We start from the raw sequence: 62166 nt of genomic DNA, 5'->3' as shown, positions 1-62166 counted from the left end.
GGGGCCCACTTCTCCATTAGGTACAGTGCCTCGGGCCTGTGATATTTTTACAGCCCCATGAGGATGTTTTAATTTCTTTTAAAATCAGAAGGAAAAAAAAGGAACTTCAAGGTCAATGAAAATGTTTTTTTTAATATATTTTTAAAAAGATTTTATTTATTCATGAGAGACATAGAGAGAGAGAGAGAGAGAGGCAGAGACACAGGCACAGGGAGAAGCAGGCTCCATTCAGGGAGCCGGACGTGGGACTCGATCCCTGGTCTCCAGGATCATGCCCTGGGCCGAAGGTGGCGCTAAACCACTCGCTGAGCCACCCAGGTGTCCCAAGAAAATGTTTTAGTATGCAATATCTATATATTCATCTTTATAGCATTACAGTTGTAAAATGTAATTCGTATAATAACAATTATTATTATTAATAGGGGAATGGACCTACCAAGGCAAAAGTGCATGGGTGAGAAACTAATCAAGCAGCACCTTTGCATTCCTTCTTTACTGTGATATCCCACCACAGAATTTAGGTGTTGACGATAAGAACCTGCAGTCTGAGGCAAGGAGATCACCCCTTTGAAATCAGAGGTTACTGCCCACCTGCTCAAAGAACAGATGTGGGTTCTATCAATGTTGTATAGAGATACTCTTGTGCTTGAGAACAGCAGTCCAGGGAGGTCAGGCTTCCTTGAACACCAAAAAAAGTAGGAGGGAAGGCAATTCTCCTCGGATTGGAGGCTAATTAACACGGACACGGCACACTACAGTTAAACTATTTTCAAGCACATCCTATCCACTTGGTTCTCCTGACAACCCGGGCGCAGTACTGACCCATTTAACTCAGGGAAGGCAAATAGCCTTTCCAGTTTGCTTCACGGTTACCGCTTCGTAGCCCACCCGACCCACTGAACTAGATCTGTGAAGACAGGGCCTAGAAACCTGTTTCACCCAGCTTGCAGGTGACTCTCAGGCACGCTCACAATTGAGGAGCTGTTGCCCGGAGGCTGGGGGAACCAGGCTGTAGAGAGCAGTTGTGTTCCTAAATCCTCTTCTCCGGGTGGTGCGTGGGGCAGCCTATTCATTTTTTATTTTATTTTATTTTATTTATTTATTTATTTTTAAGATTTTATTTATTTATTAGAGACAGAGAGAGAGAGAGAGGCAGAGACACAGGCAGAGGGAGAAGCAGGCTCCATGCAGGGACCCCGATGTGGGACTCGATCCCGGGTCTTCAGGATTCTGCCCTGGGCCAAAGGCAGTGCTAAACCGCTGAGCCACACCGGGCTGCCCCCCTATTCATTTAAAAAAAAAAAAAATTTTATTTATTTAATCATGAGAGACACACACAGAGAGAGAGGCAGAGACACAGGCAGAGACAGAAGCAGGCTCCATGCAGGGAGCCCGATGTGGGACTCCATCCCAGGTCTCTAGGGTCATGACCTGGGCCAAAGGCAGATGCTCAACCACTGAGCCATCCGGGCTGCCCGGCCTATTCATTTTAATAACTAGTAAAGGGGCTCAACACGGCCCCCCAAGCCTACTGGCCGCCAGATCTGCAGCAGCTCCAACCTCCTAATGATGGAAAATCTGACTCAGCCCCAGAGATCACCCGGTTGGGCTCAGCCCGACAAGGAGCATGCGCACTAGCGGGCTGTCCGCCGTTTCATCTCCCTCAGGCTCCGCCCCCTCAGGCCACGCCCCTTTCCGACCTCCGCCTCCTTGCCCCGCCCCGCGCATGCGCAGAGGCGCATTTCCCGTGACGCTCCGCGGCGCGGGCGTTTTGGAAGAATGGCGGGCGTCGGGTCGTCCGGTTGTCTGGAAGGATGCTCTTCTACGAGCTGTGCGTGTGGCGGCGACAAGGACAAGTGGGGCAGGCGGCTCTCGGAAGACTCGAGCCGTCACCAGCTGCTGCAGAAGTGGACAAGCATGTGGAACTCCGTGAGCGGGGACGCGTCGGTGGCCTGTGCAAAGGGGACGCGGCGCGAGGAGACTGCGGAGCCGGCCGAGGAGGAGGAGGAGGAGGAGGAGGAGGAGGACAGGCCACTGGTGTTTCTGTGCTCCGGCTGCAGGCGGCCGCTGGGCGACTCGCTGAGCTGGGTGGCGGGCCAGGAGGACGCCAACTGCATCTTGCTGCGCTGTCAGTTGCCGCGCGGAGGGTGGAAGAGGGGGGTGGGGAGGAACCTGGGGCCGCCTTCTTTCCCGGGGTGCAGCAACCCTACGACCGGGGAGGAGAAGGGGTGGGGTTATTTCGAGTATGCCCGGGGTTTTTACAAGCAGAAAAATCTGGGAGGTGAGCTGTCCCGGGAAAAGGGGAGGAGGATGGTCACCCTGGCACCTTGGGATCGCGAGTGATGAGCCCCTTTTCTGGGGTTCCCCCCCGCCCGCCACCCCCCCAGCCCAGAAGAGCAGCGATTCAATCAGCATCTTTGTGAGCATTGCTCAGTAAAAAATGACCAACTAAACCGTAAGCATTTGGGGTATTAGCTAGCTGTTAATTGGTAATTAGCTAGCTGCCAGTTGGTAAGTAATATTATTATTGGTTTAATTTGGAAATTAAGCTTGTCAGCTACCTGATTCCTGCAGGGGGATGTCAGGTTTGATTTTTTCTTCTCTTATTAGTTGTGTTAGCGGATGCCTTTCCTCTCGGAAGTGTTAACAACCATAGAGTTGCCAGAACACGTAACTATCAGAAAAAAAAAAAAATTCAAAAAGGAAACTTGTAATAAAAGCACCAATAATCCCTTCAGAATTGGGGAGGAAGGAGTTAGTAGTAAAAAAAGTCAAGAAGGTAGCTTGAGTTCTAGCTTCTAACACTAGCTCTGCCAGTTACCTGTATGTTTTCCCACTACTGTCTCATATTGTTGATTGCGTAGTATTTCTTTAGGGGAGCAGTTCACGTGTTTTTCTGAATGGGCGTAAAAATGGCTATTCCTCTTGGACTTGTGGTTATCAAGATCAAGTTTACGCTCTGAATTCTAGAAATATTTTAGTGGCAGAAATTCACCAGGGATTTATTGACCTATGTGGAATGTTTTCCCTTTTGGGATAGAACATTGAGAAGACAGAAGAACAGCGTGTCCACCAGTTACCTGGAACTTTTTGGGACCTGCTGTTTTCCAAAAAATGCATTGGCTCATTGACATTAACTGCTGGGTCCCTTCCGATTGTTAAACATAAGCCTAAGAACATCGATTTCCTGTGGTAATTCATTGGGATTTCTTTGCACCTATTAAAGGATATTGGAGGAGATTACAGCTGCTGGAGATCTGGCGGCCAGTAGGCTTGGGGAGCCCCTTTACTAGTTATTAAAATGAATACACCGCCACACGCATCACCCACCCTCGTTCCCCCACCCTCCGGGCGACAGCCCCTCAAATGTTAGCGTGCCTAAAAGTCACCTGCAAGCTGGTTGAAACAGATTTCTGGGCCCTGTCTTCACAGATCTAGTTCAGTGGGTTGGGTGGGCTACAAAGTGGTAACCATGAAGATTCTTTGCACTTTAATAGGTGCAGAAGGGTATACAAGTAAAAAAGACTTCTCCCCCAACACTGACACTCATATGCCTTAGTTTCATTTATCCTTCCAGATACCCTTCATGCATGTATGAACAAATTTAAATTAAAAAAAAAACACACTTGAGATACTATTTATGCATTCTTATTTTTAAAAATTGCATATATATTGAGTGTTTCCACATGACATTTCTTACATTTTTAGGAACTTCTGGTGTCCTCTTGTTGAGAGGCAATATTGCATGGTAATAGAGGTTCTGGACTTGCTTATATTTGAATCCTGACCTGCCACTTAATAGCTGTGTATCCTTGGGCAGATTAGTTAACCTGTCTGTGCTTTAGTTTTGTGCTCTGTAAAAGGAGGATAGTACATACATGGGGTAGTTAGGATTAAGTGAGTTACTGTGTATCATGAGCTCAGAATGTCTACGAAGGGCCACTTAAGTGATTTTTCTAACGGAAGTACTGTTAATCCTCTTGATCTGTATCTGTTGATAGAAGTCTAGATTGTTTTCGGACTTGCTGCCATTAGAACAGCATGCACTTGGGTTGAGATTTTTGATACAGTAGGAGCATCTTTTTTTTAGTAGGCAAGAAATAGTATGTTTGGTGTTAAATCTTTCATTTTGCTTGTACTTTCTATCTTGCCTCTTTTCTATCTTGTCACATGCTTTTTTTTCTTTTTTTGCCTGTTTTCTTTTTTGTTTTATATATAAAAACACTTATGTTATTTACTTTTTCTTTTTTTTATTTACTTTTTCTATATCAGTTTTTAAATTTTAAAAACTGTCCACTTTAGACCATTCGATTTACTCCTCCCATTCACCACTACAGCCATGAAAGATAAAGAAATGAACTCTTGGGTTAACTTCCATTCCTTCCACCTCAGTTTGAGTTAGTTTGATTACTTTTACTTCGTCAAGGTTTGTAACATTTAAGATCAGTTCTCTAGCCATAGCAGGTCATTGAGCCTTAATGTAACATGTGCATGAATTTATTTTTCAACTCCAGGACTCTTAATAATACAAGAAAGCTTATTAATTGCTTTCTCATTCCTGAGTTTATTTCTTTAATCGTCATCAGTAGACCCTCCCAACCTCTGCCCTAATCCCCAAGAAAACTTCAAGTTTGAGTGGTTGAAAATGTCTTTCTGTTCTCTTTTACATGAATGACAACTTGACAACATGTACAATTCTGGGATCATGCTCTTTGCTTTTTCCAGGTACTGAGCAGCTAGTTCAAAGGCCCCGAGGCTTGTGTGACTGAAGAGCAGAATGAAGAGGAAGGAGGCAATAAAAGAGAGGAAGGAGGGGGCCAGCAAATTCAGGGCCTTGGAAGCCATTCTTCAGAACTGGAATCTATTCTATTGAGTGAGGTGTTTAAGCAAGGGGGTGATAGGACCCAGATGTTTCTTTGGAGGAAGGACTGAAGGAAAAATAAGCATGGATGTGGAAGGTCAGTAGGAGCTAGTGCAATAGTCTGGGCAAGAGGAGGTAGTGATGGCTTGGGAACAGAAGTGTAATGTGTGAAGTGGAATTGACAGGACTTATCAGTGGAGTGGAATATGGGGGATCAGGATGGAGGGGATGAAGAATAAAGGATGATGCCCTGCTTTCTGATTTGGGCAGCTGGGTTGATGAAGGTGGAATTCACCCAGTTCAGGGGGACTGTAGGAGGTGAAATCAATCGCTTTGGACATTTTTAGGAGTGATGTCCCTTCTTCATTTCCTTCCATTCCATGTCCCTTCCTTTATTGTATCTTGGACCTGGACCCTCTGGAAATGTTTCCTGTTCTCAAGTCATGGTCTAAAGGAGAGATTTCTGTACAGGTCCCAGAGATCTCCGCACTTACCATCTAGGGATGTATATATTGGCTTTTAGCATCTTTCTTGGTTTTATCCCAATTTTATTATACCTTATAGGTATTCTTTGTAGTCTGTGATTGAGGTTCCAATTGTTCCAAGCTTTACTGGCAGTGGAATTTTCCCCTTAATTTTACTCATTTTATTAATGTCAGTGGTTTTCAAGGAAGAGAAGGAAATAACTTTCATTCTGCCATCTTTTTTCCAGAAGACCTCCGTACATTTGATTTCGAACCACCCTTGTGTATGTGTGACTTTGGGCTGTTATTTTCTCTGGTTCTTTGAGTTCTTTTTTTTTAATTTTATTTATTTATTCATGAGAGACAGAGAGAGAGAGAGAGAGAGAGAGAGAGAGGAGACAGAGACACAGGCAGAGGGAGAAGCAGGCTCCATGCAGGGAGCCCGACGTGGGACTCGATCCTGGGACTCCCAGATCATGCGCTGGGCTGAAGGCAGGCGCTAAACCGCGGAGCCACCCAGGGACCCCCTGGTTCTCTGAGTTCTAAAGTAAAAATTAAATTAGAGGTTCTCTAAGTATCTGCACGTATATTATAGCAAACCACATTAATGAATTATTGTTACTTTGCTCCAGGTGTTTCCTCTAATGTTTCTGTGGATAAAGAACAGATACTATCCAAACGTAAAAACGAAAATGGTTGGTGAGTAAGGCTTTTATCTGTGTGAATATGTGTATTAGAGAAAATGTTTACTTTTCAACTAAAAATCTTTAATAAAATCATTACCGGTAAGATTAATTGGGATAAGACTTTATTCATGGTGATCAGTATAGAATCAGTCATTTTAATGTATCAATTCTTGAGTGATGGCCATCTTTTTTAGATATTGTGTTGGAAGAATTTCTAAATATATTAAGTTACATACTGCACTCTTTTTGGTCTTTGGGCTTAGTGCTAAAGCAAACTGAAAATAAAAGTAGAAAAAGAAAATGTATCATAAAAATCTCAAAGTTGCCTTAGATCAATAGTATTTTTTTAATGTCATGTAACCCATAGAAAATGCTAGTGTCACACTTATACACATGTACATGCCTCTCTGCATGAGGCCAGAAGCAACCAGCACAGGGGCTCAGTGATCCCAAGCCCGGTGCTGCCATTCCAAGGGTCGAAGGGATCACGCTCTTGGCATTATCTGCCACCCACTGCTACAAGTAGCATCCTCAATAAACTGAATGGGAGGCTCTCCCTTATCTGATTGTTGCCCAAAGCGGGTCTTAACCAATATATATGAAGTAACTTTAGGTGATATACAAACAACCAAACAAATTAATAATCATGTATGTTTTTCTAGTGTGTATTTAAAAATACTGGTTTTTCATTTCATTTTATTTTGTTTATTTATTTTTAAAGATTTTATTTATTTATTCATGAGAGACACACACACACACACACACACACACACACACACACACAGATACAGACAGGCAGAGGGAGAAGCAGGCTCCATGCAGGGAGCCCGACATGAGACTCCACCTCAGGTTTCCAAGATCACACCATGGGCTGAAGGCGGCGCTAAACCGCTGAGCCACCGGGCTTCCCCTGGTTTTTCATTTTAAAGTAATACTGGAGTATCCATCCAAATAAAGTATTTCTTTCTTTTTCTTTTCTTTTTTTTTTTTTTAAATATTTTATTTATTTATTCATGAGAAACACACAGAGAGGCAGAGACATAGGCAGAGGGAGAAGCAGGCTCCATGCAGGGAGCCTGATGTGGCATTTGATCCTGGGACTCCAGGATCGTGCCCTGAGCTGAAAGGAGGCACTAAACCGCTGAGCCACCCAGGGATCCCCCTAAAGTATTATTTCAATGAAAAAATTACTCTGGGATCTCTAGGTGACTCAGTGGTTTGGTGCCTGCCTTCGGCCCAGGGCGTGATCCGGGAGTCCCGGGATCGAGTCCCGCATCGGGCTCCCTGCATGGAGCCTGTTTCTCCCTCTGCCTATGTCTCTGCCTCTTTCTGTGTCTCATGAATAAATAAATAAAAAATCTTAAAAAAAAAAAAACTCTGTTTAAGGAGAATTAAATTAATAGTAGTACACGTAGTATGTGGATGTGACAGATGTGCTGCAGGTGACCTCAGTTTGGAAAACCAGCCTTAGATATTCCTCATTTGAAGAAAGTAAGGCCTTAGGGAGATTAGAAGTTTGCTAAAGCCACAGGACTTTTTAGTAGTTAGAGCTAGGATGATGCCTGTATCTCTCCTTCCTTCTTGCAAACTGTTTTTTCTTCTTTCCTTCCCAATTTTAGCCATTTTGAGGCCAATTTCACCATTTTTGCCATATCCATCTACTACCTTTGCTATCTTGTACTTCATAGCTTTTATTACATTGACTCAGGATTTTTTTTTTTTTTTTTTTTTTTTTTTAAATTATTTGGATACTAAGGTTTTTATTTTTATTTATTTATTTTATTTATTTATTTATTTATTTTTTATAGTCACAGAGAGAGAGAGAGAGAGAGGTAGAGACACAGGCAGAGGGAGAAGCAGGCTCCATGCACCAGGAGCCCGATGTGGGATTCGATCCCGGGTCTCCTGGGCCAAAGGCAGGCACCAAACCGCTGCGCCACCCAGGGATCCCCGACTCAGGATTTTTATTTAATAAATTTAAAAAGGAATCTAATATTACTGCCATATCATTTGCTGTTAACTAGAAGTGAACCACAATGAAAACAGATGTTATTAAACTCTAGCAGAGATGCTATTGCCTGGCTGATCTGAGCCTAAGGTCTGTTTTCTCACTGTTAAAAGATTTGCAACTGTGAGGTTTGTGTTAAAGACTTCCTAGCACTTCTTAGGATTGATAAGAACTGTAAGGGGGCACTGACTCTTACTCTGTGAGCCAGTGTTATTTAGTCCTGTTTATGTGTGTCTCTTGAACCCATCATTTATGCCACACAAATTCAAATTCAAGACATTGACTAAGGTCCCATATTCTACACTTGAGGAGATAACCATATTGCCTTAGGATGCCTGTCCTATGGAATAGTTGCCTGAGCTGCCTGTAGCTGGTTAGCAAGAGCCCTCTGGGGCTCAGAAATGTGTTGTAAAGGTAGCCGTGCTGTTTCCTGGGTTCATTCTGTCATTTGTTAAGGTTCTCACATGCTTACTCATTTCTGTCGGAAAATCACTCCATGATTTCTGGCACTGCTTTCTCAGTATTGTTGTTCAGCGTTAATGGTGAGTTCTGGCCAAACCCTTGCCAGTGGTGAAAGCAGAAAGACACTGCAATAATTGTAACTACACTCTCGTCATCATTCCTTAGATCACTCTGGAAGTATGAATGGGTTTGTGTGTATTCTTCACTGGTGTTTACTTTGATTTTGGTAATTTGGGATAAAACAATGCTATCCGTTGATCAGTGTGTTTTGTATTTTGGGTTTATTTAAGTAGCTTTTCTTGGCTGATTACACCTACCTTATACGTTAGTTCACAATCTTGGTAATTGTGTATGGCAGCCTCAAGATTATGAGGTTTGAGATGTAGTATGAACATTTTCCTGTACACTGTTGGTAGTATAGATAGGGTTGCCTCCCGGGCTTTATTTACTAAGAAATATAAAATATAAAAAACATATATAAAATATTAAAATATATAAAATATACAGAAAAATATAAAATATAAAAGCATGTGGAAACTTAATAATATGATCAGTGTCATACTATCTAGCTAATTTTATCACTAGTAAGAACTTAAAATTTATTGGGCATTTTGTTCTTTGTTCCATACGTAGCTGCAGTAGTTAAATCTCTTGGTATATTTAAGTAAACAATAATGCAGTCTATAATATGTTGTTTGAGTCTTGGTTGGCTCCATTTTTTCGGTAACAGGAATAGCTATTTAGTTATTACAGGTGGCTCAATATCAATAGGAATTATATAATTCTTTTGAAATAATAACTATCTTTCGGGTTGTATATTATATTATGATCACTAGATTTATGTATTTATGTATTTATTTTTAAAAGATATTATTTATTTATTCATGAGAGACATAGGCAGAGACATAGGCAGAGGGAGAAGCAGGCTCCATGCAGGGAGCCCGATGCAGGACTCGATCCTGGATCTCGAGAATCATGCCCTGAGCTGAAGGCAGGCGTCAAACCGCTGAGCCACCCAGGTGTCCCTGATCACTAGATTTCAATCTTCAGTTATCATCAATTTGCTATATGTTTTGATTGTGGTTTATTATAGATATTTATAGAATGGCAAATTTGGATAGATCAGCTTGGCAAGGCATTTGGGTGACTGGATTCTAAGATTTTTTTTTTTTTTTTAAGTTTTTTTTTAAATTTATTTATGATAGGCACACAGTGAGAGAGAGAGAGAGGCAGAGACACAGGCAGAGGGAGAAGCAGGCTCCATGCACCGGGAGCCTGACGTGGGATTCGATCCCGGGTCTCCAGGATCGCGCCCTGGGCCAAAGGCAGGCGCCAAACCGCTGCGCCACCCAGGGATCCCTGGATTCTAAGATTTAAAGAAGACATGAGTCAACATTGGTAGGGGAGATTATATTCAAATATGCAGAGCCTGAGCTGAGAAATAACTAGAATGAAGGAATAATTATGTAGAGAACGTGAATCATTAAGTAAAATATTTGTGAGTTGCCTATGTGGAACATATCCATAGTGGAAGAAAAGTGTTAGGTCAAAGAATAATTAAAAAGAGAAAGGCAACCCTAACAGATGAACGTGTTAGAGATTTATTTAACTCATTACTGAGGCAGTCAGAACATGGCAAAGCTGGTTTAGAGGAGGATACTCTCTGTAGAACAAATTTAGTTAATGTCCCACAGGACAATAGAGCCTCAGCCTTTAAAGTTACCTTTTCTACTAGCAGAGAACATTTGTGTCTTTACTAGACTAAAATTATCTGTAATTTTACAAATTATTAATTTTACTAATCTTTCTGTAAGTTATCATCTAACTTCAGAGAGTCTGGGCCCTAATCAATAGTAACTAGTGAACAACCAGTGTTACCTTCCAGGAGAGCAAAGTATGGCCCATGGGCCAGGCACTTATTTTTTGTAAATATACTTTTATTGGAACATGGACAGTGCCTATTCAGTTATGTATTGTCTGTGGCTGCTTCTGTGCTAAAATAGTAGAGGCGAATCATTGCAACAGATACCACATGGCCTACAAACCTGAAATGTTTGTTCCTTGGATCATTATAGAACAAATCTATCTATGGTCATATTGGACAATATGACATTGAAAGGACATGTGGAATCCTTATCTTATTTTCAAATTTTAGATAGTTTTTCTTAATACCAGATTGAGGCATTTACATCCTAGAAAAACACCACATCAGTATTCTTTCTTGTCACTTTTCTGTATGTCACTAAGTGCTTAAGGCACTGTAGCCTCGAGGTGACTATCTACATTTCATTTTTTCTTTTCTTTTTTTTTTTAAGATTTATTCACGAGAGACACAGAGAATGAGAGAGAGAGAGAGGCAGAGAGACACAGGCTGAGGGAGAAGCAGGCTCCATGCAGGGAGTCTGACATGGGACTTGATCCCGGGTCTCCAGGATCACACCCTGGGCTGAAGGCAGTGCTAAACTGCTGAGCCACCCGGGCTGCCCTTAACTGTCTACATTTCTAATATAAACATTTTACTATCATTTACCCCCCTTCTTTATACACATGACTTAGTAAGGTTGGACTGACATATTTTAGCAACTTAAATGTTAAATGTTTATGGATTTTTAACAATGGGATTTTTGTTATAACGAGTTGCTACTTTGCTAAAACAATGGCACTTCTTCATTGCAGCATTCTGGAGACTTTGTACTGCACAGGGTGCTCACTCAATCTTGGCTACGTATATAGATGCACACCCAAGAATCTAGATTACAAGAGAGACTTGTTTTGCCTCAGTGTTGAAGCCATTGAAAGGTAAGCTTGAGGGCAGCCCCGGTGGCACAGCGGTTTAGTGCTGCCTGCAGCCCAGGGCGTGATCCTGGAGACCTGGGATCGAGTCCCACGTCAGGCTCCCTGCATGGAGCCTGCTTCTCCCTCTGCCTGTGTCTCTGCCTCTCTCTCTCTCTCTGTGTCTCTATGAATAAATAAATAAAAATCTTAAAAAAAAAAAGAAAGGTAAGCTTGATAAACAAATGGATACCTCATAACTGATTTCTCAGATAGTTTTTTGCAGAAAAATTAATATGAAAACATCCAAACTAAATCAACACTATTTGGTTAAAATATATTTTCAAGTAATAATTTCTGACAATAAAGCCAGTGATTTTTTGTTGTTGTTTTGTTTTGACCTGATGTATTTGGTATTTGAAAATCATACATTCTAAATGATAAAGAGCAAGCACGGTGAGAACATTTTTCCAGAGTAAAAAATATGTTCAATTTTTCCTAAAAATTGAATTAATTCAATAGGACTTTTTTTTAAGCAGTTGTGTGGATTGAAACGTGTCGTTCATTTTATTTTCTCCCCCAGTTTTTAGCTGCCTAAAATATCATCAAATATTAGGAATTTAAAAACTGATTAGGAGAGAAGTCCCTTTGGTATTCTGGAAAAAGTAGAAATACAAAGTCCAGCTATTTTCATGGGTCTAGTAAAAGGAATCGCCTATTTTTTCTGAGGTATGCAAGGAAGTGCCTTCATTCTCCAAGATTTCTATACAAGTACATATTCGGAAACAAGGTAAATAGGAGGCTGATGACAGATGTCAGTTAAAGAGTTTCAGATAGCTTAAAGGCCTTCTAAATTCATTAGCCTTTTTCAGTTAGAAACACAAAATTGAATAACTCGTTTGACCCCAATGTATTTTCACTTATCCTACAAAAGATGTGACCTTCAAGACTTTAAAGACGCTTAAAAACCTCCTATATCAGGAAAGAACAATTTAAGAAGAAAAGAATGCCTATATTTTTCATTACTTGAGGTATTTTGTCACTCCCATTGAATTCCTTAGATTTTCTCCTGAAAAGATATGACTGTGGTTTTTTTCCTAATTATGATTTCTCAGCTACTTATTCTTTGATAACTGTAATATGCCACCATGTTTGAAAGTAGACAGGTGTAGATCAAAATTTTAAACTCGTAAGCCTCTTACAGTCCTTACACAAAAGGATGATAGAACAGGTATTGCTCATTGTTGTAAGCATGTATGTCTATCTGGAGAGAGATCTATTTTGGCTTAAATATATAAATAGAAGACCCAGGCCTAAACAGAAGCTCCCTTAATCTCCATGGGAATTTTACTAAGATGTGTGAAAATTAAGTGAGGGAAAATATTTCATGAAAGGCATGAAATTCAGTTGGGTTAGTACAAAACTTTCAAAAGTGGTGCGTTTCTGTATAAAAGAAAACATTAGAAGACTTTGTTTGCCACAGGAGATTATAGTATTGAAGTTGTTTTTTCCTGAACAGCTGAAGTTTAGGGTAAAAGTTATCTCTTAGGGCAGAGTTTTAATGCCAAGGAACCTGGCTGGTTTTAGAAGTGTTTATTTACTTTTTTGTTTAAGACTTTTAAGTAGTCTCTGTACCCATTGTCGGCTCAAACTCATGACCCCAAGACCAAGAGTCACATGCTCTATGGACTGAGCCAGCCAGGCACCCCAATTTACAGTTTTGTAAATGATTCACTGCCCCTTCATTTCCTTCTTCATCTCATTCTTCCTTCCTAAACTGGATGTTAATTGGCTTCTGCAATTTCACCTCCCATGCAATTTTTCAGAAATATAATCACTGAGGTGTCCAAAGCAAGCTTGTTCTTATTTGACAAAAGAAGTGACATTGAAGTTGCTACAAGTGATGAAAGACTTAGAAAGAAATGCAAGTTAATCAAGTTTTCTTCGGTGAAATCTAGCACCTTCTTATTTGCCGTTTAGATTTATTGGGTTAGCAACAGTGGGCCTGTTTTCCTCATTTGCAGGCCATATTTCTCTTATCCCGTATTTTCTACAGCAGAGTGTCTCCTAACCCAGGGACCCGAGCAGAATATAAGTTTGAAGATAACTGTTGAAGTTGCCAGATCAAAGTAACGAAGAGTTGATTCCATACGTTATTTACTAAAAGTCAAATTTGAAAGTACACATGTTCCCAAAAAGTTATAGAAAGTAAAAATGCAGTGGCTTCTTCTGGATCTTTTTAAACTTTTTAATCATAGAATTTTGAACTATGAGTGTTAATCTTTTGCCACTCAGTTAACAAAAGAGCAAACTTGTTCCAGTAATGAAATGTTCAGAATATTGGAAAATATGTAGGAATACCTGGACAAATCTGTTATGGAGAAAAACATGATTTTATGTGGCACAACTTCCTATGTAGGTTGCTATTAACAAAAATAGTTATTTTGTGTTTACTCAGTACAAATATGTAGTGTAACATACTTAAAAGAGTTTTAATATTATTTAATTAACATGAATTTAATATTTGCCTCATTTTCATATTTTAACTTTGTACTGTACTATACTTCAGTTATATCTTAGGATCCTCGGAAAAGCAAATTGTGTCAGAAGATAAAGAACTTTTTAATCTTGAAAGCAGAGTTGAAATAGAAAAGTCTCTGAAGCAGGTAATTCCGTTCTGTACTTTTTATATCTTTGTGTGAACAACTTCTTTTAGTGAGCTCCTCCACAAATAATCCTCAGAATGGCATCTGTTTTGATCTTAGTGCTTTCATGGTAAGAGAGTGCTTATTTTATTTCAGTTGTTAGGAAAGTTGATTTTGGGGGTTAGCCAAACTATAAACTAAGCTAAAGCTTAATCAAAAAAATTATAAGACATTTCATGCCTCAATCAAGGCAGTATATATTCTAAAACTAGTGAACTATATTTCATTTGATTCAATTCTCATGGTATAAACAACCTTAGTTTTGAATGTTAATATCTTCTCACAGCCAGATAGGCAGGATACCCATGAGTGTATAAAAGAGCTCTAGGTTAGAGGTTGAGAACTACTGATAATAGAATTATGCCTTATTTACATAAAATTTAGTTTATGCCTCTAAATAATTTCATGTGTAATGCATAACATATTCATAAATTTCATTAGCAATACATATGTTAATAATTTAATCATATGTGATTTTAATCATAATCATGTGTATCTGAAAATTTTTTTTTCAATTCAATAGATGGAAGATGTTTTGAAAGCATTACAAATGAAGCTGTGGGAGGTTGAATCAAAATTGTCCTTTACCAGTTGCAAAAACTGAAATCTCTTCCAAGCCCCCCACTCTGGACTCCCTGCTGATGGACACTTCTTTCATATGCAGCAATTCTGGTTCTCATTTGATTTCACTTAGAATGGAAGGAATTCTAAGTGGCCGTATGTATATGTGGTGTTCTCTTGTGTTGACTAAGTGAGAAGGATTTCAGAATTACTTTTATGGATATAGTAAATGGTTAAAAGGATGGCTGTTTCCCAAAGCTGAATTTTAAAGTCATTTTATGATACTTGCTGAAACTGGAATTTAGTAGTTTTTGCTTTGATAAGAAACTGCCCTGATTTTCTGAAGTGTTTATTTCTCTTTATTGAATTCATTTCCTTTTAAAAAAAATTTTCAGGGCAGCCCGGGTGGCTCAGTGGTTTAGCGCCGCCTTCAGCCAAGGGCCTGATCCTGGAGACCTAGGATCAAGTCCCACGTTGGGCTCCCTGTAAGGAGCCTGCTTCTCCTTCTGCCTGTATCTCTGCCTCTCTCTGTGTGTCTCTCATGAATAAATAAATATTTTTAAAAAGTTTTTAAAATTTTTTTTAAATTTTTAATTTTTAAAAAAATTTTATTCACCTCTAATACCTTGGGAAGTATTTAATATTGAATGGCAAGAAAATCTTAGAGGTTTTTCCATCCACTGTGTGATTGACTCTCTGAAAACAGATCCATAAAGCTCTCTGAAGAAACTGGTCAGTTGAATTATTTGTCAGAACTGTTTGAAAACTTGCACAAGAGGAGAATAGAATATATTCTAATGGTAGTAGAATTCCACTTGGTCTGTTTGTTTACTACTATATGGCCCCCAAAACCTGGAATAATACATCTCTGAGGGTGGGATTCTGTGAAATTTTCAGTCTTTGATAATGTGAGACTTATGCAACATGTGCTATTTTTAAAAGTGGGAGAATAAAGATTAAAACCAAGTATTAAAAAAAAAAAACAAGTATTTTAAGATTGATTTTTACAAAACTGAGTTGTGGTATTTAACTGAAGTCAGAAATCCTGATGCCATGACTTCAACACATTTACTGGTTGTGGTGATGTGGGAGGCCTGCTCAGGAGTGTAAAGGTAACCCCAGATTTCTCCAGGCCCCTTTCTGTTTTTGTGGTACAGATGAGGCCACTAATCTGAGTACCAGATTAGTACTCAGTATGTGTGAGTGACAACTCAGTTTCTGCTCAGAAGCTCCCTATTTATTTCTGATAATTCTTAAAGGTATCCTAATAAAAGGTCTTAAGTCAAATCAAAGTCAAATCAGCTGACTCATTTACAGTTATTGAATTATTTTTGATAGATTAGCTGAGTGAGCCCTCTAGGTCTCCTCTCACAGACATGCGACCAGGTAGGAAACGGTGGAGAGAACACACATACTTGTACCTACCAGGAACAAGACAGTCCTCTTACCTCAGTAAGCTTGATGCAGTCCCAAGTGTCTGTCCCCTCAGGTGCTTTAGGGGCAGCTTTCCTGAAAGTTCATTCAGAACAGATGGGAGAGTATGGTTACAGCAGGATTCAGCTAACTTCCTGGCTGTGCAGGGAACAACACACCAGCAGTCACTTCAGGGCTATTCCAAAGGACAGGTGGTTTGGCTCCCTAATTCCTTTTACCCTGCTCATACTGGGGCAGGATATCTAGCCAATCCATGCATCTCGAAAACTACTCACTTCACCAATGAAAAATAATTTCTGATATCCACAGTGCTGACTAAGCCTCTCTTGTGGATCAGGAGATAAGCTTAGCTCAGGTGCTTTCGGCTACCTCTAGTGTGGGCCTTTGATTAGCCATCCCCACGGTTGTCTTTCCTGTTAGGATCCTACAGATGAAGTTAACTGACCACTCCTGGTACAGATGAAAAGGTCATACACGTTTGTACCACATGCTCTTCACAGAAGCATCTGATGGGAATCCCCAGGAGATGGTTGGGTTTCATAAGGCAGAGTCTGCATCTTTGGCCTCTGCCTGTGATGTCACCAAGGGGTTTGCCTGCCACTGCCGCGGAGAGAGATGTTGAGGTTCCCAAACTGTTCACCCTGAGGACTCCGAGTGGGACTGCTTTGTCCTCCCTGCATGCTGCTCTATGACACCTTGAAGAAGGAGGTGACCCCCCACTCTGGGCCAGCCTTATCTGGGGCCACCTGTTTCCCCAAAGCCTGGCAAGCCTGGCTTTTCTGGCTTCACATGAGGTCTCATCAGAATGCTACTTTTAAAACTCATCCTGTATATCCACATCTTAAAATCTACAAGACTTGAGGCAATGGGTTCTTCTTTCTGAACCTTGTACCTGAAAAACACTGCTTTCGTTTCTGGTTACCAAGTTCCAGTAAAGCACTGCTTATGAGCAGGAATGAGGGTGCGGAAGCAAGAAACAGACGTTCCAGTCCAAATTGCGGAAGACCTGGCAAAGAGCCTTCAGGTAGATGGATCCAGAAATTGTTCTTAAGCCCTCCCTGTAAAGGGCACTCCCCAGTTCTTTAGTAAGAAGCTACGGAACCTGCTACCAGAACTTAGTAGGTGGCCTTTCTAGACTCTTCTAACTATGTGTAGAACATTATAGAGTTTCACCCCAGAGTGTGGGTTCTGTAGTTTTCAGCAAATGCTCCCATCGTGTTTGTAGATTTCTAAGCCAGAGAGCCCACTGAGGTCATTGCTTTGTGTAGCATCTCTGCCTGGATGGAATGCACTCTACCTGGATGATTCTAGTCAAGCTCTGGAGATTTAAAATGGACAAAATCAGGAGAATGTCTCCTTGCAGAATTGGGTCTAGGCATTTAGTGGGAAGTTCTTGAACAAAGAAATCACGAGTGGGGCTTCCCTCAGCTTGTTTTTGAGAGATGGTCTTACCGGTAGCAGAAGTCCTGGATCGGGATCCCAGTTCAACCGCTTTCTTAGCCATGTGAACTTGAGCAAATTATTTCATCATCTTGAGCCTCTATTTCCTCATCTGTAAAATGAGGATATGGTAACCTTCCCTTGAATCACAGGTTATCAAATTAGATAATGATTATGAGAGTACTTTGGAAACAGTAACACATCACAAAAATCAAGTGACAACAATTTAGCCTTATTTAAAATAGAGTTGATCTGATTGACTCTCCTAGCTAGTATACTCATAAGATTCTATGGATGTAAAGGGAGAAATCTGGAACACCATAATAAATATGTTACCATTTATTGAATTTATTTTTTTCTCCAACTGCAAATATACTACATGAACATTATAGAAATTTTGAAAAATAGAATGGCACAAATGAAGCTCCTGGGGGGCTCAGTCAGTTGAATGTCCACCTCTTGGCTTCTGCTCAGGTCATGATCTTGCAGTCATGGGGTCGAGCCCCGAGTCTGCTTGGGGGCGGGGGCGAGGAGTCTGCTCTGGATTCTCTCCTCCTGCCCTCCTGCTCCCTCCCCTGCTCATGCTCTCTCTCAAATAAATTTTAAAAATCTTAGAAAAAAAAAAAAAAAAAGAATGGCACAAAGAAGGAAATAAAACTGACACATAATCTCACAACTAAAAAAGTTCATCACTTTTTGGGGTATATCTTCGTAGTCATTTTTATCTGCAAATTTGGAACCACACCAAACATACTGTTTTCACTTAAACTGTAACTGTTTCTGCATCATTAAATCTTTTACAACCTGATTTTTAGTGACTACCTATTTTTAAGGAAATGTTTATTTTAAAACCTGTTTAAGTGTAATCAGATGGTATGAAATGCACACTTTTTAGTGGCTTAACAGCTGAGTTTGCTTGTCAAATAAGAGGTAAGGAGCGAGAGAAATCTTAGACCGGTTACTTCTGTCTAGCTCCAGGCTGTGCAGGAGCTGAGAGGCAGCTGTTAAATTGTCAGGAATTTTGTGAGGTGGTTATTAAGCTGTTGGTAGCTTCGAGTGGGCCATGGCTAGGAGTATTTACACCAGAAAAACTAGCCCGAGCTAAAGAACCTGAAAAACAGCCCCCACCCCCACCGGATGGTTGCTCAGGACATTACTGTGTCTATTTAAATCTCCATACTGTTTGACTTAAAGTTTAAGAGAAAGAAACGGATTTCTCTTTTCATCACCCAGAAAGACTCCATCCTAACATCTTTTCATTTAATAAACCTAAAATGAAACACCATCTTAAGACTTCAGCCACATTCTTCACGGTCTCTGGAGCAAAAGCAAAAATAACCTGAAAGCTAACGACTAAAAATTCTGTATCAATAGTCAATGTTGTGTATATATGTTTTGTTCTTCCTGAATAAGATAAATAGGTGGGTGGTTGCATGCCGATGAACCAGCAGAGAAAGCTCATTTGCAATTACTTTGAACTGAGGGAAGATCATTTATTCTTTGATCTAACCCAGACTTGTTTTGGGGACTGATCATTAATTTTGTTTAATAAGAGCTGAGTTCCATCTGTCTGGCAGGGGTTTTACCTAGGCAGGTGATCACAGCGGCATGCGCGTCAAGGTCAATCTATGTAACTGTAGTGTCTTCGGAATGTGTACACTTGTCTAAATTGTGATAATAACTAGACGGCAGCATGAAGTGAGGGGTCAGAGGAGTGATGTGCCGGCGTCAAATTTTATTGGGCCAAATGTGATTTGAAATAGAACCAGCCTCATTTCATTCAAGGCAGAGCCTATCGACTTCTGCTAGCTTGACAAAATTAAATTAACCCTAACTCTTTCCCCCCCTAAACAATTACCACCAGGGTTTTAGATATCCTCCAACTGACTTTAAGGCGAAGAGATGGACAAGGTCTCCTCAAGGGCCCTTTCAGCCTCTTAACTTACGTGAGCTGAAAAAGGAAATGAGAAATAACTCAAGTGGGGGGGGGGGGGGAGGTGAGAATCCCTGAGCTGATTTTGCAGACTTGAGTTCTCTTCCCCATGCACACTGTCACCTTCACGTGGCTCCCACTGACCCCTGTACCGTTCGTTACCAGGAGCCCAGGCTTAGAATTCTGGAAGCTTCCTGAGAGTAACAGAGATTCTGGAGAAGTGGGGGTGTATGTTTGATCAACGTTTTCCAAACCAAATATAAGAGTAGGTCACCATTTTGGAGAGCAATGTTCCCCGGGGGATGACTTCTGCGCTTTGGTAGCAAGCACCTAGTGATCATACCCTACTACCAAGCACCATGCTGGGAGCTGGGAGCTCACCTGGTTCTCACAAAACCCTCTTTCACTGGAATCCTTCCTCCCATTTTACAGATGCGGAAACTGAGGCTCAGAGACGTTAACTCCGGCCTAAATTCCCAGGGCTGTGCTGTGCGTTGCTGCCTCCTGGCTCTATTTGCGAGCTGCCATAGGCGATGCCTCCTTGGTTCTTAGCGTTCAAATACGTAAGGGAAGGTGAGTCACTGCCTGTAGGGCTTGCAACCTTAGTGTCTAGAAGGGCCTCGAAGCCACAAACCTCTCCGTTTTCTATAAAATGGAGCTGATTGAGCCCCTTTGCCTAGACTTCCCTCCACTTCCTTTGTCTCTCCCTTGAGATTCCCCGCTGGCCTGGTGCAGGCTCTCCCTCTTGCTGCATCTTGGATCTCCTGGCACCACCTCACTGTGCCATCTGTTGGAGGGTTACCCCCCCACTCCCCCACCTTCCCCACCCCCCTTCACCCCCCCCACCCTGGGCGGGCAGGGGTCTCAGGTCTCTGCCCTGTGCCTGTGCCCCAAGGGATGCAGCCCCACAGCGAGTGCTCAGTGAATATCTTGCGGGGGGGACGGGGATACTGCTGCATCGCGTCCCCTTTTTCTCACACCCCAGCCACTGTCCACTCTGCGCACCCCATTCGTGCCCTGCAAGTGTGCTCAGGTGTCTGGTCAAACCCAGGCACCTGTGTGCTGTCCTGCTCCATCCTTACCGGCATCTGACCTGCCCTCCCATCCTCCCTCCTGCCCTCCCTCCTCCTGCCTCCCCTCCTCTGTCTCAGACACCTCTCACCCTGCCATGACTTCAGTGAGATCCTGAGTCTCTAAGTCCCACTGGCTTGACTGTGCCCCTCAGGCCCTGGTTCTGAATTCCCAGCCACCTGCAGACTGCCGCCAGGTGCCCTCCATGTGACATCATCTCCCTCTTGTGCCCTGGACCTGAAACCCTGGTCACACTGAGCTCTTCCTTCCTTGCCCCACCTCCACCTCACTGTCCTGTCTGTTGTCCTTTCCCAGAGCCATTTGTTCCCCCATCCCCATCCCCACCAGCCCATTTCCGCCTTAGGCTTCATTATCACTTGGTTGAACTATGGTTTAGTTGGTCTTCGAGCTGTTAATCCCCTACCCCCGATCCAAGGAACACGCCGCTGTCAAAGGTGTCTTCCCATCCTTGGCATTACCCCAGGGTGCACAGAATACAGGTGTAAGTCTCTTAAACTGAGACTCTAGCCTCTGAGTCTGGCCCCAGATGGCTTCCTGGCTCTATCTCCCATTTTTCTTATCGGAGACTCTGAGCTTTTGCCAACCAGAACCCTCTGTGTCTCACATATGCCATTAGAAAAAAAAAGTATATATATATATATATATTTACATCTATGTATATATATTTAATATATATGTATATATATTTACAGTTTTTACTTGTCCTTCAAGGCCTTGCTGGGATGCCACTTCCTCCAAGAAGCCCTTGCCGATTTCTCAGAAGTAATTTATCCCACCTCATCGTTCCTAAATTACTTCAGGGTGTTTTTCTTGCCTCATTTGATTTCATACTACGGTTATGTGGGAAACTTTCCGGCAAGACTAACAGGTTTTGTTTGGTTTTGTTTTTCCAGAGGCCCAACATGTTGTGAGGCCTCGTATGCTGGAGGCAGTTAATACTTGTTAAATGAAGAAAAAATTTTCATTCCTGTCTACTTTGTACAGTTATGATGGTAAATGGAAAAATCTGCAAGGAAAAAAACCCACAGAGCTCAGAAAAGTGTTGATGCCAGAGCATTCCAAATTGCTTTCAATATTTCAGAATTGACATAGAAAAATAAAAAGAAATCTCTCCTAAAACGCCGTGGCGGTGTGGGGTTAGAATTCACCATTAACCACGTAAACAGGAATTCAAGGGGAAAATGATCAAATTGGACTCATTTACATGTGTAATTACCCACCTGTGATCATTCTCTGGTCTTATCTAGTCCCTCTTTCTCCTCCCACATGGAAGTTAAAAATACTTTGTATCAAACATTTTCTTCCTAACCTAATGCAGTGAATTCTTGGAATGGGGGGTGTGTGTGTGAAGACAGCCCTGCTGCTTGAAACAAGACCTGGATCACCGTGGACCTCAGGCCCCAGCTTGTGGGTCAGGAGCCCGGCCCATAGACGTCGTTAGCCACCTTCAAAGGAGGTTTGGAAGTCGGTGGCCCTGGAAACATCCTGCCAGTGATGTTCAGTGATCAGGAAAGCCAGGAAAGGAAACTGTGGCTTTTAATCCCTTGGGAATCTGGTAGGCACAGCCCTATGGCAACCCGAAATAGTTGCTTTTGCTGAAAAGATAGGTGTCAGGGAGTGGGCTCTGCTTCAGGACACTCTTTCCTGGGGGTGGGGTCGGGGTAGAGAAGGTAAACCGTGGAACTGGGGTGGACAGGCCCTTGAGCTTGCGGAGGCAAGAGAACAGTGGTTGTCCAGGCCTGCAGGTGTCTGGGGCCCCAGGGAACTGGGACCTCTGGGGATGCTCTCTGGGGGCCCTGCAGCGAAGGAATCTGATGGTGCGGCCCGGGTCCACCCGAGGGCAGGGGCCTTCTGTCCAGGCCCCGGACACTCACAGGGTGGGCATCTCCTGGGAACTCTCTGGCCTGCTCTGACCGGGCCCTGAGTTCAGCAAGACCCCCCAGGTGGTCCCCACGCGCGCTGGGATCTGAGATGCGCTGGTTTAGAGGACGGTGAGTAAGACACCTCGTCACCATGCTCTTGCTCATCTGTTTTTATTACGGTTGTGAAGTTCTCTGAGCACCCTGGTGATTTTTGCTGTCCCTCCATTTGACACCCTATTTTTTTAAAAGTTTCATTTGAATTCAATTTGCCAACATAGAGTATAACACTCAGGGCTCATCTCATCACGTGCCTTTTTTTTTTTTTTTTTAAAGATTTTATTTATTCATGAGAGAGAGAGAGAAGGAGAGGCAGAGGGAGAAGCAGGCCCATGCAGGAAGCCTGATGCGGGACTCGATCCCGGGACTCCCGGACCATGCCCCAGGCCGAAGGCAGGCACTAAACCGCTGAGCCACCCAGGGACCCCCATCACATGCCTTTTTAATGCCCGTCACCCTGTTACCCCATCCCCCCACCCATCTCCCCCTCTGCAACCCCCCTATTGAAGTAGGTTAGTATTACCATCCTGCTCCGAGGTGGATATTTTTTCCTTAATCTGACCACAAGGGGCCGCATTTTACCACATAAATATTCATCGTGTCTGGCTGGCCCAGTGGCAGCAGGAGGCCCCTTCCCCTGGGGGGTGGGGTGCTTCATCTCGACCTGGAAGTCTATCCCTCTGGTAGCCTTACCCGAGCTCCTTAATTAAAATCATGTTCAAGGCCTTTCCCCCCCCACCCCCCCACCTGTTAACCCCCCCACCAGATTGCCAGCAGCTTGGGTTGCTGGGTATTCATTCCTGAAATTCTCTACACCTACACTCCCACGAGCAGAGCATTTCCCCCAAGAGACTTAACGTTTTACACTGAGAAGTTAATCATGTTTTCTCTTGCAGTCACTTCTGGAGTTTCCATGACTCAGGTTCTTTACTAAGCCCCCTCCCCTGATGCTTTCCCAGTCCTGAATGTGGTGTTTCCCAGAGCCCTTTGGAATTGCCAAGTGAGAGGTGTCAGCCTGCCTGAAAAAGCACATTTCTGATCACCTGGCTGATCTGATCATCTGGCTGATCCCAGGAATCCTAGCCTATGTATTAACGCCATCCGTTCTTCTGGAAATGAGAAGGAATGCTATAATGCTATTATCTTTTTCTGGGATGAGGCCTCAAAAGCATTGTATTCAGATTCATCCATTTTCCAAAACCCTAAGGTAAATTTGGACAATCCCATTTGAAGTCAGACTTGAAATGGAAGTCTTTAGGTATGTGTGTATATACTCGAGCATTAAATTATTTTACCCAACAGAAGGTGGCCCAGCCAAAGAGGTGCTGTGACCTCAGACTGGACTGGGAAGCCCGGAGCCTGGGGCGGGGGGCGGGGGGTCTGGGTCCTGCCGAGCTTAGACTAGCAGAGCAAGTCTTGGTCACTTAGCCTTGGTTTCCCCATCTCTATGATGAAGAGGCTGGACTAGAATGATTGAGAAGGTTCCTCCTTTCATTAACCTAGTAAATCAGAAGGTCTTTTGTTGTTCTAATGAAGCCTTGACTTGAAGTGGCAAACTTGATCCGAGGCTGATAGATCCCACAAAGCATCTGGAATCAGATAGATGTTGACAATACTCTCCCTTTTGGAGAACCAAGACCACAAAAGAGCCTTCGAATGGAAGTGCCACCCACATTTGCTGCTGCTGCTTGGTCGTATGTAGGTGGCTGGCAGGTGGCTGTCTTGAAGATATTCTTGAATCAGCTCATGGAATTCTGAATAGAATTAACACGCGGGCACGTGAGCACTTGATTTAACAGCATCTCTGGCCACCACTGTTTCATTAAGAAGATTAATCAATTTTTTTCTTTTCTTTTCTTTTCTTTTCTTTTCTTTTCTTTTCTTTTCTTTTCTTTTCTTTTCTTTTTTCTTTTCTTTTCTTTCTTTTCTTTTCTCTTCTCTTCTTTTCTCTTCTCTTCTCTTTTTTCTCTTCTTTTCTTTTTTTTCTTTTTTATCGGGCTCCCCACCCAGTGTGGAGCTCAACACAGGGCTTGAACTCCCAACTCTGAGATCAAGACCTGAGCTGAGAGACCCAGAGTCAGATGCTCAACCGACTGAGCTCCCCAGCCCCCCTGAGGATATGAATCATTAAAATACTTTGGTTGATCCCTCTTGTCATGGCTCAGGTCCCAATGAGCTGCACGTTCAGTGAAAAAGATGTACGTCCTGCTGTAGTCATTTTACTTTTGCCTGGTCTACCCTCCAGGCCCCGTCACTGTACCCCCTTGGCAAAGCCATGAGCAACCAGAGCTGCAGTTAGGGCTGGATGTCAGCCACAGAGCAGGCCCAGCAGAACCCCGTGATGCCAGCCCACCCGGTGGTTTCCAAGGCAACCCCTGATGTCTCCCTCCCCGGGCTGAAGGGGGGAGCCCGGGAGCCTCTCTCCTGACGTGGCTCTGAAGAGAACCAGCACCCGGCGAGGACTCTGGTTCCAGGCCTGTTTCCGATTTTTCTATGGAAGGATAAGTCCTACGTTTATCTGCCCCAGTGCTGAGATGAGGATTTGAATTTAAACGGAACTCTTGGGTGGTGGACACGGAAGATCACTGGGCTGAGAAATCACTGGGTGACCCTCCAAGGATGAAGAAGTAACGGGGTCAGAATTCTCACCGGAAAAAAATAATTTCTGTCACGACATGGGGGGTGGGGGTGGGAGGATTAGCAGGAGCCAAGATGCGGATTAAGGGGCTAGGGATAGCCCCCAACCAGGGCAGCTCCGGTCTTGCAATGTTTTTCTCATTGTTGCTGAGACTGTAAAATTTATTGTCCAAACCAGGACTCTTTCTTTTTCTTCCTTCCTTCCTTTTCCTTCCTTCCTTCCTTCCTTCCTTCCTTCCTTCCTTCCTTCCTTCCTTCCTTCCTTCCTTCCTTTCTCTCTCTCTTTCTTTCTTTCTTCATTCATTTATTACATTTATTTATTCATGAGAGACCCACACAGAGAGAGGCAGAGACACAGGCAGAGGGAGAAGCAGGCTCCCCCTGTGGAGCCTGATGTGGGTGGGACTGGATCCCAGGGCCCCAGGGTCATGACCTGAGCCGAAGGCAGATGCTCAACCACTGAGCCCCCCAGGCTCCCCTAAACCAGGGCACTTTAGACAGGGGTCGGGGGGAGATTTAACAATTAAGCCGTCCTGACAGACATAAACCATCCGAGGCAGGCCAGCACACGTCTCCCTGCCTTCTGTGTTGCACAGTAAGGAGTCCTTGGAACAAAGATCCTCCCCAGCGCATGGAGATGGAAAATCACCAGGCTCCTGCGATCAAGATTCCTGGTCCTCTGATGAGACCGGTCAAGGGGTCATGGGGGAACAGAAGAGGGAAACCAAGAAACGTGGGAGGCTTTGGATGGCAGTTAGGGGAAATGTGACAGGGTGTCAAAGAGAAGTGAACAGGGGCACCTGGGTGGCTCAGTGGTTGAGTGGCTGCCTTTGGCTCAGGTCATGATCCGGGGTCCTGGGATTGAGTCCCACATTGGGCTCCCCGCAGGGAGCCTGCTTCTTCCTCTGCCTGTGTCTCTGCTGCTCTCTTTGAGTCTCTCATGAATAAATAAATAAATATTAAAAAAAATAATAAAAAATAATAATAAAAAATAAAAAGCAAAGGTATGTTTTAGCCTGTTTGGGCTGCTCTAACAAAATGCCCATGGACTGGGTGGCTTATGAACACCAGAAATCTACTTGTCCCAGTTCTGCAGGCTGGAAGTGAAGTCCCAGAGCAAGGCGCTGGCATGGCCGGGTTCTGGGGGGCCCTCCTTCCTGGCTGTGGGTGGCTGTTTCCTTGCTATATCCCCAAGTGGTGGAGAGAAGACAAGGGGCCTCTCTGGGGCTCCTTTTATAGAGGGCACTGACCCCAATCACAAGGGCTCCACTCTCATGACCTAATCACCTCCTGAAGGCCCACACTGTGGGGTAGGATTTCTTTTTTTTTTTTCTTAATATTTTATTTATTTATTCATGAGAGACACAGAATGAGGCAGAGACACAGGCAGAGGGAGAAGCAGGCTCCCTGAGGGGAGCCCGATGTGGGACTCGATCCCAGGACCTCAGGATCACACCCTGAGCTAAAGGCAGATGCTCAACCACTGAACCACTCAGATGTCCCCGTGGGTAGGATTTAACATGAATTTGGGGAGCAACACAATATTTGGTCCATTGCAAAGTACTCAAAAAATATACTTTTGCTATAGAAAAATGAGAAGATACAGGTAAATGAAGACAATGAAATCATCTGTAATCTAAGCACTATTCAGATTTTAGTATGGATCCTTGCACACCCTCTCTTATGCATTTTACTTATGCCTATACCTATAATTATTAAAATGATAGCTGTAATAATAATTATCATATTATGAACAGTTTTCCATATCAGCAAATGTGCTTGTAGAACATTGTTTTAATAACTATGTAATGTTTCACAGTAGTGAGTAGTTCGTTTACCCAAATTTCTTGGCATCAGGTACGAGACTTTCTATATTTTCTGTATTACAAACGACAGGGTATTGAACATCTAGTAGAATCTCTGTGCGTATATAATTAGTGACTCTGGAATGTGTGACTTCAGTGGGCCATGTGACCCGTTAACTCCGGGGTCTGTTGATGATCTGATTGTGGAATGTACACGTGACAAAAACGGAGGACCGGACATGGGTTCTAGTTCTGGCCCAGACACATAATCCCAAGTGTATACCTTAACCTCTCTGTTTAGGTTTTCTGATTTGTAACAGAACAAAAATTAGACATGAGCAATGCTGCTGTTCCTTGAACTGGATTATTGTAAAGATCCAATAAGGTAAGTGTGTGATAAACCATTTAAAGTCATAAAGCAAAAAAAAATAATAATAAAAAAATAAAGTCATAAAGCAGTTTACCTTTATAGGGATTTATGACTTTCTTTGCAAAACGCTATTTCATTTTATGTAAAAAAATTTTTTTTAAGATTTTATTTATTTGTTCATGAGAGACACAGAGGCAGAGACATAGGCAGAGGGAGAAGCAGGCTCCATGCAGGGAGCCCGATGCAGGACTCGATCCTGGGACTGGAGGATCATGCCCTGGGCCAAAGGCAGACGCTCAACCACTGAGCCACCCAGGCGTCCCTCATTTTGTTTTTTAAAAAAGATTTTATTTATTTATTTGAGAGAGAGAGAGATAACGAGAGAGAGAATGAGCAGGGGAAGGTGCTGAGGGGTAGGGAGAAGCAGGTCCTCCCTGAGCAGGTGGGGCTCCATCCCAGGACCCTGGAATTGTGACTTGAGCCGAAGGCGGGTGCTTAACCTATTGAGCCACCCAGGGGCCCCAAATGCTATTTTGAAAAATTCTATTACATCGACTAAAACTTCTTCCAATTTTTTGACATTCTCTAGGAAAACTGATTTTTATGAACCAACCAACAAGCATTGCATAATTTGGAAGTTGTGGCGCCTGAGTGAGCACTTCCAGGGAGAAGCTACTAGAAACTCAGGCTAATCAGACACCTGCCTGCCTGCATTCCAGATGATGATCACAAACCAAAGGCAGAGGGAGCACAGGCTTTGCAAAGGAAGTAACACTTGGTGTAAAATTGTCGGGGGAGGGGGAGTGGGTGGGTATGGAGGAGGCATGGGTAGTTCCCCCTCTTCACTCCCTCACCCTCAGCCATCAGCCAGGACACTGCTCTGAAACAGGAGAGTAATTTGGGGCTGATCCTGTCCAGCCTGAGAGAGACAGAGGCCAGCCTGCTGTCAGAGATAACAACGGCTGTTGGAAGGCAAGTCTGGGGGAAATATTTTAATAAAGAATCCTGGGAATTCCAGCTCCAGTTGGAGCGGGCCCCAAGGGGGCAAGTCAGGAGCATGAATGGAAATTTGCAGCCTGAATTAACCCCAAAGACGACAGTCCCATGGCTGGAAACCATGCATGCCTCCCACATACCTGCCATTCACCCATGGGACAGAAAGGCACAGTGGGGTGGGGGTGGGGGTATGAAATACTGCTCAGCACACAGGAAGGGGTCCAAAGACCCCCCTCCCTCTGACCCTCACCCACAGGCCATGAGTGCACAACTCCCGTGGTGGTGGTGGTGGGGGGGCACCTTCTCATCTTGCAAGGAGCAGATAGTAGATGCTCATTGTGCTCCCTGAATGGGTGAGCCAACAGTAGGAGCCACAAAGAGGGGGCTGAGGACCTCCCACCCAGCCTGCCATCAAAGTAACTTGCAGGAATTCCACTGTTAATTCTCAGGGTCCCTAAAGAAAAGAACATTCACTCCCACCCACATTGGAAGATGGCTTGCATTGGAAGGAAATGGTACGTAAAGACAACATCTTCGAGTTCACTGCAAGGTGTTTTGTAAAGCTAACGTATTTTCCTTCCCTGGAGATGACTCGAAAACATGAGTTTCATTGTAGTAGGAGGCCAACTTAATCAACAGAGGGAGCAGACAGGGGAGGGTATTTCTGCCAGCGGGTGTACTGGGGCCGAGGGATGGCAGTACACCGGTTCTGCTCCAGCGGAGACAGACAAGTGCCAGGCTTCTAGAAGCCCTTTCTTTGCCTGCCTGTAGATACCTCCACTGCAATTATTTTAAGTTCCCCTGGATATTTTAAATATGACATATAACGCTGACCAAGTAAATGTAGCAGTACATTTCCCCAGGTTTTAAAATTGTACTGATGAGAACAGGGAAGAAGGGGGAGCCCTACTGGTACGACCGACTTTTATTTTAGTTGCTATTTAAGTGCAAAGAAAGGCTGGAAGTACCTGATAAATAGAAAAGGCGAGGCTCTACTACGGACCACGAGCAGAAAAACTCGGGCACTTCTGGGAGTGATTAATTCCCACTGCACAGAGATGGTCTCTTGCCTTCAGCGGAGCTTGGGAAAAGCCTTCGTTTGGAATAAGTAGGTAACTTTTTTGGGGTTGCCTTCAGAGATCCAGTTCTTGTTTCTGTTTGATGACTTCATTTTTTCAATTGCTGACAAATTGTAAGGGGAAGGACAGACTTTATTTGGGTTTCTTCTCTTAAATGATGAGTTTCAGAAGAGATATACAGAAGCCCCAGTGGGTTAGACAGAGGTCACATCTGGAGCTTCCTCCCACCTGGGCAGCAGGTGCTTAAGGGAAGTGGTTTCTTAAGGGGAGGTGGTGGTTAGTGACCTAAGGGTTTGGGGTTAGGCCAACTTGAAGAGAGGGATGTGGAAGAAAGGAAAGGAGGAGGAGGGGGAGAGAGAGAGGAGGGGAGGGAGAGAGGTGGGTAAAGAGAGAGAAGGAAGGGGAGGGAGGGATGGAGAAAGGGGGGTAGGGAGAGAGAGGCAGGAAAGGAGGAGGGGGGAGGGAGGGAGAGACGGAGGGAGACTCTGCATTGACCTAGCATCTTTAGGAGCCACAAAAATTGTCCTAGAGAATTATCCCTCAAGGCTATTTGCACGCTAGTGAGAAATAGGCTCACTGATACTTCTTCATCACCTCTGAAGGGACAGCCTTGGAGGAAGCTGTTTAAAGCCCTTCTTTGCCCTTCTTGGCCCCACCAGGGCTCTTAATTCTATGGGGCTTTCTCAACTGAGAGAGAAGGGCAAGGAAGAAGGCTGCCCAGGGTCTGTGCCAGAGTGGCTAGTGAGAGGTAAGACTGTACACTGTCCAGTCAGCCTCTGAGAAGCTCAACCCTGCCTTCTGGAAGCTCTGGACACCAGCAGGGGAAAGGAGGGACGGGCGCTGCCCCAAAGGCCTTGTGGGGGGGTAGCCTGTGTGCACTGTGTGTGTCTTTGGGGAGCTCCGAGAAGTAACTGGGGGACAGAAGAGACATGAGGTCCTGCGTGGATTTACAGACTTGCAATCAGGACAGGGGAGGCTTAGTTGGTTATTCAAAAAACAATTTTTTTTACAAGGTATATTATATAATTACTTAAAACAACAACAACAACAACAACAACAACAACAACAACAAAACAAAAAAAACCCCCAAACAACTGAGTATAGATATTTTCATTTTGGAAAAAAATTGTGGGCAAGAATCGAGGCTTAATTAGGTTCAGATATCGGGGGCTGGTGGGATCCATGCTGGTGGTCAGCTCACAGCCTGGGCATAAGGCAAGGGAGAGAGGAGTCTGAAGTCGGAAGACAGGGGTTTTTTGTTTGTTTCTCCCCTGCTCCTTTCTGTCAGGCAGCAGCTGGCTTCTGAGCCTCAGTGTTCCCCTCTGCGAAACGGGGCTGTTGGGAGGCCTATGCGGCACCCTGCACAGGGCTTGAGAGGCTAAGAGGACTCTCCGTAAATACTGCTTTGCAAATTGCCACATCAATGCGGAGCTCTGAGCGGCACGTTGGTGTGTTTTTTCCCTGCCGAGAATGGACTATCCATGGTTCCTCCCCTTAGCCTTCACCTCAACACACTCAATTATGGCTTCTGGATGATGGAAACACAAACATTTGTCAGTGAGCTTCTGCTCAACATTGTACTGCATTTCTGTGGCGTCCTCCTCCCCCTGAGAGCCTGTGTTAGAGTGTGGGCAAGCAGGAGGCCCAGGCGGTGGGTCTGGGGGGCCTGGGATAGAGTGCCGTGCAGTGGAAAAAAGACCTCCGCACGCAGCCTTTCTCCCCTGGTCTGCAAAATGTCAGAGAATCCTGAACTGCTCCCTCATGGCTCCAGGAGGCCCCCCTCCCAAACTTCAGGCATCCCTGTTGAAATACAAGATGGCAAGGCCATATCCACCATCGTTCTCTCTGCCAGCAAACTTTGGAGCCTTGGTCAGCCGGGGAAGTTTAATGACAGCTATACAAGTGATCTTGGGTTTGTTTTGGGGGTTTTCCAAAGCAAGAGGGGGAAAGTAATTTTATTTTTATAAAGATGAAAAAAATGCCCAGAAACCCTTGCCAGCCAAGCCCTTTCTTCATATATATGTATTCCCCGCCCCCCGGCTTCTTGATTCCTCTTACTTCCCGAGCCCCATGAAAGGCAAGTTTACTGTCCTGGACAAAGGGTGGTTTGTGTCCTTTTGCTATGAGACAAATGGGAGAGGGGGAGGAAGGAAGAGAGACTCAGGGTTCAAATATTTCTTCTAGACAATATGAAGTCCTGCTGCTGCTGGAGTAGCTGCCCTGCTCCACGCAGGGGAAGAGTTAGGGAGGACTTGTGAGGTCAGTAGGGCCAAAACTGTGTCTTGGTCTCCCTGAGTGAGCCAGAGCTCCACTGAAAACCTAGCTTACCATCTCCAACCTCATTCGATCTAAACAAAGAAGGGTAGAAAGATGAACACAACTCTTGCATGGGTTTTATTTCCCTTTGGCTCCAATTGTTTGTGCGTGCCACATACTCACCTACGCTTTGGTGTGTACACTCTGATGTAAAGAGTCTGTGTGGCTCAGTAACAGCCAGAGGGGCAGGGTCCCAGTCTAGAAGCACGGGTAGGCCAGGAAGCAGATGCCTGTATTAGTCTGCTACTGCTGTCATGATAGCATACCAAAGACTGGGTGGGGTAAACAACAGGACTTGATGTTTTTGCACAATTTTGGAGGCCTGAGATTAAGATGTTGGTAGATGTGTTTTTTCTGAGGCCTCGCTACTTGGCTTGTAGTTGGCCATCTTCTCCCTGTGTCTTTACATGGTCTTTTCTCTGTCCTGTCTGTGTCCTAATCTCCTCTGATAAGGGCACCAGTCATATTGGATAAGGGCCCATGATGATGACCTCATTCTGACTTAATGACCCCTTTAAAGACCCTTTGTCCAAATACAGTCCCATTCTGTGGTACTGGGGGTTAGGATTTCAGTGTGTGGACTTTTTGCCAGACACGATTCAGCCCATAGCAGTTCCCTACAACAAAGGGGCTTGCTAGGGGCTGGGGAGATGTGCCTAAAATTATGTTCTCAATAATGTCCCTACCCTAGTGATGGGAACATGGTAGGCTCTTTTTAACAGCGGTCCACTTCTGGGGCCCCTGGGTGGCTTAGCAGTTGAGCATCTGCCTTCGACTCAGGGCGTGATCCTGGGGTTTGGGGATCGAGTACTGCGTTGGGTTCCCTGTAGGAAGCCTGCTTCTCCCTCTGCCTATGTGTCTGTCTCTCTCTGTGTCTCTCATGAATAAATAAATAAAATAAAAAATTTTAAAAAAAAGATGGTGGTCCACTCCTGTTCTCCAGGCAAAACACTAGGTCTCTATTATCAGGGGGCTCATCCTCCTCCAGGGGAGCCATGAAATCTCAAGCCATGGGAAGAGACTTGGGACTCTGGGTTCAGGTTCCCAATCTGGGCTGTACCACTGCTCACCAAATAGGTAAGAGATGTCATCTTTTGAGTCTGTTCCTCAGGTGTAAAATGGGGGTGGTTAGAGAGAGATGAGTGGACTCAATGATCCAAGGACTCACTGACTCCGAGCCTTGCAGTGGTTAAGGGCAGGGTGCCAAAGTGAGGAGTAGTAATTGGGTGTTGGCTAGAATAACTGAGAAAGCATTTGTGCTTGCTCAGAACTGGGTGTTTCCCATAATCTTTGCTTGGGCTGAAGCCAGTCATCCTCCATGACTGGCTGACTTTTTTGGTCAAAAGGAACTCATCTCTCTTTCTTCTGTGCTTCCCCCCTACCCCCTCAAAACCAAACAAAGAAACTCTGCCCTTTGGAGCCAGAGCAGCACATGCTTTGGGAGGGAAGTCTCAGAGAAAGTCTCTCTCTGCTTGTTCCCCTCAGTCATCACCTCATCTGCCAGGCTCCAGCTGTGGCCGACACGGCTGGGATGTCTTTGCACAGCTCCAGATGCTGCCCTGGAACTCTGAAGGCCAGTTACTGAGAGAGAAGGCTCTGGCAACAAAGTGAAGGAGTTAGAGCAGGAGTCAGACTAAGATAACCCCAGCAATGTCTCTTCCACTCTGGGTTCTGGAATGTTCCCATGAGAGAAGCCTGCCCTGGGTTGACTGTTCACTTGGATGACTCTTGGGGCTTTTACTTCACACAGGACCCCTTGCTGGAGTTTGAGGGCTCAAGGAATCGCACCCTCCCCTCTTCACCTGAATCCAGAAGTAACTGAGGATAAGCAAAAAGGGGAGGAGAAAGTGCCCTCGGGCACAGTGCTGAGTTTCCTAATAGAAACCAGAGAATCATACACAGGCCAAGGAGCAAGAGACCAAATCTGTGTGTCCCAGATCTCGATCCGGCCAGATCTGAAGGATGAGGGATGGAGCCCGGGGCTGAGTGATGACCCGGCAACTCTTTCCAACAGATGATGGAAGAGCCTTCTGCTAATGGATGTTGGCCTCATGAAAGGAAATACCAGGAATTGGGAAGAAAGGCCTCTCCACACTGCTGCTGTCCCCAGGACCACCACCCAAGATATTCAGGGTGAGAAGTCTTTACTGACACCTGATGTGACAGAGGGGAGGTCACACTGCAGGACACTGACAGCTTAACACTGCACATCAGCCATTCGCCCTCTTTGTCTCTGGCAGCCCTTTGGCTAGCCCGCCACCAGGATTTCTTCCCTGCCTTCCCCCTGGCCAGGCTGCAGCTCTTCTTGTGTTGCAGGATCCTCTGCTCCTTGAAGACACTTCCCCCACAGCATTTCCCTTGTTATGCAGAGAGAATTTTAGCTGTTCATCCCCTCCACTGCACATCCAAGGAGCATCAAAGCACCCTGTCTCCCTGGGATTTCACCCTTTGACATCTCAGAAGAGCTAGCAGGGACTTCACCCTTTCACTCTCTCTGGTCTGTGCAAGTGGCAGGAAACAACACAGACATTTACTTTCCTACTGTGACGAGTGATGCCACCTCCCCTCGGAAAGCAGAAGTGCCTACAGTTAGCGTGGGTGTTTGTTAGAATCCTTTTTATTTACCGTAAGACCTTACCCTGATGAGCTAAGTGCTCTCCTCGGCATTCAACAGGGTAATGAGATCAATAGAGTGAGCCTTTATATTAGGTCAATGCCCAATTAACCAATTCTGGCTTAATTTTTGAGAATGGTGTGAATTATGGAACTAACTTGATTCTTTTTCTGAACAGAACCCAGATTTCAACTCAACTTCTTCAATGGTCCATTCTTTCCCCACTAATTAAATTGCTTCCTAAAATATTTGCTAGATATGTACATTGATCTGGACGCTACAGGTTTTGGACTCTAAGTCAGTTGATTATTTGTCTGTTGCTGGATCAATAGCACACCTTGAAAATTATGATAACCTTATGGTATATTTTGGTGTCTCCTGGAGCAAATTCTTTCATTGTCACGCCTTTTCTCAAATTTCTTGGCTTGACCTATGAGGCTTTGCCTCCCGTCAATTTTTTTAGAGAAGTCAGCTTTATTGTGATAGAATTTATATACAAATAAAATAAAATTAATGGAAAATGAAGTTATTGTACAATTCGATGAGTTTTGACAAATAGGTATAGTCATGTGACTACCTTTACAGTTATGATATAGATATTATAATGTTCTACATCATAACTGTAAATTTTGTCACCTCAAAACTTCCCTTGTACCCTTTTGCAACCAAATCCCCTCACCTCTGGCCCCTGGCCTGTTCTGTCACTGTGGGTTTTTTTTTTTCTTTTCTAAAATTTTAGAATAAGGGAATCCTACAGGGTGTAGTCTTTAATGTCTGACCTCTTTTCACTAAGCATAATGCTTTTGGGATCACCCACGTCACTGCAGGAAGCACTAGCTGTTCTTTATGCTGGTGACAACCCATCGTGTGAATGTACAACACCGTGTTTCCCATCCACTGTGGAGGGACCTTTGGGCTGTCTCCTGCTTCTGAGTAAAACCTCGAGGGGTGCCTGGGTGGCTCAGTTAGTTAAACATCTGACTCTTGATTTGGGCTCAGGTCATGATCTCAGGGTTGTGGGATTGAGCCTTGCAACAGGCTTTGTGTTCAGTGGGGCGTCTACTTGAGATTCTCTCTCTCTCTCTCCCTCTGCCTCTCTTCATGCATGATCTCTCCCTCTCTCAAGTAATAAATAAAATCTTTTAAAAAATTTAAACAAAAAAAACCCCTTTGAATTAATATTTGCATACAAATTTGTGAGTGAACACATGCTCACACTTCCGGGTAAATACCTAATGGTGGGATTGCTGGGTCATGGTCATATGGCATGGTCTTATGTTTACTTTTAGAAGAAATATTTGTGTGTTATGGTTCCTCTACATCCTCACCAGCACTTGCTATTATCAGATTTTTAATTTTACCTATTTTAATAGATGTATGGTGGTGCCTTATGGATGTTCAAATTTGAATTTGCCTAAGGACTAATGGTGACCACCTGTTCATGTGCTCATCTGGCACCCATATTACTTTTCAGTAAAGCATCTGTTTAAGCTTTTTGATTTTTCTTTTTTAAGTGGAGTTGTTTGTTTCCTTGCTGATTTTTGGGAGTTCTTGATATATTCTAGATACAAGGCCCCTCAGTCAGCTATGTGATTCTCAGATATGTAGCTTGTCTTTTTCTTAACTGTTTTCACAGACCTAAACTTCTAAATTGTGCTGAAGCCCAATTTAACAATTTTAATCTTTGGGGCCCTGAGAACTCTTTGCTAACCTCAGATTCCAAGGATTTTCTGCTATGTTTTCTTCTTTAAAGTTTTATATTTTTCATTTAGGAGTATCATCTATTTGAATTTCATTGTTGTTGTAGAAAGTGAGAGGTTTACGCCAAAGTTTTTTTTTTTTTCTTTTTGTTGGTTTATGGACATCCAGTTGTTCCAGCACCATGTGTTGAAAAGATCATCCTTCTTCCATTGAATTGCTTTTGCACCTTTGTAAAAAATCACGTGGTCATGTTTGGGCGGGTCTATTTCCAGTTCCTCTGTTTTGTTCTACTACTACCACACTGTCCTGGGGAGACAGATAAATGAATAAAGAGTTCACTCATTTGTTAGGACTCAGCTCACACTTTTATCTGAAGAGTTCTCTTGAAACATTACCAGGTAGGACTGACCTCTCCACCTTTGCTTCTTCGCAGCCCTGGTCCCTCTATCTCAGACCCTCAGCTCTGTGAGCTGCTTCTTTTTTTTTTTTTTTTCTTCTTCTTCTTCTTCTTCTTCTTCTTCTTCTTCTTCTTCTTCTTTCTTCCTCTTTCTTCTTTTCTTCTTCTTCTTCTTCTTCTTTTCTTCTTCTTCTTCTTTTTCTTCTTCTTTTCTTCTTCTTCTTTCTTCTTCTTTTCTTCTTCTTCTTCTTCTTCTTCTTCTTCTTCTTCTTCAGATGGGGGGAGGGATAGAGGGAGAGAGAGAGAGAGAATCTTAAGGAGACTCCATCCCCTGCATGGAGCCCAATTTGGGGCTCTATCTCATGACCCTGAGAACATAATCTAAGCCACCCAGGTGCCAAAGGAGAATATATATATATATATATATATATATATATATATATATATATATATATATTTTAAAGTAGGCTCCATGCCTAGTGTGGAGCCCAACATGGCACTTGAACTCAAAACTATGAGATCAAGATCTGAGCTGAGACAAAGAGTACGATGTTTAACTGACCGAGCCACCCAGGCACCCCAGCCCTGTGAGCTTCTGCAGGGCAGGGACAGTGGCATTCCTTTATAACTGCCCAGTACAGGGCCTGTCACATAGCAGTGCTTAATGACGTTTGTTGAATAAAATGACTAACAGTGTATGAGCTGAGTGCTGTCTACATTCAAGAAGATGGATAAGAGGCCACATTCAGCGAGAGGCTTTTTGTTCACAGAGTAACTATGTCACGAATGAGGAACAGACAGAGACATTTTGCTGTCTTGCAGTGGTGAGAAATATTTTTGTCTTAGTATAGCCCAATTCAGGTAAAGAAATATATTTATGGCTTATAGCTTTTTTTCAATCAAAATGAAATAGTTATATTATACCCCAGGGGAGAAATGTTATTTTTCATATCTAAGATCATCTATTTTATTCAATAAAATAATATGAATGAGGAAACTGGCACTGAACTGTCCACATCTATTTGAGAAGTGATGGTCATTGGAAGCCTTATCATCCTTCATCCTGGAGTGGAATGTGGCTCATATTGGGAAACTAGTCAGTATCAGGCTGTTTCTTACTGTTGTAAAGAGTTTTTCTAGTAAGGAATTGATTGTCAAGAGACCAACAAAGCAAAATTTCTTTCAGCCTTTTGTGGGACATGGAAATAGCTTGGTAAGTCAATTTTCATAATGGTGCTCTTTATAATAAAATGTTGCCTGTGATGTCTCTCAGCTATGGAGGGTTGCCATGTGTTTCTCTTCTGGGTGTTAGGGGTCAGGGAGGGTCAGAAACCCAGGGATAGGGGACGCCTGGGTGGCTCAGCAGTTTAGTGCCTGCCTTCAGCCCAGGGCATGAGTTCTGGAGTCCCAGGATCCAGTCCCACATCAGGGGATCCAGTCCCACTGCATGGAGCCTGCTTCTCCCTCTGCCTGTGTCTCTGCCTCTCTCTCTCTCTCGAATAAATAAATAATCTTTAAAAAAAAATAAGGAAAGAAACCCAGGGACAGACTGACTCACTGTCCCTTCTCTGATATTTCAGTCGGCTCCAGGAGACAAGTGATAAGCCTGGAGAGGTTGGCTTGGAGGCTCTCTAAATTCTCAAGCACTTCATGTTTCTTCCTTCCCCAAAAAGGGAGATCCTCAGGATCTAATGCATTGTCTTAGCACACCATCTTCACTGATGCAGAACTGTTAGTGAGTGATTTTTTAAAAAATATTTTATTTATTTATGAGACACAGAGAGAGAGAGAGAGAGAGAGAGAGGCAGAGACAGATAAAAGGAGAAACAGACTCTGCAGGGAGCCTGATGTGGGACTGGATCCCAGGACCCTGGAATCATGCCATTAGCCAAAGGCAGATGCTCAACCACTGAGCCACCCAGGTGTCCCATGAGTGATCATTTTTAAGTCACCACTACCGTGTCACATCTATGGGAATTGGCCCTCTTATCTTCTTGCATGTTTCTCACTGTCGACCAGACACTTTGCTTCTTCAAATAAAGCAGCACTCTCCTGGAATGTTGCTTGGATTTTGATTGTGTTTTCTTTGGTTAGTGAAGAATTTAAAGTTCTACTTTTATAATAACCACACCAAATGATTTACTTAAACCTGAAAGTGAATAGTTAGTTATATGTTTAATTTTCAGAGCCATGAACCTGCGTATGAAGATTATGAGTAGGTAATACCATCATACTGACTTTGAAAGAAACCACACATATAAAATCTGTAAGGTCCCTCCAAAAATACTGAAAGCCAAATACAACCTTGACATTTAAAGGTGACTTTGAGGGGTAAGACCTCTTTTTAGCAGCTCGAGCAACCTCTTTTTTTTTTTTTTTTTTAAAGCCCCTTTCTTTAAAGAGAAATTTCTAAAATATTTAACCAGCATCTGTCAAGTCTCCCAGAAGTAACCCATGAGCAGCGCTACCTGTGTTCTGGGATTGTAGTGGCTGCTAGGAACATAAGCCACAAATAAATGAATCCAGGGAGGAGATGTGTACATGGACTTGGCAGTAACAGTTCACTGAGAAGTGACTGCTGGGCAAATTTTCTTGAGTAAATAATTAAAAAAGAAAACAGAAAACAAAAACCAAACCAACCAAAGCTCAAAAACAACAATGAAACTGTGATGGTGGTGGTGATGATGATGATGATGATGATGATAATGATGCACCTGGGGGGCTCAGCTGGTTGAGCATCTGACTCTTGGTTTTGGCTCAGGTCATGATTTCAGAGTCATGGGATCAAGCCCCATGTCAGGCCCCATGCTCAGCACGGAGTCTGCTTGTCTTTCTCCCTCTGCTCCTCCTCTGAGCTCACACACTCTCTCTCTCAGATAAAAATCTAATAAGTAGGTAAGTAAGTAAGTAAATAAATAAATAAAACAATAAACCTCTGACATTGTGGTTTATTTTCCTTAATCCTGATGACAGTGTCATGGCTGTTATGATCCTCACCTTGCAGACATTGAAACAGAGTCTGGCTCTATCCTTTGATTTTGCCCAGTGCCACATAAGAGGTCAGTGTTGGTCCTGCTGGTCTCCAGAACCTCTCCACACAGTGACCCTGATCACTGAGTGCTCCCCACCAGATGTGGGCCTATTATTCCTACATGATTCCCAACAACTAAGATTCGATTCCTGCATCAAAGGTCCCTGTTTCTTTAGTTAGAAACGCCTTTGTTTCTGCAGTTTCAAAAAGAGGCAGAAGCCTGTGGTTCAGGAAATGTGAGCGGGAACAACCCGGGAACTATACTGTATTTTTCTTTCAAACTACTAAAGATTTTCTCCTTAGGAAAAGGCCCCCTGTGTATAATTAATGTACCAGCCCCATAGCACTTCTCCTCCACGGAGGGCCAGAAGGAGTTTGAGCTTTCATTATCTGAGAAGCAGCAAACACCAAACCAGAAGGTGGAACTCAGCTGAGCCTTTCTCCCATTCTGTTTTCTTTCTTGTGGCTTCTCTGTGGTCAGAATATTATGAAAGCCTCCCGGGGCCCAGAGTCTGTCAAGGATCTCATTTCTCTTCTGCGGCAGCTCACACATGCCTGCCTGTAACCACCCCTTCATGGGGACCTTTTCCTGCTGAGAGTCTTATAAATAACAGCTCAAGAAAGCTTGTGGGGTTGGAAATTCTTTACCCTTCTTTGGCTTTCTTGCCAATATTTTGGGGGTAAAAATGACTAGAGTTTTATTTTCTGTCAAAGCTTGTCAATATCAGCTGGGGTCCAAAGATATTTGAGGCAGGTTGGAAGGTGGTTTCTGGCAAGTGAAAATCAAATAGATGGTCTCAACTTTAAGTCCAGGTAAAATAGCCTCCCCCTGTCCCTGGCTCCTACCTCCCCGCCAGAAAATGAATCCCTGATAATTATATTACTTGATGTTTGTGCCAGCAATTAACTTCTCCTGGTCACCCTGAGTGCAAATGTAGGGAAGAGACACCTGGAGCTGATAGAAGCTTGACTTCTTTTTTTAAAAAAAAAAAAAAGTCCCTCCCCATCCTTATCCACTAAAGGGTTATGTTCGTATGTTAAGAAGGAAATCAAAATTACTCATAGTTCCATTACACAGGTATGAACACTATCAATATTTTGCTAAGATTTCTCTCCACTGCACATATAGGACTTTTTTTTTTTTTTTTACACAACTGAAATTATAAAGTTGACATTATGTCAACAGGAGGGCATCTGCATCTCTTTCATGGAGCCGAGAAAGGTTTGTTTGTTTCAGGAAATGAATCCTCATAGGATGAAGTCGGAATGATTATTTTGACATTTTAGGAAAAAGCAGAACACGCCTTGAAATGGGAGACTCCTGATCCATCTCCTCCCCAAACCCATCCCTCCCTCTTCTCGACAGCAACAACAGGTAGCAAAAGAATGCTTTGACTTAGAAGAAGTTATTAAGACTCATGGAAGACTTGGACCCACAGGAATCTGAAGAAGGGAGAGACAACATTAGCCAGAGAAATAAGGGCACATTGGTGATGGGAGATGGGATTAGGGTTTGCTGAGGAAGGGCCAAGAGAGTAACACAGGGAGAGGCAATAATAAGAAAAAGCCAGTATGGCGGAGATGGGGTTTCATTCACCCCTGTACACATCCCAGCTTGCTTGCAGCAAGGCAGGGTCATGGGACAAGGTGTGTTTAAAGAAGGTGGAAGTAACAAATTACTCTCAGAGTGAGGTAAAGAAGAGCTGGCATATGACTCTCCAGCTGCCTCTTCCTCTGCCATGGGGACGGAGGTGGCCTTGCATTACAAATGGCGCACCATGGATCCTTGAGAGACTTCATGGACTTTCTGTATAAGCGTATGAAACAAATGTGAGTTGTATTAAGCTATTGAGATTTGGGGGTGTTTGTCACTGCAGGTACAACCTATTCTGTCCTAACTATCTGGCCTTGCAGGTTTCCACAGCAGAAGCTGATGGTGCTAGAACTTTGCTTTCCTGATCCTGCTTGTGGCTTGGTGTGGGCAAAGTGCCTGTGTAGCACAGTTGGGATCCACTGTGGGGCTTCTGAAAATGGTTTTCCAGCCTTAGGAAAAGAGACAAGTGAGGCAACACTGCCTTTCTTCCTACCCCCTCTTTTTCTTTCTTTTTTTTTGGCCAGAGGTTGTCATGGGTGGATATGGTGCTGGGGACTGTGGCAGCCTCCTTGGAACCATGGGGAGAGTGACATCACTGACATTCTGAGGATGGCAGAGCAGAAAGATGGAAGGTATCTGGGTCTTCAATAATACCACAGAGCCAGTGAACTAACCGTGGAGCTTCCCTGCCATTTTGCTTTTTTTTTTTTTTTTTTTTTTGCCTTTTTGCTTTTGATGGAATTAGGAACATCCTTTACATTTTTTAAAAAATATTTTATTTATTTATTCATGAGAGACACACAGAGAGAGACAGAGACATAGACAGAAGCAGGCTCCCTGGGGGGAGCCTGATGTGGGACTCAATCCCAAGACCCTAGCATCATGCCCTGAGTTGAAGGAAGATGCTCAACCACTGAGCCACCCAGGCACTCCCATCCTTTTCATTTTAACCACTTTTAGTGGGTTCTTCCCCTACTTGCGGTCCTAATATCCTAGCCATCCTTCTAACGGTAAGTAGTACATTAATAATAAAATCATTAATATCACTTTCTCCTAATTACTGGGAACATAACTTTATAGTTTTGCCATTTGTGAAAAGCTGAACTCAGGAAATATATTTAGGGGCAGGGCTTATTCCCCAAAGATTCTTGTTTTATAAAAGGATTCATCCAGTAGGGTTATTTCAAGAAGCAGTAACCGGTGTGCATTTAAGTGATGAATTACAAAGCGCAGGCATTAGGAACCATCTGTAAATTGATTATCAACACCAGGTGAAGTTGAATGGGCCTAGCTCATCGTAAATGTTCGATAAAAGGCATCCATTAGTACCATTATGTTTATGTCAATGGGCTGCACTTTTTGAACCAAGATTCCATTGCAGATCTGCTGGCAGGAGGACATGGGTGCTGAATCTGGCTGGCTGGGCTTGGCTATGCTGCCGTGACACACGAGCCACCGAGCAATCTCACTGGCCCACAGCAGCATCAAGGTCTATTTCTCCCTCATCCTGTAAACCCATCTTGGGGATGCTGGGGCTCTGTTCATACCATCTACAGTTCAGAGGCTGGTGGAGCAGCCTCTGTCTAGAGCACCCCTAGTCTCATGGCAGAGGGAAGAGAGACACACACCATGAACCATGCGTTGGTCTTTAAAGCTTCTGCCGAAAGTGGCACATATCACTTCTGCCCACATTTCATTGGCCAAAGCAAGTTGATGTGGAAGGAGGGACACAATGAAAGAAAACCAGAGTTTGGTGACCAGAGGCACCGACCTGGAGCATTTGAGACCATCAATCAGCCCACTTACCCTAAGATGACGCCATTTTTCAGGTCATTGCTTGTGTTTGTGACATCTTATCACCTCTCTGTCCCTGAAGATCCATTCTCTTTTCTCTTACAATAAAAAGAATGCTCAGTTTCTAGCTGGACTGCAGGTTACATCCTTTCTTCCCCAGGCTCCCGTGGAGTTAGGTGTAGCTTGTATCAAACTCTTGGATCAATGGAAAGTGAGCCACTGTGATATATGATCCAGATCATTCCCTTAAAAGGAAGAGACAGATGCCCTCTCCTCTACCCTTGGCCATTTCCAAGTGTCTGAAATTTAGAACCGTGTTGGACCATCAGTGGACAAGGATGACACCCTAGGGATGACAAATCAGCAAGGTACAAGGAGTTCCAAGCCCCTCAAGTTCTGTGCCATTGAGACACCATACCAGCCTGGCTTTCTCCATAAGAGATAAATAGATTTTGGTTTATTTTTCGCCACTGTTATTTTGGGTTTGTATTTTAGCAGTCTTTACCCATTTCCTACCCAATACATTCCATTTTTGTAAAACTCAGCTGGCATTAAATAATAGCATGGAAAAAAGCAAGGTTATATTTAGTAATAAAGATGCCCAACTGTGATACTTCCCTGACGCCACCTGTGGGGATGCTCTTAAGACAGTGCACCTGCTCCTTAACTATGATACTCAGCCAAAGAGAGTGAGAAATGCCTCCTACTGTTAGATATGCCAACTTCTTGGAGTAAAGACTGTACCTCTTTAGCTCCATCTTTATCCACTTTGTCTTGCAGACATCCTTCCTGTAGAAATATTGTCCTGAATGGTGGACTGAAGAAGAAGAAATACAAGTGGACAGGTCTCCAAACCATACCTAAATCCTGCATCTCAACAACGAAGTCACAGAGTCTTTACTCTGCAGGAGCCAGTGGTTAAGTCAACAGTTCACCTAGGTTTCTGGCCTCTTTGTCAATGTTTCCTTGTGTGCTGGTATAATTTCTCCTATTTGCTAGTATTATTTCTGGTAGAAATGTCACACAGGTTTCACCTCATGTGTCAGCTCATATCTTGGTAGGGGCACCATGGGCACCATGTTGAAAAGGACTCTGTGTCAGATGTCTTAGGTGGGTTTTCTGAAACAGAACCTGAGATAGGGATTCCAAAGCTCTCGGTTCATTGAGGGAGGACTTTCCAGAGAAAGGGAGCAAAGGAGCCGCATGAAGATGTAGTCTCAGCTGCAGCCTAGCTTCAGTATGATGCCTTGAGGGCCTGGGCGCACAAATCACACCTTACAGCTGGTTCTGCCTTGAGGCAAGAGGGCTGGATTTCCCTAATCCCTTATTTGTCAGTTGTTGGTTGTAGGCTACCTTAGATGAGCCATGTCTCATTTTGTGGAGGGCAATTCTCTGGAGGTGAGGGCAGCTGTAAGCCTCTAGCAGGTGGCATTCATAGCAGCTGGGAGAAGGACAAGGATACTTGCCAATAAAGAGGATCTGGCTTGCACACCCCAGCATCTATTATTCTGCATTCCTGCTCAGAGAATGAATGTTGTGATCAATTAGCAATGTCTGCCATGGGCACGGGAGCCATCGCTGTAGAGAAGTGTGTAGAGGTCTCATGCTAGGAGAAGAGGGAGGGCTAAAATAGGTGCTGCTCCACATCAAACTACTACAGAGTTCAGTCAGGAAGGAAGTTATGTGGAAATCACAGCAAGTGATTTGTGTTACAGCCCAACCATTGCCTTATAAACTGAGATCTGGGACTACCTCTTTCCTGAGGACACAGAAGCAGAAAGTGATGGCAAGATCTGTAAGTTGCAAGCAACAGAATTCACCCCTGCTCACTTCACACATTAGGACTGTGGGAAAGAAATGGAAAGAACTTATGGAATTTAGGGCTAATTCCAGGGACCTCAGCAGCAGAACCATACAGATTGCTTCCCAGGGTGGTGCCATAACATTCAGCTCCAACTACTTTTGGTCTCTATGTTTCTGTCTTCTCCTTCTCCTCCTCCTCTTCCTCCTCCTCCTCCTCCTCCTCCTCCTCCTCCTCCTCCTCCTCCTCCTCCTCCTCCTTCTTCTTCTTCTTCTTCTTCTTCTTCTTCTTCTTCTTCTTAAGATTTTATTTATTTATTTGATAGAGAAAGAGAGAGAGAAAGTACAAACAGAGGGAGCAGCAGGCAGAGGGAAAGGGAGAAGCAGATTCCCCATTGAGCAGGGAGCCCAATGCAGGACTCAATCCCAGGACCTTGGGATCATGAATCGAGCCAAAAGCAGATGCTTAACTGACTGAGCCACCCAGGAATCCCTTACCTAACCTTATTTTTAGCCTAATAACATTTATCTGTCCCAGGATCCTATCCAGGGCACTGTATTACATTTCATAGTGTAAATCCTTAGGATCCTTTACACTGTGAAATTTTCAGGCTTTCCTTGTTTTTTTTTTTATGACTTTGACACTTTTGAGGAATACTGGTCAAGTATTCTGTAGCACATCTTCTGCTTTGAGGCTCTTCAAATTTTGGCCCAGTTTGAGCCTAGCGTCTCCCTCCTTGGATCAACTGGCCATAGCCAGGGGCAAGGTGGAGACAGAGCAGCCCATGGGGGTGGGAGTGAAGGTGGAGGTAGGGGTGGAGGGAGATCTTTGTGAATTCCAGCCACCCAAGCTTTTGCCTATAACTGGTGATCTAATTAGGCTCCCCTTCCTGCAAAATTAGATGACCTGAATTATAACTCCCAGCAAGATGATTTACATGTGCCCCAAATAGTAAAATAAGAAGCAGCACAGAACTAATGGCCAAGGTCAAGCAATTATAGAGAAAAAAACTGAGTTTTTCTGAACAGAACCAAATATGTGGCTATTGCATACTTTATTTTCTGTGCCTAAACTTAAAAAAAGCCAGTATGCCTGAAATTCCTTCCCCATTGCTAGTCATTTTGATTACAGTGTCGCTGCACGCAGCAATTTTTGCCTGTAAACAAAATAGCAAATCCCCAAATGGTAGTTTCCTACAGATTACAAGATATAATTAATTTGTTATTTCTTTTGTTTCTCTCCTCCACCTCCACTCCGAAGATTATGGAACAATAGATGTCTGAGACCCTTGGTTAAAAGCAACTGAAGAAAATTCAGAAATCTGATTCATCTCTAAATAGGTCATTTGCACAGCAAACAACTGTAGTGCTCACTGAACTGAGCTGAACTCATTGAATTCACTGATTCTTGCCTTTATTTAGAAAACAAAGAATTTATCCAGGAAAGCAATTAAACTCTGGCCTCTTTAAAGACACCTGTTGCTCTTTGGCACACTGGGCTATTATTTGTTTGCATAAGATGTAAAGGTTAAGGGAGTTAAAAAAATTTTTTTTTAAGATTTTATTTATTTATGAGAGAGAGAGAGAGAGAAGCAGAGACATAGGCAGAAGGAGAAGCAGGCTCCATGCAGGGAACCCGACGTGGGACTTGATCCTGGGACTCCAGGATAATGCTCTGGACTGAAGGTGGTGCTAAACCTCTGAGCCACCAGGGCTGCCCCAAGGTTAAGGTTGCCTCTTTGTGGCTACATCACGTTGTCAAATAGAAATGGTCTTATTGTGTATGTCGAGCTGGGCAAGAAAGGTAGAACGATGATTTCCAAGTTCCTCATGATTCTTCTCATCTCTAACACCCTGAAGAGAAAGAGGGAGGAAGGGCAAATTTTTGAGGCCGCTGTTTTTCTGCCTGGCTTCTTTCACTTAGCATAATGTTTTCAAGGTCAATGCACATTGTAGTGTGTGTCAGGTGTCCCTTCCTTTTTACTGCCAAGTAATATTTCATAGCATTCACACACGATATTTTATTTATCCATTTATCCATTCATCCATTTATCCATTGATGGGTATTTGGGTTGCTTCTTTTCTTTTTTTTGACCATTATGACTAGACTGCTAGAAACATGTGTACACATTTTTAAGTGAATTTGATGTGTATTTCCATTGAATATGTATACCTAGGAGTTGATATATCAGAGGTCACATGGGACCTTATTTAAATAATATTGGGGCACCTGGGTAGCTCAGCGGTTGAGAGTCTGTCTTTGGCTCAGAACGTGATCCCAGGGTTCTGGGATCGAGTCCTGCATTGGGCTCCCCATGGAGCTTCCCTTTGCCTATGTCTCTGCCTCTCTCATGAATAAATAAATAAATAAAATATAAAAAATAATATAACGTGGCAACTCTAGGAATCAGATTCTTACCCCTTTCCAGAGTTTGTGTTGTTGTTTTAGTGGCTTTTCTGGATGAATCCTGTAAAGCCTGTGTTCTCTGTCATGGATGGCCATGAAGTCTCTGCTCATTTCACTTGGTGATGTGCTTCATGATGGGACAGAGGTTCCTTAAAAACCTAGCACCAATGAGTCTTTCCAACTTCATGGGGAGCTCTGTGTGTGTACTGAGGGGCAGACCTTCAACCCCAGAGAGGCAGTTTACAGCTTTTCTTTGGCCTTCACTTCCTGCTTGCACACAGCCTCAAGGTCAGTTGGAGGTGAGAGCTTATGGCCTTTGCAGCCTTTCCTGAGCATAACACAGTGCAGGGCATGCCTACCATCCTATGTATGTGTGTGGCTTTCTAGAAGCCCAGGAATATTTTTGGAGCTTTTCAAAAACCCCTGTGAATAACTCATTCTTTGGCTTTTTCTTTTTAGCTTCTTGGTTGTTGGTTGGCCTATTGTTTGGTGCATCATCAGTCTACCTTCTTCCACCATTTTGGCTGACACCTCCCTCCTACCCCCACTGCAGTGCATTTTTATGGTGATGGCATCACAAAGTCTTGGAATTTCATCTTTGAATGTTACTTTTTTTTTGTCATGGTCTAGATTTTGGTATTCTATCTGGCTTTTTGTTTACATGGAGTTTCAAATAATGGGAAAACCTACCATCAGAAAACCTTATATACTAAACTGTCTCTCCATTTCGGGTTCAGATATCAGATCACTGTAATCATGGAGCAAAATCATCACATGCCAGAGAGACAGAGGACTCATGGTTACTCCAAGTAAGTTGGGAGGCTTCCTCCAGAATCCTCTATAGGACAAAGGGCATGAGAAACAGGGCAGAGAAGAAAGACAGCAATTAATTTTATGTCCCAACAAAAGGGGACATTCAGCATGGTTTTGCTTTCCCCCTAGAGCTCCCTCTGAGATGGACACCAACTCCCCATAGGATCTCAGCGAGGGTAATATATCCTGCCCTACCTTGGCCTCATTTAAGTCCAAGCTAGTCCCTAGTAGACATTAGCGAAAGGCCCAACCCACTACCCACCTCACGCCTCTATCCCTTGCCTCTGGGCCTACCAGGCTCCTGTTGTCTGGGAAATCAGCCTTGCAGGGAAGCCACTATCTTTCCTGTTTAGGAACTGCTAGGGGAGAAGCTTTTCACAGCCAGGCCAGAGCCAGAGACGGCTCCTAAATGTTGCCCCACTATGCTGCCCCTGTAGGTGTTGGTGGAAGGATGATTCAGCTCAGATGAGGTAAGTGAGGGGGGAAGATGCCCCTTGGGGAGGGACAGCGGGCGAGCCTCAGCAGCAGCCTGCTGACCGCCCTGGCTGTGACCCTGATTTGCAATTTCTCCTTTGGAGGCTTTCAAATCACATTAGGCTCTGGCTGTTGCTGACTTGATGAGCTATGTCAGAACTGCCAAGAGCTCTTCTGCTTGGCCTCACCAGGTGGCCCAAACCCCTTGGGAGTCAATGTTTGCAGCCTCTAGGCATTGCTTGGCCTGCTTCCCTCCGCCAGACTGCCCCACCTGCCTTCCCAGCTGCCCTCCTGCTCCCACGCAGGCTCCCATGTGTTTCCCCCAGGCGTCCTGGACCAGCTATCAGACACGGGCCCGGCGTGTTCTCTGAGGTGGCTAGATCCTGTTCCACCAGTGGTCTCAGCCCTGGCTTCACATTTCAGTTATCTGGGGAACATTTAAAAATACCAAAGCTTAAATCCCACCCTGGGCCTATTAAATCAGAGCCTTGGGCAGAGGCCTGTGATTTTCAGACGAGGACCGTGAGATCATGAGCAGGGATGTGACTTCCCCACTTTGCACAGCTAGTGAGTGGCAGTGTGGAGACAGCTCTGGGCATCCCGACCCTCCACTCGGTGCTCTTGGCACTATGACTAACTAGCATTGTTATTATCTCTGTGTTATTTCTGTACCTGCATTTCCCCACCCAGACTCCTTGGACTCTCAAGACTTTTATCCCTAGATATGGTAATGGAGGTTTATGTATTTCTATTGGGTGTTTTTTTTTTTTTTTAAAGATTTTATTTATTTGAGAGAGAGACAGAACATGAGTGGGGGTGGCGAGAAGGGGTCAGAGGGAGAGGGAGAAGCAGGCTCCCCACTGAGCAGGGAGTCCAACTGGAGCTCAATCCCAAGACCCTGAGATCATGACCTGAGCTGAAGGCAGATGCTTAACCAACTTAACCCCCAGGCACCCAACTATTGGGTATTTTTGAAAGCTTAATGGAAATCATGCCTTAATTTGTGAGTAGAACACACAGGCTGCTACTTAGTAAATGTAAATCGTATGGAAGAAAAAAGCTTTTAAAACTCAAGAGCCAATAGCAGAAAATTAATAAAGGGGTCACTGGTCAACTTTTTATATGTAAAAATAGGTTGGGAAGTGTGGCACAAAACCGCCCTGACTACGACCCTTGTGACCTTGTCTAAATCCTAGTTGTCTCACCCTCCAGGGCTCTGGCCAGTGTATCTGGCATTGTCAGAAATGTCAATGGGCTGGATGCATCGGGCAATCTAGGTAAGGCCTAGTTGTTAAGATGTGGAGCTCTGAGCAAACCACCAGGGGAATCTAGAACATTCTCAAATGTCCCATCCCAGAGTGGAGGCTTCCAGGCTCTGAAGCTGGACCTGATAGCTATGCTTATCAGAGAATAAAAGTAGAGAAGTGTAGGGTCAAGGACATGGGCACTCAAGAGAGTGAGACAGTGAGGTCTTAAACGCAGTGAACCCTGCTGTTGAATGGCAGGTACTCACTGGAATGTTCTAAGAAACAGTGGAAAAAGTAATGAGGCGAGAACAGGAATACTTTTTGCCCATGCTCCCTGGGGTAGCCTGCATAATGGATGCCAAAGATGTCCATGTCCTAATCCCCAGAATCTGTGAAATATTGTGGACTATCCTGGGCCCAATTTAATTACAAGTGTCTTTCGAGGAAGGAGTCAGGAGGGTCAGAGTTGGAGAGGAGATGTGACCATAGAAGCACAGGCCAGAGGGGTGTGGCCACGTACCAAGGAATGCAGGCAGCCTCTTGAAGCTGGAAAATGCAAGGAATTGGATTTTCCTCTAGAGATTCCAGAAAGAACCAGTCCTGGTTTTAGCCCAGTGAGACTGATCTTGGACTTCTGACCTTTAGAATGTTAGAAGAATTCCAGATGACAGTCATAATGCCTTCTATAGATAAATGAGGGGTTTTCATAAGAGGCTCTTAATCATAAGAAACAAACTGGGGGTTGTAGGAGGGGGGAGGGTAAGGGGGTCGGGTAACTGGGTGATGGGCATCAAGGAGCACAGGTAATGTCATGAGCACTGGGTGTTATATAAGACTGATGAGGGGCACCTGGGTGGCTCGGTGGTTGAGCATCTGCTTTTGGCTCAGGGCATCCTGGGATCGAGTCCCACATTGGGCTCCAGGCAGGGAGCCTGCTTCTCCCCCTGCCTATGTCTCTGCCTCTCTCTCTCTGCGTCTCTCATGAATAATTAAATTAAAAATCTTAAAAAAAAAAATTTAAAAAGACAGTTGAGTCACTGACCTCTACCTCTGAAACCAAATAATACATTATATGCTAATTAATTGAATTTAAATCAAATAAAAAAATAACTGTGGGTTTTTTGTTGTTGTTGTTTAAAAAATTAATACTTGACTACGGTCCATGCTGGAAGCTGGGAAGCAACTCTTTCTCCTCTCCTGACTCTCAGCTTCCAGAGGCTTCTCCTCCTTAGAAGGAACTGCAGTTAACCGGTTCCTTGCAGACACTTGCAGAGTAATTCTGACAAGCAGGTACGTACACAAATGTACGCTGCGGACAAATAGTAGCATATTACACACAAGCTTGTGCCCTTCTCTTTTTCTACTTCATAGTATCATGGAGCTGATCCTGTGTCAGGGATTGATTGTAGGGGGCAGGGATTCTTGTTTGTAATGGCAATGCCAATTTTCTTTGTATGCATGTTATCATTTACACAACTGGGCATCTTGTGATAGACTTTTAGGTTGTGTCCAATTTCTTTCTAGTGCAAATGATGCTACGGCGGAGATCCTAGTGATACTGCACTTTATGTACGTGGGATGGCTCTCCCAAAGGGCATGTGCATTTCTTTATTTGGCTAGATATTGCCAAGCTGCCCACCTTCGAGATGGGAGTTCACACTCCCAGCAGCAGTGTTTGGAGGTGTGTGCCCCCAGCCTCTGGTGACACAGCATGTCATCTGACTTGATGTTCTCTAACAACTTGACAGATGGGGACTGGGAGACCTTGGCAACTCTGGGAACAGAGTCTCGAGAAGAACTTGAGGCACCGGTGCCCCAAGCCTGGGAGCCTCCTGCCCAGTGTCCCCAGCACCTGCACGCCTACCTAGGTCGGGGGGCCTCTGGATGCAGGCCAGCACCCTGTCTTCCGCCACTGGGCTTTCAGACCTCCTGGAGAAGTGGGTGTGAGAGCCTGACTTCTCCAGTTTTTTCTTGGACAGCATCCTTCATGGCTTGATAAAAGTTAGGGCCTTGCAGCTGAGAAGCAAAGTCCAGGGCATTCAGGGACAGGACAGCGGCAGTGAGCTGCTGTGTAATCCTGCAAACACCGGAATATTAGAAGAACGAAGGCATGACTGCATTTTCAGGACACATTAAAGCCACATCTTCTGATTGCTCTGCATTTGACACTTATCAAGCCTCTCCTACTAATCTGAATAACAACTTTATGTAAGGGAAAGTCATCCAGCTACTCAGACAAAAAACTCACCGGGTCGCCTTGATGTTAGCCTTCTCTCTCCGACTTGCCTCACTTCTGTCTTTCCCCCAGCAGGTTTATTTCATGAGTACTGTAATCACCCCATACTCACCCTCTGGTTAAAAGGCACTATTAATTTTAGACCTCCTTTCTTGCCAAAGATCTCTTATTTACCAATTAGTTCTCTAAATGAATCTGTTGTGCTGAAATCAGAGTGTGTATGGGGGCACAGAGTGCAGCTGCGGAGTCTCTTTGTGGATATGGAGATAGTGAGGGGCCAGCAGAGGAGGAAAAGGAGTCTCTGGTCCTATGGATACTTAGTCCCTGAAAGCATAAAGTTATTCCATCAATGCAGATGGGGATGAAATCATGTAGTTTGGGCTATTCTCTTTGTACATAGTATTTTAGATCTTTCTTTCCTTCTCTCTCTCTCTCTCTCTCTCTCTCTGGCTGTTGTGGCCTGGATTATTATAAAGTCCACCAGAAAAATGCCTGGCCAAATGGTCAGACATAGGATCAGAAAACTCACAAAGAGAAGTTTCAAATCCCCCATCTAACATACACCCCCCTCCTTAGGCTTCCATCATGGGTTGGTTGCCTGCTAGGAGGTCCCTAAAAGCAAAGCTCAAAGATGGCAGGGGGGCTGCGGAGCGTACCTATCTTCCAGACACCTTGCAGACAGGGTCAGGGCGAGGTGGTAGTCATGTCTAAGAACAGATCCTGTTGTTAGGAGTTGGCCTCTGAGGTGTCAGTGAAGGAATACAGCTGGCAGGGGGTGCATTTAATTTCCTGATGGAAATTGATACAGAGGAAGAAGAGTGAGGTGCGATTTACTGAAATAGTCATACATCTACTCCTTCATTTCTCCACTTAAAAATCCTGCCCATTGGTTGGCTTGTGTGGGCTGCTGAGTGGCTGGACAGCAGGTTGCAGGGGGAATTTAAATATATTTGAAGGAATAACGGTCGATCTACTTTGAATGTCTCTAAGGAGAATGAGTGGGTCATATTGTTTGCCTTCTCCCCGACCATGGAATTGTTAACACCCTGATTTATCAGAGACAGCATTTCTGCTCCTCAAACTTCATTCCAAGTGGACAATGAAATTAGTTTTGAGGAGACCTTTGTGTTCATGACAGCCTAGTGTCACCATTCAATGTACGGAACGAGGAGGGAGCAGGGCACATTAAAATACATCAATCCCATCCAATCAACACTGTCAACCCAAAGCCCTTCTTGGCTTGGTGTTAAAAATGCATGAGCACGTGGTGAGGCCATGCACAAAATAAATATAAATGGTAAATAAAGAAGAGTTCATCTCTAGGTCTCCAAGTGTGAGCATCAAAACAACACCAAGATTCTTCTCTTCTTGTCTCCTGATTATTTTTGTCTCCAGATTGTGGAAGCTATTTAGAAATAATTTCCAATATTGGTGACATGTAAGGATAATTATAATAGTATTACCACTAATAATACCAGTGAATATCATGGTGCTTATTGCTTATTACAAGCTAGGACTTTTAAGAAAGACTTTTACATATAAAAACTCACTTCTCACTGAAATTCTAAGAGATGGGTAGTATTACTGTTCTAATTATAAGGTTTAAGAGGCTGAGGCATGGATAAGTTAAGTGACCTGCCTAAGATCACAGTGCTAAGAAGTGGGTGCGAGAGCCTCCCAGCAGAGCCTTCAGAGCCACCCAAATTTCAACCGCAAAGTCTGAGACTTTGCAGAGAACCCATCTGGGGAAGTGTCACTGCCTGGATGTCTCCCAAAGCTGGAGAGGTAGGGGAAGCAGAATTTGGTTAGGAGTCAGCAGCACCTCCCCCGTTCTAGGCCTTGGGCATATTATGCAACTTCTCTGGGTTTTGATTTCTTTACCTGAACAATGGTGGATGATATTTCTTACACCAAGGAAAATGGAGAAAATGGAATATAGTAATTTGGGCATATGAGAGCCCTGTGCTAACTCTAGAATCCTAGGCAAGACGTTGGAGCTAAGACCACCCCCTGCTCTTCTGGGACTCTATTAATTATGCAAGTGAGCCTGTGTGTTTGAGGAAGAAAGATCTCAAAGGTCCATTTAACCTGTCAAAATCACAAGACTAAATAAACTTTGGCAAACTGTCCCTAAAATGCTTTAACATACGCTCAGCTTTTTTGTGTGAGCAGCTCCCATCCGTCTCTAGGAGCCCATCCAGTTTTAACATGCTTTGATTCTATTTTTTTTTCAGAGTTTATTATTATCAAGAGGATTCCATGAAAGGCAAGTAACTCTTAAAGCCACACTGTATCAAATGAATTTTCCTTTTGATGGGCTGCCTTGCATACATAAAACGACTCCTTCCAGACGGACAACTTTGCTTCTAAGCACCTAAGTTTTTGCCTAAGAAAAGAATCTAACAGCTGTGCCATTTCCAACCACTTTAAACAAGGGAAGGTTGCCCATTGCTTGGCGCTGTCCCCCTGCATTGGGAGGGATGCCTGGTGATGAGAAATGTGAGCACATGGTTCAGCCTACAGAATGAACACATGATGTCGTTATAATTTACACACCACCTACTGTCAACAAAATTGAGAGGTGATTTAGGATGATCTACACACTTATCCTGTGTTGTCAACGAGGAACTGGAAGGTCAAATCTCATTGGTGGTTCTTAGACTTTCGAGGGTCGTGGAATTTTTGAGAATCTGATATAGACTAAGACCTCAAGATAAATGCACGGGTGCATGGTCTACATGTCTACAGAAAGGGCTGTGTGCAATTTCAGGAGCCCCCAGATTAAGAATCACAGACACAGAGAGAGAGGAAAATATACTAAAACCTTGACTAATGTGTCTTCTTCATTTAATTCTTCAATTTAGTACTGGACTTTAAGGCACATGCAAGACTGTCTACAGTTTGCGAGACCCAGTGCCAAATGAAGATCCAGGGGCTTCCTGTCAAAAAAACTATTAAGGATTTTGAGACAGCAACAGCAGAGCACCAAGTGTGGGATCCTTCTGGGATAGGGTAGTACCCCTGTGAAGCTGGCCCCAGGCACATGAGGTGGGGAAGAGTCACAGAGGGCTTTTTTGGTCTGTCCTTGAAACTATAGCCTTGTAAAATGTAAGATCCTGCATTGAGAAATGTTTGGTAAACTTGGTATTATACTTTTCTTTTAAACTTTAATGTGGTCTTCATATTTATTGTGGATGAAAAAAATCCAAGAAGAGCCAATCTGTTTCCCCACTTATGCCAACGCTGAACGGTTAGCAAGAGATCCAGCAGCAAGTTCCACAGCAGACAGCTGGGGGCAGATTAGCAGCAAACACGGTATTTGGCAGCATGTGGTTCTACTGGGCCAGCTGCCCTGGGGTATCTGAGATGTGTCACCTTTCAAGTCTGATGCTTATAAAATGTGACCCCTTTAACAGTTTTATATTTATCAGGGTACCACATACACACGCTGTAAAAAAAAAAATTCACACTTCCCAACAATTTCTTTGAAAAAAAAAAAAAGCTATCCCTTAACCCACTACTCTTTACTTTCCATCCTCCTTTCCAGGACTGACTTTCTGCTCTAGTTGTTTCTTGTGGCATTTACCATCATTTTTCTGGATAAGATGCTTGTCTGCAATTTTTTGGATTTATCAGTTTTTGTCATCATCTATTGACTTCTGGAAGGAGAAATTTGCTTTTGGTAGAGGCTTGATATTTTTTGAAGATTCCACGTATTTTGGTCATTTCCTGCATTCCCAAGATAGAAGCCATAAAAATCGCATTCTCAGCCTCCCTGACAGCTGGGTGTGCAGCGATGTAATTTGGACGTCATCAATCAGATGCACCTGCTCGAAGTTTGATTCTGAAGTGAGCACGTGGAGAAAGAGGCATGCAGAGGAAGGCGTATTCTGGTGCCCATGGAGGTATAGGTCTGGCTTTGGGGAGGCCAAAAGGTCAGAGGCTCTGACACATGGTCCAGGGTGTCGTGGCATGATGTGCTGGCTGCAGCTTGGGTGCCGGGCACTGGCAACAGAGGGGCATCCACGAGTGCAGCCTGTAGTATGTCAGACATTGCTCCCAGAGGTTCTGGACTGCACCTGCTATACATCCTCTAAAAACCTCATTTCCTGCTTTAATGAGCCAGAATAGAACCTGTTGTTTACACCTAGGAGCCTTGACTTACACATTCTGTGGATGAAATGGCTCTGTGATGCTGCTTCCCATCTCTCATTAGGTTCCCGTCATTATTTTTGGTTATATCAGTCTCCCATGTTTACATTATTAGGACCTTGTAAATATTGTTTACTGCTGAGCCAATTTGTATATTATGTGCAATAAGATGTTAAACAGGGACACTCCCCCCCACTCTTTTGCTCAATTAAGGCTGCATCTCCAAGACAACAGATCGTAATGATTCCCACTTTCCAAAGTGAGGAATGGGGTCACCTAAGCAGGACTTGCAGTAGAGAATCGAGTAACTAGATTTTGCCCTTAGTTGACCACCCAGCTCCAGTCCATAAAACAGGGCTGTAGAAACCTAGGAAGTTGGGGATTAGATGAACATTTTTGTAGAGAGCTATCAACAGCTGAGAACTGTAACACAACACTCCCTGACTCCATCCCACAGCAATACATATGGAGGTGATGGGTGGTACTTCCCCCCTCACCTATAGCCTAGAGAAACGGGCTTCAGTGGGTCCCCCCAGAGCCTACTCCAAGTCTCCAAGAGCTTGAGTGAACCTAGTAGTGTCTGAATCACTCCTGAAAAATCTGAAGATGAGACCTTTTGGCTCTGGTGGTAGGGACAAAAGAAGTGGCAGCATTGGGGATGCCCTCTGCTCCCAGAGTTTGTCAGAGCAAAAACTGAAGGCTATGTCACTTGAGCCAGATAGCCCACATGGGAGAGGGACCTATGTCCAAGAGGACAATCTGGAAGAGCATCTTGGTCCTGAAAGGGGTGTAGACCACTGGATTCCCAGGAGCCAAAGGGGAAAGAGGGGGTGGCCAGCCAGGGAAGAGCATTTGCCTGTCAAGTGAATTACAGATGAGAAATTCCCAAGAATTGTTGGGGTGGGGATATCTCTGCTCTCTCCCAAAGTGCCCCATAAGAGAAGGCATCATCTCTAAACATACACCCAGCTCAGAAATAGCTTTTGCATCTCATGATAGCACTCATCAGAATAAAAAGGGGCAGGGGGGAACTTTCTTATCTCCTTACCTCTCCCTTCTTCCCTCTGCTCCCACCTTGAAAAGGCTAGAACTTTTGCTTAGCAAACTGAAAAGAGATGAAGCACAAGTCTGAGTTGTCCATCCCCTGTGACAGTCAAGCTATCATAGACCTGAATAGTCAAAAGGGCATAGCTTTAAATTTGAGGGACGACCATACCATTAGATAGGTCTGGACATTTCAATTACTGAAATGAAGCATTTTTATGATTATAGATGACCAGAAGTCTTTTCAATTATTTAATAAAGGCATCCTTCTCCATACACATACCAATCAGAGGACTTGCTCTACACTTCATTCAAATGGTGGAGCAGAAAGTAGCTTTTGCAGAGTGCATTTAAGTAGGGGGGCAGGAGAAGAAGAATAAAGTGGGGTTTATTTTCAGTGCAGGTAGTTTATTAGAGATGTGATCCTAGAAACCAAGAATGGTGGAGGGGTAGAGAATGACACAGAAGAAGGATAAGCCCATATACAGGTGTGTTAGTTAAGTCACTGAGGTAGGCAAAGGTGGCTTCATTCTGCCAAAACTTCTGAGGCATATACAGAGTGTCTCCCAGAACTGGCCATCCATTTCATGGAAAGCAAGGGTTTTTTATTTATCAACTCTTGCTGTCCATTAAAAGTTGTACTTTAAGGTTGTTGCTATTTTATTTTATTTATTTATTTTAAAAAGATTTTATTTATTTGAGAGAGAGATAGAGAGAGGCCCTCTGCCGGAGTCTATGGTGGGGGTGGAATTTACTGAAAATTTAAAACAATAATAAAAAACTAGTGTTCTGTCTCCAACAGTATCTCTAGAACCTGGGGTTTCATAATCCCTAGTTTGTTTTGTTATTTGTCTTTAATGTTGTGGTCTTTCCTTGAGTATCAGGGACCATTCAGCTTTCTATTCATATTTGAGTGAGGTAATCCAAAACCGAGTGGAATTCCTGTGTTGGGGGTGATATCTTTGATGGGTAGGTTTCGCCAGAGAATCAGTGGACAGTGAGGCAGTCATTTCAGTTGGGGATCCCAAGATGTCAACAGCTGGAGGTCTTTATTCTGGTGTTTTTTCAGAAACTCAAGAGACAAGTTTAATTGCCTTCCCAAGTTCAGAGTTGGGGAGGGCACAAGGGTTCCACCATTTTGTACATACACTTTCACTTAATTCCCATATTTTTAATCATGGTTCTCCATTTGCCTCCTGCTTGCCTGAATCGAACCCTTTTTAGTTCAATTTCTCTACAGAACGAATTTCTTTTATCCGTTCTAGGAGATAGGGGGGTGGGAAAATAGAGACTCAACTGTCCTGTGTATACTTTTAGACTGTCCTCATCTTTCAGCCTTGAGACTTACCTTTTCTTTCTGTGTTTTTGGGGTCTCCATTTCCTGGGCTTTCCCCATGATTTGTAGGGTGGGGGAATGGCTTACTTCTCTGTACGTCTTCTGGAGCTCCTTTACCTGTACTCATCACTCAACACCCTCCTTCTACTTTGTAATCTTTTATCTGGGCTCCTGCCCCATTCTTTTTGTCCTTGTGGTTTACACTTACATTTTTTCCTTTACTGCCATTTTTGGAGGTTTGAAAACAAGAGAAGAATAATCTGCAAGGTTAAGCTGTGTAACTGAAAGTTACAACTGTTGACTTCACAGAAACTGGCCATCTTTATTTAGATGCTGGGCCAGGCTTGCAAAATAAGTCATTTAAGTGACCAACAAATGGCATGGCATTTGCTATAACAGAGCCTGCCCTAGTTAGCGGTCTGCCCTAAGGAATTTTTGAGTTTTGTCTTCTGTAGATTAGGTTCCCTTCTCTTTATCCTCAGTCCAAAAAGTCTGTAGTTTTCAAATATTTTCTAGGAGGTAGGATATATCTAGGAAATAAATTTCCCCTTTCACCCCCAACCTCGGGTTAGTAGTGTGTCAACCTTATAGTATATGTGTGGGAAACATTTTAGTGGCACTAACTGGTAATTTCCTACTCAACATGTGTCCTCTACATCTCTACCAACAGAACCTCAATTTTTGTTTCAGACAGCAATCATTTAAAATTAAATCTCCATCTCCCCATCTCCTTTACAGACAAATAGGATGCAAACAAGTAGGACTTTTTAGGAAAGCTGTTTTAAATGGGGCTCACTTAGCTGGCATGATTCTCGATCTCTCCCCTTCCCCTTGCCTCCACTATGGACAGGGTGCTGAGGCTGGAGTTGTCATCTTGCGGCCATCAGTTGACCAACGTGAGGTCGGTCATACAATAAGGACGGCTGATGGTAGGGCAGGAGGAGGCTGGATCTCTGATGGCATCGCAGGGGCCGCCACGTTAGACCTGATGGGCTCACAACTTCTTGTTACGTTAAAAAAAGCAAAACCTCTAATATATTTAAACCCCTATTTAGTCACATTTTCTGTTATTTGCAGCTGAATGCAGCCCATGCTGACATCAATTTTCTCTGTCTGTTAGTAGGAATCTGTGCTCAGTTATATGTTCAGAGAGGGTGATTATAGAAGTTGTGGTCTAGAAGCATCTGGGTGGCTCAGTGGTTGACCTTTGGCTCAGGGCATGATCCCGGGGTCCTGGGATCAAGTCCCACATCGGGCTCTCTGCATGCTTCCTCTGCCTATATCTCTGCCTCTCTGTGTGTCTCTCATGGAAAAATAAATAAAATCTTAAAAAAAAAAAAGAAAAAAAGAAGTTGTGGTCTATGATGACCTGGCAGATGTTGGTGCTCATCATTTCTCAGCATGGCAGCCTGATTTCTATCTGCCAACACCTGTGACTTTGCTTGAGATGCTTCTCTAGCCTGGGACAGTCTGGAAGGACGTTTCAGGGCAATCATATTCCCCTCATTCTCACTGTTTGGGAGCATCCACCAACCAATGGCTGATGGGATTGGTATATAAATACCCCAGTTCCCTTGCCCCTCAGGTGAGATAATTCTGAATCAGATTTCACACCGGCTCCCAGGATGCCCACGGATACTTCGAGCAGATTGGAGCCTCATTTGCCCACGGTAGTAGCTGGCTTGATAGCACGTACGTTTGTGGCTTCCTTCTCTTCTCTGTCTCACTTCCACACTCTCCTATCGGGGGCCTCTGGGATCACCTCACAAACAAACTACCTGCATGAGAATCTCTGTCTCAGGGTTTGCTCCTGGGGGAACCCAGACCCAGATAGTGGAATTTTACAGGGTTGCTTTGAGGTCACAGAAGTTAATGAGGTCCAGAAGTATTTGTTGGTCCTTCGCATAAAACTAAGCCAGTCTTTGCAATGTCAGGCGAGGGTGCCTGCTAACTCAGCATTGAAGTGCTTCTGGCTGTCAGTCTTTTCTCGGTGATTCTTTTCCTCTTCTAAAGCTTTCTGTGATCCGGACCCCCATAACAGCAGACTAAGAAAGAGGAGTTAGTATGAGAGGCACACATCATGATGGGGGTTATGGTCTGGCCATAAAAGATGAAAGGGAAAAAAAAAAAAAGATGAAAGGGTAGGACACCAACCCCAGCTCTAGTTTACAACTGGGCAAAAATGTTTGTAAGCTCTGGTGAACTATGTGGGGTTTACCTTAAGTAACTAATTTTCTTCTTTCTCTGGTTCTCTTACCTACTGAGGATCATCTCAGGAGATAATTGCAAATGCCCCAAGCAGCCAATGCAATAACCTAAATTTTAAGCATGTCTTACAATCAGAAGCATATTTGAGGGGCACCTGGGTGGCTCAGTCAGTTAAGCGTCTGGCTTAGGCTCAGGTCATGATCCCAGGGTGCTGGGATCAAGCCCTGCTTCGGGCTCCCTGCTCAGCGGGGAGTCTGTCTGTCCCTCTGTCCCACCCACCACTTGTGCTCCCTCTCTCTTTCAAAGAAATAAATAAAATCTTAAAAAATATATTTAAAAAAAGAAGCATATTTGAGGAACAGGACTAGATCACATGTCCCTAATTTTCTTCTTTTTTTAAAATTTTTTAAAAATTTTATTTATTTATTTATTTTATGTTCCTAATTTTCAACAAGAAGGCCTTGATTTAAAGTATTCCGTCTCACAGACACGGCTGGGTTCAGAAGCTAGTGAGTCCCCAAGTTTAAGATCAGATGTAATCAAACCTATAATTGGTCTAGAATATTCCATACTGTATGAAGACACACTTGTTCCCTTAGAACAGGGGTCAGCAAACTACTGCCAATGAACCAAATGGGGCCCAGCACCTACTTTTTGTAAAGTTTCACTGGAATTCAATCATGCCCATTTATTTACATACTGTCCATGGCTGGGTTGTTTTTTTTGTTTGTTTGTTTATTTGTTTTATGGTGGTTGTTGTTGTTTTGGCCCCACAATGATAGGATTGACTAGTAGTGACAGAGACTGTATAGTTTAAATATTTGCTGTCTGGACTTTACAGAAGAAGTTTGCTGACCCCTGCCTTAGGCAATCACCAAGAAGCCCACCCAAATCTGCTCTTTCAGGAAACATCTCCTCAGCCTTACCCCATCCCACCATGAGCTCTACTTCATTTCTAGGATTTGTGCATCTTGAAACTTTAAGTTGCACACAAGTCAACTGGCAATCAGTTGTTAGAAATACTAGTTCCGATTTGGTACCTCTAGGATGGGGCCCTGTATATCTAACAGGCTCCCAGGGCACACTGATGCTGCTGGTCCAAGGACCACCCTTCAAGGAGCAAGGTTCTAGAAGGGTGGGTTCTCCACACTAGGACAGCAACTTCTTCTCAGCCTTCCTCATTGTTGGGCATCGTCAGGAGGTACTACTGCCCTCCTTGACCCTCTTCCTTCCCTGACACAGACCCTCCTATGTCCCCCAAATACAGGGGTGTGGAGTCACTGTCTCCTTTTCAGTAAGTTCTGGTTTTCCATCTGAGGAGCATTTCAAGAGTTAACGAGCTATGAAACCAACAGCCGGAGAGATGCCAGGACTCTAATTAGTCTCCCTTTTTATATTTAGTTTGCTATTAGATAATGCTCGACACCTGTTCACCAGACAAATCTGTTTTTAATCTCTTCCATTTCACTTTCTTGGACATGTGGCTGCACAGACATGTTGCACTGCATGAGAAATGGGGTGAAAGCCAAGCAAAATAGCCATTTCTGTGAAATTAGAGGCACGACAAGGGACTGGAAACAACGGAGGGCTGGTTTGGGCCAAGTGCTGGTGAGGAAGACAGCTCTGTGGCTGGGGTGCACCATCCAGACCTCAGGCTCCGAGCCTCCCTGTCCTTCCCTTGATTTACAGCTCCAGAGCATCTGTGAAAAGTGTTTCCCTCCCTCCAGTGAAAAAGGGAGGAGGTTACAAGGAAACTCTCCTCTGCCGGGCTTTAATCA

At 43.9% G+C, this 62166-nt stretch overlaps 1 protein-coding gene and 2 long non-coding RNA genes across 4 annotated transcripts; 2 read left to right on the top strand and 1 right to left on the bottom strand.

The window, feature by feature from the left end:
* The first annotated feature begins 1729 nt into the window (after nt 1-1729).
* MIS18A (MIS18 kinetochore protein A) lies at nt 1730-15095 on the top strand. 2 transcript variants are annotated; one of them, XM_025449827.3, is made up of 5 exons: nt 1732-2128; nt 5958-6024; nt 11158-11280; nt 13823-13919; nt 14482-15095. In XM_025449827.3, the coding sequence occupies exons 1-5, from the start codon at nt 1780-1782 to the stop codon at nt 14560-14562; spliced, it is 717 nt and encodes a 238-aa protein (XP_025305612.1). In that variant the 5' UTR covers nt 1732-1779; the 3' UTR covers nt 14563-15095. The 2 variants fall into 2 exon arrangements, with proteins under 2 accessions (XP_048960495.1, XP_025305612.1); XM_049104538.1 differs by lacking the exon at nt 11158-11280 and having other exon boundaries at nt 1730-2128.
* Nucleotides 15096-24322: 9227 nt separating this feature from the next.
* LOC112661886 (uncharacterized) lies at nt 24323-29560 on the top strand. The gene is made up of 3 exons (XR_003138068.2): nt 24323-24972; nt 27081-27164; nt 27739-29560. It is a non-coding gene; the product is annotated as an uncharacterized LOC112661886 (long non-coding RNA).
* A 16510-nt stretch (nt 29561-46070) lies between these two features.
* LOC118353057 (uncharacterized) lies at nt 46071-50387 on the bottom strand. Its single transcript, XR_004811223.2, has 3 exons — nt 49933-50387; nt 47569-47716; nt 46071-46325 (listed from the first exon to the last, which is right to left on the bottom strand). It is a non-coding gene; the product is annotated as an uncharacterized LOC118353057 (long non-coding RNA).
* Between the last annotated feature and the right edge of the window lie 11779 nt (nt 50388-62166).

This window comes from Canis lupus, chromosome 31 (assembly GCF_003254725.2).
Source record: "Canis lupus dingo isolate Sandy chromosome 31, ASM325472v2, whole genome shotgun sequence".
Taxonomy (NCBI): domain Eukaryota; kingdom Metazoa; phylum Chordata; class Mammalia; order Carnivora; family Canidae; genus Canis; species Canis lupus.
The sequence above is the reverse complement of the archived record's forward strand: the minus strand, read 5'-3'. Positions and strand labels throughout refer to the sequence as shown.

Bases quoted from the DNA above. Each gene is read 5' to 3' on its own strand.
- MIS18A (XM_025449827.3), top strand. From the start codon at position 1,780: ATGGCGGGCGTCGGGTCGTCCGGTTGTCTGGAAGGATGCTCTTCTACG. The intron at 2,129-5,957 runs GTCAGTTGCCGC...ACTTTGCTCCAG, and splicing joins CAACTGCATCTTGCTGCGCT to GTGTTTCCTCTAATGTTTCT. The intron at 13,920-14,481 runs GTAATTCCGTTC...TCAATTCAATAG, and splicing joins TAGAAAAGTCTCTGAAGCAG to ATGGAAGATGTTTTGAAAGC.